Here is a 72089-nt window from a genome sequence, read left to right on the forward strand (position 1 = left end):
GTTCATAGTTAAGAGCCCAGTCCAACACTCAAATACCAAGCATATTGAAATCAGACACCATTTTATCAGAGACTGTAGTGAGAAAGGTCTTATATAAATGAAAAGAGTTGACACTAGTGACAACTTGGCTGACATGTTTACCAAGCCACTAGATAAAACAATATTTCATTTCCTATTAAAATCTTTAGGCACGATCAACTCTGATGAAGTCTGATTGATTATGTATGCTTAATGTGCTAACTGACAATTTCTTAAAAGGTCTTGAGTGAGTAACTTGTGTTTATGCTTGAATGTGTGAATCTGGTCAAACTGATATGTGCTTTAATTGACTATATATCTGACTTAGGTATCTATGATGCTTAGGTTTGTTTTCAGTGATTGATCATGATGTCTTGATAAGTGTGTAAACATATGCTTTTAAATGTTGAATCTACATGCTTATCAGATATCTTGATGTTGTTGAATGACCTGAAATGATGATGTGCTTTGAATAGGATAGACTTTGCATAATTAGTATTGGTTGTACCTTATGTTAGTCTTATTATGTTAATGCATGCCATTCATTATTGATTATTCTTGAATATATTATGTTAGTCTGATTATGTTATTGAATGCTTGTGTGAAAAAATTGTGCTTTGAAAATCAAACTGATGTGCTCAAATGAATATTTTACAAAGAAATTTTTAAAGAACATCATTTTTGGCAAGCTGAGCAACTTAATTGTGCAGAGAAATGATAAGATTATTCTGTTCAAAGCTTTATAGAAGCTTAAAAGGGGTTTTAATGAAAATTGATCCAACCTTTTGGGAAATGATAGAAGATTGATTATTTATGCCAATCATATGGATTTAATAGGCTAAAAAGACTATTAGTGCATTCATTGATAGGTATGGTTGCTTTTCATGATGTGTAAAAACTGAGGTGATATAAATATAATGAATATGCTAAACTTAATGTGGAGATACATTGTTGAAATATGCATGTTTCAAGATAAATCTCTCCGAATGATAGGCAGAAAATGGCTAAGTATGGAAACCGAGCAAACTTAGGCCTTCGAGCAAGCCTAAACTTAATTCAAGCAAGGTATTTACTCAAGGAGCAAAGTTATCTTCTAGAAATCTTCTAAGTGTTAGCTCTAGCAAGCTACAATTCATCAAGCAAGGTTGTTCTTCAAGTCGAGTATGGTTTGTTTTAGAGCAAACACTTGACCAAACAAGTTAAAACCAAGTATTTTGGTGGATCGACCAAGGTTTATTAATAAACATTGGTCCAAGCACACTTGAAGTAAGTTATTAAAGAAATTATTCTAAGAACTTCCATCAAGCAAGGTTCGGCCTCGAGCAAGCTACAATGTTACCAACACAATTAACTTGTTCAAATAAGTTTTAAGTAACAAAAGGTTGAAGGGATCCAAGAAGAACAAGTTTTCTCGTAGGATATATATCGAGAAATGTTTGATATTATCATGAAGATTTAAGTCTGCTTGAAGGATATTTTCTAAGTAAAGCTTACTCGGAAAACTGTTCCAAGCACACTTAACGGTTATCAGGTCTGCTTGACAAGGACAAAAGCTTACAAGCTTACCCGAAGACCTGTTTACACTTGTATTATTTTGTAATATGTTTGAATATGTTAAAAATCAATCATTAGGGTTTCTAGAAGGTGTTAGGACATGTCTATTTAAGGAAACTTTAGGGCACGTCTATGACAACAGACACCAAGAGAATATTGTGATTTTACGGCTGTATTTTTCCTAAAAAGAGTATCTTTGTACGTAAAAGCTGCCACAAATACATACATTCCACCTAGAAACCTTAATCGATTTTCATTGTATCCGTCACAATATAAATGGAAATATTTTGAGTTACTTTGTGTGTTTTTACATTTCTATTTGTTTAGCAACAATTTGAGTATTATTGATTCCGCCTTTAATATTCATTGATTCTTCACAAAAAGCAAAACTCGTAACCCTGTTGTCAACACGTCAGTGTTGGTTACGAGACTGATTGTCATGTGTTTGAGTGAGTAAATCGGACCTGGCATTCGCTTCTTTGTGCAAGGCTTGGATCATCTGATTAGTCTCCACAACAAAGATACTCAAGAACTTCAAGAGAAAAAGATTGATGATATGACAACCCTTGCCGCATCCAGAATCTGTTATACAGAAGATAATGTTAAGAAGCTAGAACAGGCGAAACAGGAGTGCAAGGATCTCAAAGCTGCTAAAGCCAAAAAACATATAGATGCCTACAGAGACATCCCGAGGGTGTCCGTTTCGCTCGCCACATGTTAGGCCATAGTCAACATGGCGGAGCAAGCGTTGGGTGCCAACTTTGACAAGAGTTCCTCTGATGTTGAAGGATGGTGTGTCAATATAATTAAGCCAAAGGCAAAGAAAAGAAAGGATCCTACATATAATAAGGCGGAGGGGAGCAAGGCAACTAAGGATGGGAGCGAAGATAAGGATGATGATGGTGGCGGGATGCCAAGGCGGATCAGGAGTAGATGGTGGAATGGGGTGTTGAAGGATATTAAAGATAAGGACAGGGCCCCCTTTTTGTTTGATGGTTTTGTGTTGAAGTTATTTGGTATTGTTTTACATTAAGAAAATTAAATTTCCTACTAGTGCGGTGATGCTGAACAATTTCATTTTATGACAATAGATTCTCTCCTGGATCGTAGCTAGATGCTGATTCATTGATTCTTTCCTGGATCCCGTGATCTTTTTCTAGCCTGATGAAGCAGAGAACTTTTCTTTATTCGGTTTCTGATTCACCCAGGTTCCTTTAAGGATTTATCATAAGATCCTCATAAAACAAATACCTTTTCTTTAATCTCATTTTAAAGGCTTGGGCTGCTGTAGCCATGTCAATATTTGGGATATCCAATGCTTCCCATTTTAAAGGCTTTGGCTGCTATCGTGACACCTAGCAATTTATGGTTAACACCATAAAACCAACCTCAATTATCTTACACGTCATGCATAATATTTACACGAGTCAGTAATAGTCACAAACTCGAGTCCGTCTATACGCGTTGGTGATTAATGTCGAACCGTTAAACTAACCTCAATTATCTTAAAAGTCATACGTTATTATATTTGTTTATTAGACTTGTTTAGAGTAATTAAATAAATAAAAAACATTTTTAATCTCGTCGCGGCACGCTACGGGGTAGGTCCATAGCCGTCGTGATACACAACGGACGTGCAGGTCAGGAATAATGGAAAAATTATTACTAATGTAATAATGATTAGCATTATAATATCATTTTATGAATAAAATCTTCCTTTATTAAGATTCAAAATCTTTCAAACTCAACAAAAAGTATAAATTTTGACACGTAACGAGCTTAACGTGAAATAACCTCTGGAAACGGGTCAGAAAATAAATAAATCGTTAATATGATTAAATGTCCCCAAAACTTAAAATATATGTTAAAATATTAGAGATAATGTATAAACATAATTTTAGAAGGGTCGAATCGCAAAAACTGAGAAATAAGTAAACAAAAGCCAGTACGGGACCCGGAAAGGACCCGACACAAACTATTTTCAGAAAAATAGTTTTTATAGTCCATATTGTCAGGAATTTGATTTCGTTCAAAGTCTGTAACAACCCAGCTACCACCACACCTTAATATTGTCCCATTTGGCCGGAACGTACCATAATAGCCTCACGGATTTGCTTTTGGTTGCCCAGGTGGTCACCCATCCTCATACTTCTCACACTTGAGCACGCTTAACTATGGAATTCTCCTCTCATCCACTACGCGTTATGATGGGGAAGTTATCCACCTCCTTATAAACAAGGCTTAGTTCTCCTTCCCAGCCGATGTGGGATGTCACAATCCACCCGCCTTAGGGGTCCAGCGTCCTCGCGGGACCTGGCACTACAGGTCCGGCCCTGGATCTGATACTATCTGTAACAGCCCAGCTATCGCTGCACCATAATGTTGTCCGCTTGGCCGGGACGTACCACCATCGCCTCACGGATTTGCTTTTGGTTGCCCAGCTGGTCACCCATCCTTATATTTCTCCCACATGAGCACGCTTGACTATGGAATTCTCTTCTCATCCACTACCATTAAGCGCCCAAAACGCATTATGATGGGGAAGATATCCACCTACTTATAAAGAAGGCTTAGTTCTCCTTCCCAACTGATGTGGGATGTCACAAAGTCTGACAAAAATTATTAAAAACGGGATCCGATTGATTAGCTAAAACTCGCAATACGTTAACCCGATTAACCAAACTATTTATATTATAACCCAACCCTTTCACCTCCCCCCTTTAGGCCGGCCACCCCTTGCCACATCACCACCCCCAGCTCTCCTTCCCTCAATAGCCTTCCACCAATTCACCCCTCCAATGAGTGCCTTCTTCTCGAAGCTTTGTGTTGTAATCAAGAGAGATTATCCACCTTGCACCCTATCACAACAAGTCACCACTCTACTCCTCCCTCTCATTCCCTGTATTACGGTATACACACACACACACATATCATCACACATTCAAAATCAAAATCATCAAACATATTCAAGTTAGATCAAGAATAAAGGTTATTAGAAACTAGGAAGAGGATTAAGATGAAGGATCATCACACCCACAACCACCACATTCTCATCTTCATCCTAAGATCTTCAAGAACACAAGTAAGTTATGATTATGAGTAATTTCTAGGGTTAAATAGGTTAGATTAGGTGTTCTTGAGTTGAGATAGGACTTGAAGATTGAAATTATGAATGTTGTTGTTGTGTGTGTGTGAGCCGTGTATGTGTATGTGTGTGTAATAGGAAGGATTGAACCCACTTACACATTCATACATTCATCTTGAAGTTCATACTTTGATTATTAAGATTTATTAGAAGCATTGTTAGAATACTTGATATTTAGGTGTAATCATGGATGAAATTGATGTTTGAGTTTGATGTTAGGATGGATTCTGGTTAGTTATTGATCAATAGGATTGATGATATGAACATGAATAATTGAATTTATAGTATTAAAACGAAAATTGGCAAGAACTTGTTCATAGTTGAAAATTGGGGATTTTTGAATTTCTTGGATTAATTAATGATTTGGTGAATTAATGAAATATTGAAAGTAATATGGATTAATGTTAAATGAAATTGGATAAGATGTATGCTAGTTGAATCATTAACACTAATAGTTTGAAATATAATACTTGAAATTATTAGATTGCCAAATAAGGAAACTTTGTTGAAAGAAAAGTTGAATATTTGATTATGATATGAATACATAGCATATATGTATTTGATATATAATGAATTGCATACTTGAATTAAGATAGGATGCATTGTTAAAGTATAGATTGGATTAGCATATGAATCAGTTGTCACTTAATTGCTAGAAATAGAACTTTTGAAAACTTGAATATTGAAATAATCAAAATTTAAATAGAACAATAAGATGCATGAAACTATATCAAACTAGTTGAATGAGATAAACAATATTCATACTTAATAATTATTGGAAAGATTAAATTAGATAAGATTATTAAAAATTAAAAGTTACTATAATAGGAAACTTTGTTGATTAAACACTTAGGAAATTCATAAAAATGATGAAATATTGCATGAACTAATGACTTGAAGATCTTATAATTGGAATAACTTGATGATTTGATAATGATATGAATAATCACAAAGTTGTTAATTGACTCTTAAAAAGGACTTACACACACATGTTAGAACCTTCCATATAGGAATAAAGAATATAGTTGTAAAGTATTAATTTGACTTGTTGTGAGAATCATAATAATAGGTTGAAATCTGGATTTTTAAGTCTTAATATGATGTTTGTTCATATATGAAATGATAAGCTTAATTACTGATATTATTAATAAACTCAAGTTATTAATTAATTAATTTAGTTATTAAGACAATAGTTAACGAAACCTGAACTATTTGTACTCCTTAACTTAGTAGGAATTTATTTTCTTATTTGCTTGCCTAGACATTAGACTAGGAGTAACAAATAAAAGATTTTTATAAATTAAAACTCAAACCAAGTTTTGTTAACAAAATGTGTACTAATATCGGACACACGATTTTTGAAACGAAAAGCTTCAACTGTGAGTTTCTCTATCGACCCCTTGTTTTCGAAATATTTTAATTGTGTTTTGGGGGAAAAACATATAAAACATTCGCGGAATAATATTAAAGGTCAACCATTCATTAAATAAATCTCAATTTAAAATAATATAAAACATTTCTTTTTAGTTCAAACATTAACAACTGAGTCTTCAGATGCCAGCTTCTTTATTCATCTGCCATGTGTCACCCTTCAAGCCAGTTGTCGCATCCTACTCACCTGCGTGCATACGAAAAGTCAGCTACGCTGGGTGAGTTATAGTTAATCAGGCAACATACAATACATTCACATACTTACATAAATACGTATGCGAAGATACATATTACTTACTTAGCATGTTAACTTTCTTTCATTCGTACATATATACTTTCTCTCTTTCTTTCATACTTTCATACATTCATTCATACATTCTTTCATACCATCACACTTTCATACTTTCATAATACATACATAACATATCTTTACCATCTCAGATATTTGTAAGGTCTGGTCCCTTTCTCCTCTATCTCAGATATTATTAGGGTCTGGTCTATTCCTTCTCTAGCTCAGATATTATTAGGGATTGGTGTAACATCTGGAAAAAATTTTCATTAATGTAATCATGATTATCCATCCTAATATCACTTTATTAATAAAATATCTCTTTATTAAAGTTTATTATATTGCAAAGTCAACAAAAAGTCCAAATTTCGGCACGAAATGAGAAAAACGTGCAAAAACCTCGGGCAGCGAGCCAGAAAATAAATAAATCATTAGATTGATTAAAAAATCTCAAAAATTCAAAATATATATAAAAACATATGAGACAACATAAAAATATAATTTAGAAAGACTCAAATCACGAAAATTGGAAAATAAGCAAACACGAGTCAGTACAGGACCCGGAAAGGACCCCACATAAACTATTTTCAAGAAAATGGTTTTTATGGTCCATACTGTAAAGAATTTGATTTCGTTTAAAGTCTGACAAAAATGATTGAAAACGGAATTCATTTGGGTATTTAAAACACGAAATACGTTCAATGGATAACCTAAAATCACCTAGTTATTAAAACCCCTCATATACCCCCACCCCCTAGGCCTCCCCCACCCCCACCCTTGGACACGTCACTCCCCAAGTGTTCCAATCCTAATTACCCAAATAAACCCCTAATGATTATCTTCTAGAACCTTATGAGTTGTTAACCATCTTGCCACTCCACCTCTCACTCTAAATCACCAACACATTACTCTACCCATCCCTCTCCCTCTCCCTTTAAAAGTTGCGGCCCAAACACCCCCTTGACCATACTCATTCAATATTCAAGTTATCACACATAATCAATAACATGGAAGTTTAAATCAAGATCAAGGAAATGATTAAGCTATCAAGGAACCATTAGGAAGGATTAAAGCTAGGGAACACACACCACTATCATTCACCATTTTCATCTTTAACAAACTCAAGAAATCAAGTAAGTATTATATTATGGTTAATTAAGTATTGATTATAGATATACAAGGATTAGTGTGCTTGAGTTTGATTGAAAGATTGATAATGTATGTAGTGTATGTATATGTATGTGTGCCATGGATATATGTATATATATGTATGAAATAATCAAAACTCCATACACATGCATACATATATCCTAAAGATTGAATATGGGGTATTAATAATCTCATGAATAATTGATAAAATTAATTCTAGGGTTTGTTATTAGAATAAAGTTGGATTGATTGTTGTTCTTTAACTTGTTCATATGGACTTATATTGTTGAAAATTGTTGTTAGAAATGGATAAAACAAGAATTTGTTCATAATTGTGAAAATTGGGGATTTTTGGTATTAAGTTAATTAAGAGGTTTTGAACATATTTTTTGATCAAAAGATGTTGTAGGACAACTTAAATGTAAGTAAGATAGGTTGCATGTTAGATTTGATAATTGGAATTTGAAGATTGTTGGAATTACTAAACAAGGAAACTTTAATCTAAGAAAAGATGAAAATTTGATTTTGATATGAATACTTGCAATGAATAAAATCAATAGGTGATTAGTAACAACTTAAAATAAGATAGGATGTATGATATGAAACTTGGATTAGTTAACTCATTGTTGAGATAAACAGTAACTTACTAAAGATATAAACATTGTTAAATAGTGAATTAAAAGAATAAAATGGAATAGATTATTTAGAATGTATGAAACTCTATCAAACTAATAGAATGAATTAAACATAGAATTGCATTTAATCAAAGTAATTATCTAAGAATAAAAGTTACTAAAATAGGAAACTTTGTTCGAACAACATTTAGACAATTTATAAAAATCCATGATTTGAAAGATTGATTTAAAGGTTGATAAAGATGGGAATAATATAGTGACTAGTTACAAAGGTATAGAAACTTCTAAAAAGCTAAAACATAATAATATTAAAAAGAATAATACTTGGATCATGAACATATAGATTCTTTTATAAAGAAATTGAGAATCTTTGTTTAAAAGTGATAATTTGGAATTATTAGGAACTTATAAAATAAGTTAAAATCTGGAATTTTATGATATTTAAACATAATAGTATATATATATATATATATATATATATATATATATATATATATATATATATATATAAATAACAAGTCTAACTAGTAACATTGGTAAGGTAATCTAAAATACGAACTAGGAAGCGAAAAACTCGATTAAACGTGTCTTACGAATATATATGGTCAAAACTGCAATTTATGGTAAATTATATGTTATTATATGTGTGTTTAGTTCATAGGATGATTGATATAGACTGGTACAATTTATTTGACTCGTCGGTAACTTAAACGGTCGAAAAATCGACTTTTCGAACGAAACCGACATAACTATTAGGGACTGTTTTAGAACAGCCCCTAAAGTGTTAAAATAATCATGCATAACATAAGTTAATACATGAGAAAATGACAAGATAATAAAATTTAGTCCTAAACGGTTCGTGTCGCGAAAACCGACATGAAACCGTTATAAAGGTGCTATTTTAAGAAAATATTAACAAAAATGAAAATAATATTTTCACAAGTTAACTTGTAAAACTTGATTAATATATATGCAATAAGTATTTTTCATAATTTATAAGTTGTATTTTAAACGAAAAACCGAAACAATGCATTTTAAGCATAAAACCGACAAAACTGACAAGTTTTTGAAAATAGAAGATTAATATTTCCTAAAAATTTTCACCAACTGAAACTTAAAATATTTTATTATATTATAATTGTTTATTAACTAATTTAATTAAATAATAGTTAACGGAAAACCAAACTATGTGTACTCGAATATGTGCTTATGTGTTTATCCGTTTATGTGAATACTAGAATAAGACTTATAAAATAAAAAGGAGTTTTGTATAAAAACTAAAATTATGTTTTTATTAACAAAACGTGTTCTAATATAGGGCAGGATTTTTGGAAAACGAAGAGCTACAAAAACGGTGAGTTTCTCTATCAAACCCCCCTTTGAAAAACTGGAATTGTTTTAAATCCATATTTAATTGTGTTTTGGGGGAAAAGCATATTCTTCATTTCATATGGAACCCATTGTTATTGTAAAGGCATTTTATTTTACAAACTGTGTCTAATGCGGGATGAGTCGAGTTGGCTAAATAACTGTTAACCGAATTAGCAAGGGCACAGAAAGATTGGTAGATCTATCGGGGTGACGCCCCCCACTTGCAATCGCGTTGAGTTAAAAGTGGGTATATTTTGAGTATGGTATGTTTCGAGTTATCAACTATGATAGTGATACGTAGTGTTGTATTCTTAGCTAGTTTACAACAACACAATTTGTTTAAGAAATGAAATGCCTATTGTTTTTTTTGGTGATATAATGACGGTAGATCATTCAATACACACGGTTGGTGTTATAATGGTAGTAAGCCATTATATGCGTATATTTTGGATATATTTTGGGGTGTAGTGACGATTACACACGAAATGATATCGGTTTTAATTATTATTTGGATGATGTTTTCGATTCATATATATATATATATATATATATATATATATATATATATATATATATATATAGGGGTGGGATCTAGAGAGAACTCCTCTTAAAGAGAGAACTAGAGAACTAGTAAAGAACTATTTTTTAAATATTTAAAAAAAATTATTTTGTGATTTTTTTTCTTTCCTCATTCTAATAAGATGATATTGATCCTAAAAAAAACAAAAAAAAAAACTTGTCGGTGTAGTACTGTAGTGCATATGTGCACTAATGCCTATTGCATATATACAATAGTGTTTTATTGCATATAATACAACGCAATTGCATCATTCAATACACACTATTGAATATATGCAAATATGACACTAATAATTGTATGCAAAACACATTATCGCATATATGTAATACAACACTAATGCACATATGCACTATATCGATTTTTTTTTAATTTTTGTATATAATATAACGCTATTGCAAATAAACAATACAAACAACTATATATATGCTATTCAACACTATTTCAAATATCAAAATGCACACTATTGCACATATGCATTATAAAAAAAGTCAGTGTATTACATATATGCATTACTCGTTAATTTTTTTATTTATTTTTTATTTTTTTTTTGTGGTGAAGAATAACAACATATAAGAAGGATGAAAGAAAAAAAAATTTAAAAATATCTTTTTTAATTAAATTAAAAATATTTCATTATTAGTTCTCTCCATAAAATAGAGTTCTCTCATGATCCTCTCCCTATATACATATATATATATATATATATATATATATATATATATATATAAGGACTATTTTTGTTATAAAGGGAAACTCACCAACACATTGTGTTGATCGATATTTTAATATGCTTTTCAGGTAAGTGAAGATTTCGAGATGGGATGGAAAGGAGGGCATGTGGTGTTTGAACAAAGATGGAATTATGTAACTCGTGCAATAGTACGTGAAACTCTGATAATGTAAAATATTTTCTTTAATAAAAGATAATGCTTTTATTATTAATTGTCTATTGTTATTGGTTATCGGCATCTGTCATAACCCGAATGACTTAAGTTAAGTCTTCCGCTATGTTAAGTTAAGATTTTCGGGGTGTGACAGAAGTTAGTATCAGAGCCAACAGTTACAGAGAATTAGAAAATAAAAGTTTTTTTTAAGCTATAACAGTAAGTTCAAACACACCCTCCTTTCCCGTCAATCGAAACAAAAAGGTAACAATATGTATATATAATAATTGATTATTACTAACATGAATTGATATGTTCTTTACAAATGACTTCCTTAGTAGTAATTGTGACTAATACCAGCTCCAGCGACGATAGCACCCCGTTATCACCAGTCGAGTTTCAACCGGTGATTGCATCCGGACATACTGGTTATACTTCGGAAACCGCACCCCTCATGGTGTATTCCTGAAAGAGAACTAGAGCCACCCGCGATGCACCGACCCCCTTTACTGCTATCCCACTAGCCTTGATCCCATTTCCACCACCGCCTCTGTTAGTGTACAGTTTTTTGCGTCTCGAGTCTTTGTATTTATCTTTAACGTATTTGTCGTTTTGATTAATGTAATAAAATTTTAAGTTACATTGTAGTTCGTTAATGTATTAGACTAGTTCGCTAAGGATGTTTAGCAAAATAGACTTAAGTTAGTTTCGTCCTGATTCGTTAAGGATGTTTAACGAAATAGGAGATGATTCGTTAAAGTTATTTATGTTTATGTATGTAACGAAGTAGTGTCTAGTTCGCTAGGGAATGTTAGCGAACTAGACCTATCTTCTATATATAGTGAACTTTGTTCACAAAGTAATTTAAGTTTTGAGATTTAATTAACAAACCTCTGTTCGATCTCTCTCTCAATCTTCATATTAATATTATTAACATACACATACTAATACTGATAATATATATATATACTATAACATATAATCAAACGTAACTATGAGCTAGATCCGTATTTAGGATCAACCGTATTCACACAGATCTTAGATCTGATTGTTGATTAAGGATTGATCCAGGAACAAACAAGTGGTATCAAAGCTTTCGGTGCTCTTGATTATGCTTGATTTGACTGATTATAGAAATTATTAAGTTGTTTTTGATTTAATTTGGAATACAGTTTGAATTTGTTTCAGTTTGAATTGGAATTGGTTGAATTATGGAGTGTTTGGATTAGGTTGGTGATTTTTAAGGTATTAGTAAGGTTCGAATAATTGGAATTGGATATTGGTTGAGTTTTGGATTGGTTTTGTTTGGATATGAGTTTGGCCGAGAAACAGGGTATGATTTTTGGTCAAATTGGTTATGTTCGTTTGTGAATTGAGTTACGGGTACTGTTGATTTGGATTCGCGATTGATTTGCGAGTAATTTGGTAGTTTATTCGTGTGATTTGGTTACAAATTGAGATAGTATTACAGATCTAGTTTTCTGGGTTCATGTTCTTCATTTCCAGATTTCTGGAAATCTTCCTTGAAGATTTGAAGATATGAATATTCAAGTTTGATTCGTTAATCTGAACTTGATTCGTTAACATATTTCATCAATTCGCTAAAGGTTATCATTGATTCGTTTCATCGGTTCGCTACTTAATCCGATTCGTGTCCAACATATTCGTGTGACACGTGGTTACCTTGGGATTTGTGTTATAACAACCTTTGCCACGTGGAATTAGGTGTCAAAGTTTGTTACAAACGGTTGTAACAAACTGATTCGCTATTGGTTGATTCACTATCAACTGTAGCTTGTTCGTTATCTAATTCGTTACAGGAAATCTTCTAGTTCGCTAAGCTTGCACTTCGTGATTAGATTAGTCAATTCGTTAGTTTTGACTGATTCGTTGACTGATTTGTTGACCATCTGGTTCGTGGTCTGAGTTGAATCCTTAATCTTCTAAGTCGTTAATCATCTGATTCGCTAAAATCATTTCTGGTTCGTTAACATTAATTCTTACCTCGTTAAGGTTTGATTCGTTAATTACTGTTCACAGTTCGCTATAACTGTTCACAGTTCGTTACACTGTTTACAGATTCGTTAACTAAGTTGAATTTTAATCCTTAAATTTTCAAACTTTTACAAAAATGGCTGGTATGTACGCACTAGCTTCTCAAAACATGTTGATGCAACAAATGTTGCAACTTGATACCGAGATAGGTTCACATTCGAAATGTCCAAGATTGATGAAATTTAGCGATTTTGCTAAATGGGAACCCCGTTTTTGTGCTCATTTGGGTTCTGTTCACCCTGATTGGTCGTATTGTCTAGATGAGGTATGTATGGCACCAATGATTGGTGATGACACTACTGGTTTTACTCCCAAAGCTATTTCTCAATATTCACAAGAAGAGAATTAAAGCATTTGAGATCGAGATAAAGGCTTATTCTACTCTTACTATGGCTTTACCCAGAAAATATCTTTCATCAAGTGGGTAGCATAAAGAGATGTGCTTCTTTATTTCAACATCTTCGTATGAGAAGTATGGGAAATATAGCTGAGAGTAAGAAAGTGATGCTTAAATTTCAATTTCGGAACTTTAATTTGTTGAAAGGAGAAAAAGTTGAAGAAATGACTACAAGGTTCAATCACTTAATTGCTGAGATGGACAAAATGAAACTGGAAATTTCTGAGACTGATAAAATTGATACTATTAAGAGTGTGCTACCCAGTTCTTACTCAACATTTCTAATGGTTTTGAAAGAGAATGATTATTTCTTGAATGAAGACTTGACTGCAATGGAATTCTTACAAAAGATTGAGGCAAGAGAATTCGATCTTAAATGTCAGCAATCTTTCAAGGAAAGTCAAGATCCTGCTTTCTATGGTGGTAGTATGCCTCTAAGTTCAACTATCTCTCCAATAACTACATTTCTTACCCAAGCTGCAAGTGAAAAAGAATCAACTATCTTTAATGATCCAAAACATGTTTTTACACTGCTGGTAATTCTGGAATCAGGTGGTTCTGGAAGTTCAACTACTACTAATCCATTTGCTTCATCACCTAGTGTCAATATGAAGGAAGCTGAACAAAATTTTGCTTTTCTAACATCATTTATGTCTTCATATGAAAACTTGGTTAGTAGTAAGATTGCCACAAGTGATCTAACTGATGAGGATTATGATCAGATTGATCCAGATGCTTTGGAAATCATGGATTTAAAGTGGAACATGGCTATGATCGTTCGTAATGTTAAAAGGTTCATGGAGAGGTCTGGAAAAGATCTTTCGGCCTTAAAAAAGAAATTGGGATTTGACAAGTTGAAAGTGAAGTGCTATAATTGTCAAGAGTTTGGACATTTTGCAAAGGAGTGTGACAAACCAAAGAAAGAGTATACTGGTCCTCGTGGTCAACATCAAAATTCTTCTACACCATGAGGTAGTGATGCTCAAAAGAAACCATCTACTTATGGGTCACAAGCAATGTTAGCTGATGGAAATGATTGGTCACAACGATTGTTGTGTAATGATACTCAAGCTAATTTGGCTATGTTTGGGCTAACAAAAGATTTTCAAAATGCAAGTGGAAGTGAGATGTCTTCTGGCAACGATTCTGGATCTGATTCTGAGACTCCTGTGACAGGCCTCCAATGGTGTTTGCTTGCATGGCTAAGATCAATGAGGATAATCATTCTATCTCTGTTACTTCATCTGTTAAAGTATCATGTGTTGACTGTGATTCTAACAAACCTAAGTTAGAAGCTTTGAAAACTCATAATGACAATCTAGTAAGAGAAATTGCTTCTCTGAAGGATACTTATCGACAATCTCTTGAATCTCAAATGCGATCTCGAGAAAAGATTGAAGCATTGTCGACAAGTAACAACGATCTCAAGGCTGAGTTATCTGTGAAAATGACAATTAATGACCAAAAGTTTCAAGAAATCTTGAAACATCGTTCAAAGATAATAGAGCTTGAGAATGAGGTTCTTGATTTGAAGAACAAATTGGGTAAATTTAGAAATTCTTCTTTTCTGTTGAATGAAATTATTGAAGTGTCTGGAAAACAAAAGGATTCAAAGAAAGACATTGGTTTGTTGAAATTCCGCCACCTTTTCACAATGATTATAAATTAATCCTTTTTCTAGAAAAGAAGAGGATTTGATTGAAAAATAATCTGTGATTTCTGAAAAATCTAAACCGGTTAAAACAGAAACTGTTAAAACCCAAGTTGCTCATCCAAAACCTCATGTTGAAAGCAACAAAGTCTTTGTTGAAAATGTTGACAAAGTGATTATTGAAGACGTGTTTGAACCTGAGGTAATACACAAGAATAAGAACATCCCAAGTTCTAATCATATTCTTTGCGAGCCTTAAGAATTTAAGGAAGCTGTGTATGGTTCAATCAAGTCTTCGGTGAAAAGGGAAGAAACTGTGAAACCCAAACCAATGAAGGCGAAGAAGTCAGATAAACAAAAGATTTCTGATGAGGACTTAATGCGTTTTATTAATCCTCCTAGTTCTAAGCCATCATCTGTTAGACTTTTCAAGTTGAAAGGAATTGACACAATGTTTACTGAGAAAGACATTCCAATTAGTATCATTAAACCAGAACTGATTGAGAGTGTATTTCACAATGAAACATCACAGGTTCAAGAACTTGAACGTCTGTATGCTCAAGCAAAAACATTAGCTTCTTCTGATCCATTGACTAAAGCTAAGCAAGTTTTATCACATGCTAAAAAGATTAAATTTGTAAAGTCAACTGGAACAGATAGTCTGAAAGTTTTTCAAATATCTCTAATTTAGATTTTTACTTGAAGAAGAAGTCTGAGTTATCTGATGAGTTTGCTAAGAGCATGACCAAAAATGTGAGCCATCATCAATCTTCTACATCATTTGCTCCAACTAATTCTCAACATCATCGTGTGGACATGCGAAGCTGTTTTCTTTGCGATCAGCATGGTCACGTAGTGAGAAATTGTAGTAAGAAGAGCTATCCGAATCTTCATCCCTTTACCAAAGATCATTCCAAACCAGTTCCTTTCGTAAAAGAGATTCTAAAACGACCTGTGTCGTAAGCTGATGATACTCATATTATGTTCTCTAATGTGAATCCTCGAAAGGTGATTCATGTAAATGAAACTCATGGTCAAGTGAAACCAAAGTTCATTCCAACTTCTTCACCGATTTGCAAGAATGAAAATTCAAATGTGGTTCAGGTAACTTACTTAAGACGAAAGTTTAAGAAGCTGGTAACTTATTCACAAGTGGCTGAACAACAGTTGAATTCGGCTAAGTTTAAAATGTCTCAAGAAAACCAAAAGGTGCCCAAGACTGAGGCCTGGGCTGACTCTTTGAACTAATCATCTTTACTTTGTGTGTAGGGTACATCCAACACTGTGTCTGGTGAAAACTGGATTATGGATAGTGGATGTTCTCGTCATATCACTGGGAATCTCAACCTATTGACCAACGTAAGAAACATTCAAGGAGGTTATGTAACGTTTTCTGGGAATTCTGGGGGCATGATCACACAAGAAGGTGAAGTTTCGAATGGTAATATTACTTTTGAGAAAGTTAACTACTGTGACAAGGTAGATCATAACTTATTGAGTGTGTCGTAGATTTGCGATAGAAAGTACACTACGATATTTACTGACAAAAAATGTCTTATCTTGAAACCGGGTTATGTGATTCCCGAGGACATGGTTATGTCTTAAATATGAGCTCTAAAGTATCCACATCGATCGAACCATGTTTTGTCTCGAAAGCAATCGAGAAAGATTCGATTCTATGGCATCGTAGAATGGGTCACAAACATGTTCGGAAGATGAATTATTTGATGGCTAATATAGTGGAGGGTGTCTCTTTGAAGAACTTTAAATTATCTGATCATTGCATTGCATGCAAAAAGGGCAAGCAGAAGATAAAATCCTTCTAAACTATTAAACTCCATTAATACTCCTCTTGAACGACTTCATATGTATTTGTTTGGTCCTGTGAATCGTGCGAGTAATTCTGGGGATTGGTATTGTCTTGTGGTGACTAATGATTATTCAAGATACTCATTGGTGTTATTTATGAATTCGAAAGATCAAACACCGGTTTTGGTACAAAACCTTATCACCAAGATCGAATCACTATACAAACAAAAAGTGAGGAGAATCCGAAGTGATAATGGTACTGAATTCAAAAACACTGTATTAGATTTCTTTTGTGTTTAAAAAGGAATTCATCGAGAATACAGTGCACCATATGTACCTCAAAAAAATGGTGTTGCTGAATGAAAGAATCGAACCTTGATTGAAGCTGCACGAACTATGCTCGCTGATTCTAAGCTTCCCATCCAATTCTGGAATGAGGCGGTGAATATAGCTTGCTATACGCTTAATCGGGTTCTAACTGTTAAACGACTCAATAAGAAAAGTTATGAGTTGTTGAATAATCGAAAACCTAACTTATAGTACCTGGAACCTTTTGGGTTTCCGTGTATAATGTTGAAGAAGGATGCGGGTAAATTTGAAGAAGAAGCTATCGAAGGGTATTTCTTGGGATACGCATCTCCAAAGAAAAGGGTATTTAACTTCACGTCTGGTTGTGTTGAGGAATGGTACCATGTGGACTGTCAAAAGTACACAACTCCTCCTCAAGGGAAAGGTCCCGACTAGATGTTTGACTATGATAGTTTATTAAATTTATTTACTCCATCGACTGAACACATAGACGAAGATCTGGTTCGAGCATACCTTGAAGATCAATTGGTCATTCCAAGATTTTCAAGTTCTAATGATGTTGAAGCTCCACTTATAGCTCCAACTGAGGAACCTCATGCTGCTTCTCCAGCTTCTTTTGATAATGTATCTACTTCTTCTGATGATGATCAAGCTAAAGATCAGGTTATTCCACTTGACAGTGATAATGCTTCATCTCAGAGCTTGGTGAACATTATACTAATATATTTGATAATGTTGTTGTTCCTGTGAATCCTACTCTTCGGATTCATGGTTATCATCCACAGGAAAACATCATTGGAGAACTTGATGTGGGCGTTCGTACACGTCATCAAGTTGCTTCGTCAAGTGATAATAATATAGTGTGTGCATATGCTGATTTACATTCATCAGGAATTTTAAATCTAGCAAAATTTACTTGCTTTCTATCTCAATTTGAGCCAACGACGGCTCGTAAGGCACTTAAAGATCCTTCTTGGGTAGAAGCTATGCAAGAAGAATTACAGCAATTTGCACGTTTGGGTGTTAGGGACTTAATCGACAAACCTGCTAGAGTCAAGAAAGCTATTCTGACTAAGTGAGTATTTAAGTGTAAGAAAGACGATCAAGGGGTGATTGTCAGAAACAAAGCACGCCTAGTGGTGCAGGGTTTTCATCAGCAAGAGGGTGTTGATTACACATAAGTATATGCTCCAGTGGCTAAATTAGAGTCGATTCGAATCTTCCTGGCATATGCTGCTTGTAAGAATATCAAGGTCTATCAAATGGATGTTAAAAGTTCTTTTCTTAATGGTGTACTACACGAGGAAATGTTTGTTTTACAGCCTCCTGGTTTTGATGATCCTGATTATCCGGACCGAGTTTACCGATTAAACAAGGCTCTGTATGGTCTACATCAAGCCCCGAGAGCTTGGTATGGCACGCTCTCCGACCATCTGACAGATAACGACTTCAAACGAGGGACTGTCGACTGCACTTTATTTCATAAAACTGTTGTTGATGTTCTTCTCCTAGTTCAGATTTATGTTGACGACATTATTTTTGGATCTACAAACGATACGTTGTGTAAGGAGTTCGAGAAGTCCATGAAAACAAAGTTCAAGATGAGTTCGATGGGAGAAATGAATTTCTTCTTAGGGTTGGAAGTTCACCAGTCTGTTAACGGAATCTTTATTCATCAGACAAAGTATGTGAACGATGTCTTGAGCCGATTCAAGATATCTGCCGGAAAAATCCCTTCTACTCCTCTCCCCGTGGGTCACAATTTATCACCGGATGAATTGGAGGTTATCGTTGATCCTACCCTCTATCATGCCATGATCGGTTCTTTAATGTATCTAACGGCTTCTCGCCCTGACATTATGTTTGCTGTTTGTCTTTGTGCTAGGTTTCAAGCAAGTCCCCGAGTGACTCACCTAGCTGCGGTTAAGAGAATACTTCAGTATTTGAGGGGAAATCCAGACATCGGTTTGTGATACCCCAAGGATGATACTTTTGATCTTACTGCTTATTCAGACTCGGACTATGGAGGTTGCAAGATCAACTTCAAATCAACGACTGCAGGATGTCAATTTTTAGAAAACCGGCTTGTTTCCTGGCAGTGTAAGAAGTAGACAACGGTCTCCACTTCAACAGCCGAAGCTGAGTATGTTGTAGCCTCGAGTTGCTGTTCCCAGGTTTTGTTGATACAACAACATCTTCGCGACTACGGTTTGAAGTTTCTTACTACTATTTTGATTGATAATTCTGCTGCAATTTCTATCACAAAGAATCCCGTACAACATTCAAAAACAAAACATATCGAAATTCGATATCACTTTATACGGGATTACTTTGAGAAGAAGTTGATTGACCTTGAGAAAGTACATACTGACTTTCAGAAAGCCGATCTGTTTACCAAAGCTTTTGACAAAACGCGTTTTCACTTTTTTCTTGGTTTAAATGGATTGAAGACCCTCGCTGTTATCCTTAAACAAGGATGACTATATTTATTTTATGTCATTTTTATTTTAAAATTTATTTTGGTTTTAGGGGGTGAAAATCTAGAAAATACAAAAAGATTGTGCTTTTCGTTTGTATAGATAAAACAACCCAAAAACATTTAAAATTTTTAAAAACCAAAAACATTTTAAAATTTAAAAATCCAAAAAAGATTGTAATTTCAGTTTGTACAGAAAAATCCGAAAATCCAAAAAGACTGTGAATTTTTTTTTTGTTTATAAGAAAATTGAAAAAAAACAAAAATATTGTGTTTTTAAAGTATGTATAGAGAAAAACCAAAAAGATTTTTGCATGCGTTCGCTGAAAATTATGTCAATTATCTACATTTGAAGGGCATGTACGTGTATATGTTTGGGCCTGACATTTACTTGTAAATGATCTGGTTAGCCATTCACCTGATAATGGAAAATAGTTGGGGCGTTCGTTATGCGTTTTTAAATTGTTTTCTCGCTGAAAATTATGTCGGTTATTTAAGTTTGTGAATCATGCTTGCATGTCTTGGTCCTATTATTCACTTGTTGAATTGATAGAACAGCCATTTTTATAGACTTAAATTAACTAGGGCGGTTAAAATTATCTTTACGTTTGTTTTATGCTCCTCAAATTTTTTGAGTTTTGAAGCAAAAAGAGAAAATGATAGTACATTGATTATCTTGACTCTAAATCCAGCAAGAAGTAAGCTTAAAAGATTGTGTGCTTAATTACATTGGTGCATTGGTAGGTCTTAAAACAAACGAGTAAGGTAAATTATGTGATATAAACATAAAGAAACGCCAAATTGAAAGGGGTGTTAGTCTCTAAAAAAGTCTCGGTGAGGATGGCAGAAATTTAATAATCTGTAATACTCAAGCCTTATACTTGTTTGATCAACCAAAAACAAAATAAAGCAAATAACAAGCTTTGAGGTTCTGGACACTCTGAGTCTTTATGTGGCTTAATCATCTGGGTATTCATATGCATGAATATTTCATTCGCTTTAAGAGCAAACCCAAAGTCATTAAACTTGATCAGTTCTGTACTTCATACAAATTTCCAAATTACTGACTTGATTAAAATCCGTTGTTAGTCATACATTGCTTCTCCCTTGCGCGGGTCTTAATATCATTAAGAAACGTACCCCAGGGGATACAATGTATGTAAGCCAACATATGCACTCGTGCATATTCATTCTTAGTAACAGAAAATCAAAGCATTGCTCATAAATTTCTATAAAAACAATTTTTGATCAACAATATAATTGTTTAAGTCAAGTTGGGGTGATATGGCAAAAATCAAATTAAGCTTGAATCGAGATTAGAGGCTGATAGTTTCTGATATTCTGTGCTCTAATTGAATCAATTAATCATATCACAAAAACACTTGAAAGTTTGTTATTAGATTTAAGTGGACAACAATACCAATGACCGACTTAACGCTAGTCATAATATCGCTAAAATATAAAACTGTGATGAAAGGGCAATTTGGTCAATATGATTCTCTTCTCAAACTCAACAAAAATACCAAAAATATGTTCTGTTTTTTGAAAAACATATAAAACTCAAAAAGATTTTATATTTTTTGTTTCGGATTCTTTACATTAAAATTCATTCTTTATATATTACAAAATACCAAAAATATTTTTCATTTCGTTTTTAAATATTATTTAAATGATATAGTTATCGGTTTCAAAAGGTGAAACGGTGTTTAAAGTATTTGATTATTGGGATAAAGGTCCTCGGTAATTCTTTTAAAATTGATTTATTAATTCATTTATTTTTTTTATTTATTCATTTAAAATTAAATAATGTTTAATTCGCTATTTATGGATAACGAATTAGGGTATTCTTTAACGAACTACAGTCTAGTTCATTCCTCTAATTCGCTTCCGCACTCTGTCACGAAATACATCCAATTCGTTATGCATATTTAACGAATCAAGACACGATTTGAATTTTAATTCGTTATGCCACGTATTCAAATAAAGTTAACGAATCAGCTGATTCGTTATTTAAATCTCTAACGAATCTGTTTGATTCGTACTTAGGGTACATTGGGAAGCGTGTAACAGTATAAAAGACAGGTGAAACGAACCGTCCTTCGCTATTCACCCTTCATCCTTATACCTAAAGAAACCCTGTTCAAATTTTCTCTGATTTTTCGATCTTTGAAATTCGAACTTTTGATTACATCAGTGTGTTACTAAGGTCTAGATGATCACTTCTATGTGATCTTCGTAAAAAATGTCACAGTATAGATAGGCTATTTAGACACTTTTGCTATAAGGGTTTTTACGAGGTTTAAAACTCTGTGTAATCTAGGCTATACTGTGTTAAAATATCTCTTTTTGTTATCATTATGATCGGAATGTGATTCCGAGACTCTTGGTGGACTTTAATCAAGGTTTGATTATTGTTTGTCGGGTCAATTAATTGTTTGTGTTTTCGGGGGTTTACGCTCTGTTAACACTCTGATTAAACCTAACTTATTTCACGGTATGGCACTTTAATTTCAACTCCGTGTGCTTCGGATTGTGTTTCCGAGATCACTACGCCTGTTGATTCGGCTATTCAACGATGATTATGGATTAATTGATACCGGATTCATATATTGTGACTTTCAGTGTTCTTAATCGAATTTTGACTTTGACTATGAGAGTCAAAGATCAAGTCATTATGACCATTCGTTATTTTTAGCGAATTGGAACTATTTTGTGTCCAATTCGTTAATAAGTCACACGAACTAGTTTGGCGAATAAGTTAATCAACGAATCAGATTTGAATTCGTTAAATCATAACGAACTGAATTCTGATAGCGAATCAATTGATTCGTTACATATTTGTAGTTCGTTCTTTTGATAATCAAACGAATGACATTTCAATTTTAATAATTTAATTAATTTCACCAACTATTGTAATTAATACATCTTTGTACATTAATTAAATATCCCAAAGGTCTAAATGCGTCGATACATCAATACGAAATCGAAACATTAAATATAGATTTTACTTATAAATGCTAAATATATATTACATCTTTTCATTACTTATAACCGTTTATACTTATTTAGTGAAATGGCCGATCAAATGGATCAAGATCCACCCGTTGCTCCTCAAGAACAAGAACAACCACAAGATCAAGAACAACCTCAGGAACAAGAAGAGGTCCAACTACTATCCTTTGACAAGAAGCAAAATATCTGTGCTTATGTTGATTCAGACGTTGCTGATGAAGCTCTGTTTGGGGCTATGTTAGCATTTCTACGTCGTTCGGTGATACATTATGCTATAACTGCCAAACCTAAGGTTTATCTGAGTATTATTAGGCATGCTGAGTTCGTTGACACTGACAATCGTATTCGAGCAACAATAAATCAAACTCCTATAATTGTGGATGTTGATGTGATTAGGAAGGTGCTTAGGTTTGGGGATAATGATGATAACCCAAGTGAGTTTGATAAGAGGTTAATTAAGGGCCTATTTACAAGGGTATTTTATAGTAAAAATATTGATGATTCTATGTTTAACAAGAACGGACTGTGCCCACCTTACAAGTATCTTTTACACATCCTGATTCATTGCATGGGTGGTCGTAAAGGTGGATTTGATGAGTGCCGTATAAGTTTGTAATGGGGCTTTTGTGGCTCTTAATCTCAACAAACCATTCAACTACTCGGAAATGGTTTTCGATCATCTGAAAGAACAAGTTCAGCAGACGATTCAGAAGAAGAAGTTCTTGATGTATCCCCGATTTCTACAGCTGATAATTCAAGATCTTATTCCAGACTTGGTGATTGATCGAACGTTAGTGAATGATGTTCTTGATCTAGAACACATGAAGGCTGACACGGTGCGTAGAATGACGATTTATCGTAAGGAGAGGCCACGGGACAAACGGATGATTGGTCATATCATTAACCCTGATTATGTATGTCCTCTCGAGTACCGCTGGATCCATGATGACTCGGATTCCGAGCGTGAGGGAGGAGAAGGTGGGAATGATGGTGATGATGGAGATGATGGTGGTAATGGAGGAGATGGAGAAGGTGGAAACGGTGGTAATGGTGATGCAGCTCTCCGAGAACAACAAGCTGCTGTCGAAGTTGCGTTAGCTACTACCATTGCAGCTCAACGTGAAAGGAAACGAAAAAGTAAAGCACCAGCTTCTGAGGCTCCAGCAAAGAGACGAGTTTCAGCTGGAGCTGGTGTTATTATTGGTGTTCCACCGTCTCATCCAGAAATTTCTCAACGCCCCGGTAGTGCCAACTACTACTAGCACTCCGGCGCTTACATTGACAACGACGATGGTACCTTATGAGCAGTTGGGTATGATTCCACAGATGGCCTTAACTGAGATACCGATGCCTTCTGCTACACCTTCTACTGTTCCTCCAACACCGTCAATGAGGCCTCCTCCACCTAGTGATCTCTCATTTATGAGAATTACAAGGCCTCAGGTACCAATCCTGCCTATTCATCCATCTTTGTATGCTATGCCACCAAACCGTCAAACAGACATGCTTTTAAATCTTCTTCATTTGTATGAAAACCAAATATCTGCTGACCGTATAAATCATGAACGATTGATGGAGAACCAGAAGAAACTGCTCAGCTATGTTTCTTTCTGTCAAAAAGAAACAAAAGCCCTACGTGAGATTGTTGGGTCTCAGGGGGTGAAACTTGAAGAACAAGAGGATCTGATCTTGCAATTGACTTGCAAAGATGATTCTTTAAAGAAGATCAAGAATGATGAGGAAGATCCTGATGAATCTGGTGCTGGTGGTGACACTAAACAAACTCAAGACCCAGCTTCTGGTGCAGGTACAAGTTCTGATGATGATTCGGGCAAACAGATCATTGTTTATCATGATCATTCAGCTTCCAAACCAATTGATATGATTGAGGCTGATACAGTTATATTTATGGATGATAAGGGTGTGATTAGAAGCATGGTGAATGCTGATGAGATAAATGCGGGGCAGTTTGTTGACAAGTCACTAACACGAGAGCAGATTGCGATCTTGCTTGGTCTGAATGAAGAAGAGATGACCGTGTTAGAGACTAAGCCTGATGCTGAGGTAGTCAATGATGACGAGATCCTAAATGATCCTATGGTGGAGTTGAGGACGGATTTTATTTATGAAGATGAGGAAATTGAGGTGGAAGATGTGACTGCTGAGGAGTATCCTGACTTGTTTTAACACACAAATGTTGATCAAGGTACTCCTATATTTAATGAAAATATTTTAAAAGAAGCAGAAGATCATCTCGAGAAGACCGCTAAGGGTAAACAAGTTGCTGACTTTGTAGACAAAAGATTCGACCCGAAGATTGGTCCATCCTGGGCTGACATTCATAGCTGGTTTGCTCATCAAGACAACAGGATTGGTAAGATTATCAATGCTCACAGGTACGTTGATAAAGAATCACTTGAAGGCATAGCACGCCAAAGCCAATCAAAAGACTACTTTCAAGGCCATGTCAAAAGTACAAGGTGGCATCGTTTCTTGGCTTTATGATTCTGAATTAAAGGTATGCATTGTGAAATGGGAGAAGGGCCATTAATATTACGAAAGGATGTCTGACCTTCTCTCATTACCGAGAAGGAATGTACGCACTTTGGCGTATCGTCTGTTTATTAATCAGGGCGGGAATAAACAGGCAAGTTGGTTTCACCAACACCTGCTATTTGAAGTAAACCACGGGTTCAAATTTTTTAAACCACAGATTCCAATCCGCAAGTGTCTCAATGAGATTGACCCAAAGACAAGTTGGTAGAAGTTGGTTCTTAAGGTAAAACCGCCGAAGACGATGAAGCGTGTGCCGGTGAAGATGATGAACCAACACATGTGGTTATCTTTCAACCGCTGGTGCTACGACAACAAAACCGGCAGTGCTATCATTGTGTTGGGAAAGGGTTTGAAGACTGAGCTGATAAAGATCATTGATCCGATGTGGTTGGTGAATCTAACCAAGACCGACAATGATGTGCTACACAAGAACAGGATTCTGTTTGAGCGCAATGAAGACTATGACCTGGCTATGCAATTCCAACGTGTTGTGCGTGTTTGTTATGAAAATGGAATTCATAGTTGCAGAGACTGGCAGTTCAAGCGTTCAAGTAATTTAAAGACAAAGAGCTCAAAATGAGGGGGTGTCTGTTAGTGCACGGTTTTGCGTCTCGAGTCTTTGTATTTATCTTTAGCGGATTTGTCTTTTTGATTAATGTAATAAAATATTAAGTTATATTGTAGTTTGTTAATGTATTAGACTAGTTCGCTAAGGATGTTTAGCGAACTAGACTTAGGTTAGTTTTCTCCTGATTCGTTAAGGACGTTTAACGAATCAGGAGATGATTCGTTAAAGTTATTTATGTTTATGTATGTAACGAAGTATTGTTTAGTTCGCTAGGGAATGTTAGCGAACTAGACCTATGTTCTATATATAGTGAACTCTGTTCACAAAGTAATTTAAGTTTTGAGATTTAATTAGCAAACCTCTGTTCGATCTCTCTCTCAATCTTCATATTAATATTATTATCATACACATACTAATATTGATAATATATATACTATAACATATAATCAAATGTAACTATGAGCTTGATCCTTATTTAGGATTAACCGTATTCACACAGATCTGAGATCTGATTGTTGATTAAGGATTGATCCAGGAACAAACAACTTACCTCACCGTTGCCGGTAGTAGAGGAAGGACCCTCCGAACACGAGATGCTTATGATTCTTCTAGGCAAGTTCTCAGCTTATGAGAATATTGTTCATAATCTCGTAAACCGCGTCCTTGCTATAGAACACAAGCAAGGCACCGATGACCAATCGCACAATTCTTTGTTCCAGTTTGTGTATGATATGAAGAATCAAGGGTTGCTCTTGAAGGCTAGGGTGGGAGATCTTGAGATGAAGAGTGGCGTGATGGAGCCATGTTTGTGTTACTCGATGAGCATTCACTAGGCATAGTTCACAAGTAGTATGTTTATTTTGGGTAGTATGATATGTAATTTAACAATGAACTTGTAGTCTTTTGTATGGTCGTGGTAACTTTGGTAGGAACGTAAAAACTATGGTGGGTGACTAAGGTGTAAGTATGTATACCTAATTTTGATAAATTTTGGTAATTATAAAATTCCACTCTTTGACGATAATATATATGTGTGTTATGAATGATGCTATTTAATTACTTAAAATTTTAGAAAATATTACTTTTTCCAAAACTAACAAAATTATATTCTCTTTCTAAAAAGAACATGGCACCCAAAACAAGACGAGCAACTAATAATCAAGCGCCCGGATTACCTTCCTCTCAAGATGAGTTAGCTCAACTAATCACTCAACATGTAAATACGGCACTCGAGCAACATGAGGCTAACCGCAACGCAAGCCAAAACCCCCGAAATACAACTAATAATCTAAACGGAGGAACACCTAGAACCAAAAATCTAAAAGAAAACCCCTCAGGTAGTACGGTACACGGGTGCTCATACAAATCTTTCCAAGGTTGCGGACCGAAAGAATTTACCGGTGCCGAAGGAACTTTGGAAATTATCCGATGGATCGAGAAGATGGAATCTATAATGAAAATCAGTGATTGCACTCCTCTTGATCGGATAAAATACGGAGTTTGTTCATTCCGTGATGAGGCACTCGAGTTGTGGAACTCCATAATTCAAAATCTTGGAGAAGATACCGCTTACCGTCTAACCTGGGAATAACTGAAAGAAATGTTGCTAAAAGAGTGCTGTACCCGAAACGAACTTCAGAAGATCAAATATGACTTCTGGCAATTAAAGATGGAAGGTGCCGACATCGGAGGATATACTTCCCGATTCAACGCATTGGCTCGACTGGTACCCCGTCTGGTTACGCTTGAATATGCATGAATCGAGTGGTACATCTGGGGATTAGCTCCCGAGATCCGAGGTATGGTCACCTCCTCCAAACCAACCACCATTCAGTCCGCTCGAGAGCTGGAAAAATCTTTAACTGATGATGTAGTTCGAATGGGAACTCTGAAAAATTCTGGAAAGAAAGCTTCCGCCACAGAACTCGAACGAAAGACATCTACCGAGAATCAGAAACCCTAAGAACACAAACGGAAGAGGAATGATAACTCAGGAGGACAGTTCAAGAGAAACCAAGTAGTAGGAAGAATGTTTGCAGCAAACTCAAGAGGACTAGGAGGAAGCTTAGGACAGGGATCCACTTGTAACAGGTGCGAAAGAATTCATACTGGTGAATGCTGGAAATGTAACCGATGCAACCGTTTCGGTCCTGTGGCTCAAATCTGTTACGTGAAGATAGCAACATCCACGGGAAGCCGAACTTCCGGATGTTTCGAATGCGGTGTCATCTGACATTTCAGAAATAAATGCCCCAAACTAAAAAATCAAAATGCTAGGGGCAAAGCATTCGAGATGAACACAAAGAAGGCCCGGCCCGGAAGGACTCACCCGTAGTCACCGGTACGTTTCTCATTAATAATCACTATGCTTATGTACTATTCGATAACGGAGTAGACTTAAGCTTTGTTTCTAATCAATTCAATTTCCTTCTCGTTATCAAACCTAGTAAGTTAGATGATAGCTACTCAACTGAATTAGCTAACAAAAAACTAATCGAGACCAGTGAAGTGGTTCGAAACTGCAACATTCTGTTAAAAACCATAGGTTTCCGATCGATCTTTTAGCCGTAGAATTAGGCAGTTTTGATATTGTAGTAGGAATGGACTGGTTATCCAAAAATTGAGTAGAGATCATATGTTCCGAAAAGCTAGTTCGTTTACCAACCATAACTGGTTAATGTCTGAACATTCAAGGAGATCAGAGTAACACGGAGTTAAAACTCTCTAGTATCACAAAGACCTGCAAAATTCTATGGAAACGATGCCCGACTTTCCTTGTCAATGTGGTCGACACAAAAGCAAAACAACGGAAAATAGACGATATCCCTGTAGTCCGAGATTTTCCAGAAGTTTTTCTTGAAGATTTGCCTGGATTAACTCCTCAGCATCAAGTCGAATTCAGAATCTATCTGGTTCAGGATGCCACTCCGATAGCTTGATCTCCGTATAGATTGGCACCATCAGAAATGCAGGAGTTATCTAACAAACTTCAGGAATTACTGGACAAAGGATTTATATGACCAAGTTTCTCACCTTGGGGAGCTCCAGTCTTAGTTAAGGCCCCATTACCGGTGCCCTACTTTGGACGTTGGATTTACAAATAAACGCAGTTCTAAAATCAGAGTTAATTAAAAACTTTCGCGGAATAATAAAATAGTCAACCATTCGTTACAATCATCCATAATTTGTCTTTTCAAAACAAAACGTAAAATATAGTGATAAAACATCATAACCAAAATCCTTAGATGCCAGCTTTATCCAACCCTGCCATGTTCCCTCCTCAAGCTAACTGCCTCATTCTACTCACCAGCGTGTATACTAAAAGTCAGCTACGCTGAGTGAGTTCTAGTTAATCACATAACGTACAATACATATATACTTACATACTTTCATATCTTTATATCATTCTTATTTACCTTCGTTTCTTATGTTATAAAGAGCATTACGCCCTACTTTCCTCGAGTATTATTAGGGCTCGGTCCCTCCTTCCTCGAGTATTATTAGGGCTCGGTCCCTCGTTCGTCGAGTATTATTTCGGCTCGGTCCCTTTTCGTTACAATACAACCATAACTCATTTACATTCATTCATATATCGTACATATCATATCATTATTTAACATAACGGTACAACTTGACAACACGTGCAATATCCGAAGATCGTTCACGTGCTGACAAGCAATCATTCATACTTTTCTCATAATCACGTAAAGCATACATTTATCACTTAGGATAAATATTTTAGCAAACACATCGAGTATGCACACAGCCCCGAAAACATAACAAGGAAGTGGGGCTAGAAACTCACCTGAATGCGGTTACGTTCACCGTTAATAGTTATTCCCTTCTTGAGCTGTGCATGGCTAAGTGTATAATATTTACATGTATCAAATAACTATTACTACTCATATCATTTTTTTCTATCTTTATATAACCCACAACAAACGGGGGGTCCGGGGGCAGCGCCCCTAGCAACGGGGTCTAGGTGCGGCAGCCCCTAGCATGGTCCAAGGGGCAGAGCCCCTGGCTGAAGTCGAGCTGTCTTAACACATTTTTCAACAGGGTTATATATTATTATTTTATTTTCTAAGTTGGGCTTAGCATCTAATGGGTTTAATTAAGTCAGTCCAACTGTTCTCCTGGGCCCAACTGGGTCTAGGCCCAAACCAAACAGAACCTATGTGGCCGAGAACTCTGGGCAGAGAACCCCAGTTCTCACCGAGAACCCGTGTTTGACCGAGAACGCTTGCGTTGACCGAGAACGCTTGTGTTGACCGAAAACCCTTGTCACCGAGAACTCAGTGGCCGAAGACAGTGGCCGAGAACTCTCGTTGACCAAGATCTCCTGTTGAACGGGTTCTCATGTTGACCGAGAACCACATGGTTTGACCGAAATTTCTCAAATTTGGCCGAGAACCCCCAGGTTGGATGCTTCTGGTTCATCTTTCTGTTTTTAAGTCCATTTTAGGCTCAATAATCGTTAACGTCCATGATTACACCTTCAATCATCTATATCCCATTTCCTTAACTGTATATCCTTCTTTAATCGTTCCATTATCAAGTTTCAACCCATTCTAGGTATAAAGTTTCAACCTTTAGTTTCAAAACGTTTTACGCTAGATCTAGGGTTTCCCTTTAAGAACCGTATATAGTCATGGGTTCATTAAGTCTATTTTAATCATCAAGTTTGTATTTTTATGAAACATCTAGACCCGATCTAATCTATGTTCAAGTTTCAAGGCTAAGCGTTCATAAAAATGTAACCTTTAAACTTAAAGAACATACCTTTTTGATGTTTCTAGGTTACGGCTAGCTTGATAAACGATCTTGGACTTGTTATCTAGCTTGTATGATTGAAGATCCTACGTTATGATGCTTGGTTTTGGGTTCGGATGGTGGCCGGCGACTATGGAGGTGTTTTAGGCTTAAGTGTGTGTTTTATGGTGTAGGGAAGAGTGTAGAATGGATAGAAATGGAAAGAGTTAGGGTATAAGGGGTATTTATACTCCCTTAAGCCCATGGACCTAAGGCCCATCTTTCCTTTTTGGTCCATGATTAACTCCATTTAATTAGCCTAGTTATCTTTTCCTTTTACCATTTTACTATTTATCTATTAACTTCAAGTAAACTTTTGCCGTCATAACGAGTCAATACAATATTATTGTTATTCGAAATTTTATGATGTTACAAGTCTTCCCTCTTTAAAGAGGTTTCGTCCCCAAAACCTAACTATTACTTAAACAGACTAGGGTAAAACTTGCGCATCTCATCCTCAGCTTCCCAAGTGGCATCTGACCCCTTGCGATGCTTCCATATCACTTTCACTAATGGTATGACTTTGTGACGAAGTTTCTTCTCTTTGCGATCAAAAATCTCTATCGGTTGCTCAACGTAATTCAACCGTTTGTCAACCTCAATGTCCATCAATGGCACATGAGACGTGTCATCATCTAGACACTTCATCAGATGAGAAACATGGAATGTTGAATGAATTCCTTCTAACTCATTGGGTAAATCCAGCTTATAAGCTACTTCACCCACACGACCTACCATCTTAAACGGTCCAATGTACGTTGGACTCAACTTTCCTCTCTTTCTAAAACGGATAATCCCTTTCCGAGGCGAGACCTTAAGCATCACGTTTTCACCAACGTTAAACTCAATCGATCGTCGCCGCTTATCAGCATACGACTTTTGTCTGTCTTAAGCAACTTTCATTCTGGATCTAATCTGATCGAAATTTGAAGGTGTTTCTTGAACCACTTTTAAACTTCCCATTTCTTTCTGGCCTATCTCACCCCAACACACCGGGGTTCTACATCGTCTACCATAAAGCATCTCAAACGGTGGCATACCAATACTTGAATGGTAACTATTGTTATAGGAGAACTCTGCCAGATGCAGGTGATCATCCCAACTTCCACTAAAGTCTAAAACACAAGCAAGTAGCATATCCTCAAGGATTTGGACCGTCCTTTCAGATTGTCCATCAGTTTGAGGATGATACGCCGTACTGATGTTTAACATCGTTCCCATAGCTTCATAGAACTTCTTCCAAAATCTCGAAGTAAAACGTGTATCTCTATCTGTTATGATCGATAGTGGTACACCATGTTTAGCCACAACCTCTTTAATGAACAAGCTTATCAACATTTCTGACGAGATAGCTTCTCGTATAGGCAGAAAGTGAGCATTCTTGGTCAAACGGTCCACAATCACCCAGATGGTATCATGTTGCTTAGCTGTACGAGGTAGCTTAGTTATGAAATCCATAGTGATGTGTTCCCATTTCCACTTAGGTATCTCAAGCGGTTGCATTTCCCCATAAGGCTTCTGATGTTCTGCCCTGACTTGCAAGCAAGTCAAGCACTTACCAACATAATCCACCACATCATTCTTCATTCCTGGCCACCAGTAGTCTCTTTCAAATCTTGGTACATCTTGTTGGATCCTGGATGAATCGAGTATCTTGTATTATGAGCTTCATCTAAAATTCGACCTCTAAGACATCCATGGCGTGGGATCCACATGCGGTCAAATCTAGTCTTAACGCCATGAGTATTCTCCATCAACTCATCTTGTTGGCCATAAACTCTCTCTTTCTTCACTAACCCATCATCTACTAACACCTCTGATTGCACTTTGATGATTTCTTCAAAAAGACTTGAATTCATAATCTGCTGGTATGACTTTACTGTTGCAACGACTTCCTCGTTCTTACGACTTAGTGCGTCAGCGACCATATTAGCTTTACCAGGATAGTACTTAATATTGCAGTCGTAATCCTACAAATCTAACCATCTTCCCTGCCTCATGTTCAGCTTTTTCGGCTCGAAGAAGTACTTTAAACTCTTATGATCGGTGTAGATGGTACACTTAGTACCATACAGGTAGTGTCTCCAAATCTTGAGAGCGTGTACAACTGCAGCTAGTTCCAAGTCATGCGTCGGATAAGTACTCTCATGGACTTTCAAATGTCTAGACGCATAGGCTATCACTTTTCCTCGTTGCATTAACACACAACCTAACCCACGATGCGAAGCATCGGTACAAACAACCAGGTCCTCGTCACCGTCGGGTAAGGCAAGGATTGGAGCTTTCGTGATTCTTTTCTTTTTTTTTTTGAAAAGCTTCCTCTTGGAACTTACCCCAACTAAACACTATTGTCCTTCGGGGCATACTGGTCAACGGTGTGACTATCTTGGAGAAACCTTCGATGAATCTTCTATAGTAGCCAGCTAACCCTAGGAAGCTTCGTATATCAGTCGGATTCTGTGGATTCTTCCAATTAGTTATCGCTTCAATCTTAGCTGGGTCCACGGTAATCCCTTCAGGATTAATCACGGGACCTAGAAATTGCACTTCTTGTAACCAGAACTCGCATTTCGAAAACTTAGCATACAACTTCTCTTTCCTCAGAGTCTCCAATACCTCTTTCAGATGCTCAGCATGATCAGACTCGCTCTTTGAATAAATCAATATATCGTCCATGAAGAAAATAACTGACTTATCCAACATTGGCCGGCACACCCTATTCATCCTGTCCATAAATGCTGCAGGAGCATTTGTTAGACCAAATTACATAATGAGGAACTCGTAGTGTCCATACCGCGTTCGGAATGTTGTCTTAGGGATGTCTGCCTCCTTCACCTTCCGCTGATGATAGCCTGATCTGAGATCTATTCGTGAGAACCAACTTGAACCTTGCAGTTGGTCAAACAAATCATGAATCCTTGGCAAAGGATATCTATTCTTTACCGTAAAGCTTATTCAACTCACGATAGTCTATGCACATTCTCATACTTCCATCCTTCTTCTTCACGAAAAACACTGGCGCACCCCACGGGGAAACACTTGGTCTAATAAAACCCTTGTCGAGGAGTTCTTGCAGTTGGGACATTAATTCTTTCATCTCGGACGACGCTAAACGGTAAGGTGCTTTCGCGACGGGTTGGGCTCCTGGTACTAAATCTACCTGAAATTCTATCTCTCGCTCCGGCGGCAACCCCGGAAGATCCTTTGGGAATACTTCTGGGTAATCGTGCACAATAGGAACATCTTTCATTTCTTTTTTCCCAGCCGTAGCGTCGATAACATACGCCAAGTAGGCACCGCACCCTCGCCTTAACAAACCCTCGGTTTTTGTCATTAAAATGACGTTAAGCCCAGAACTTTCCTTATCACCATAAAATGTCACTACACTACCATCCAAGGACTTTAACATTATTATCCTACTCTTACATACTATCTGAGCTTCATACTCAGACAACCAATCCATTCCCAAAACCACATCGAACCCTCCCAAGATCATAACATACAAGGTAACAGGGAACTCATTCCCTCTAACTCTATCTTATAGTCCTTAACCACTTCCATTATTTTAACCGAAGTGTCACTTGCGGTTTCTACTATAAAAGTTTCAGACACTCGGCAACATTTCATTCTAGCTAATTTACTAAAGGGCGTGGCTACGAAACTTTTGTTCGCACCCGAATCGAATAATGCTGAAGCGGAAATACCGTTTACTAGAAATGTACCTGTGACGACATCGGGAATCTGCTTAGCTTGTTCTTGAGTCAACGTGTAGGCTCTGGTCTTTGGCCTTGTTGTTTCAGCATCCTTCTTTCCACTCCCTCCAGCTTCTCCCTCGGTGCATTCCCTAGCAAAGTGACCTGTCTTACCGCAGTTGTAACATGCGGGCTTAGCACTGCACTCTTGAGCATAATGACTAGCCTTTCCACAATTATAGCAAGTATTTGTCCCAACTCTGCATTCCCCATCATGCATCTTCCGACATTTAAAACAAGTGTCAGAACCTTTACCCCATCTGCACTCACCACCGTGTGCCTTGCCACAAGTTTTGCACGACCTTTTCTCCCAAACCTTCGTTTTCTTATCTTTTGAGTTCCACAACTGAGTACCGGGTCGTTTAACAGGAGCGACCCACTTCTTGTCTTTCTTTCTTCCCCTACCACAACATCATCAGCATCCAGATCCTCATAAACCATCTCTGCGAGTTCGACAGCAGAGTCAAAAGTAGCAGGTTTATTCGCCCTAAACAGCATGCAAACTTTCTGTGGCAATCCCCTCACATTGCACTTGATTCTCTTAGCCTCAGTGTTGACTATATTAGGCACCAACCTAGACATTCGGTTGAACTCAGTGGTGTACTCACGATGCGTCATCGACCCAGCTTTCAAGTTTAGGAACCTCGTCTCCGCCCTCTCAACCTCGGTGTCAGCACAAAATTTCTTCATAACCAGTTCTTTCATATCCTCCCCCCTCATAGCCTTGATTTCCTCTCAACACCTTCTCTGCTCAATCGATTCCCACCAATACATTGCCTCATCTTCAAACGATTGGGTGGCATAACCGACCGCTTGATCGGGACGACACTAGCTAATGCGGATAACCTTGTCCATAGTGGTTACCCATTGAAGAGTAGCGATTGCGTTACCCAACCCAGACAGCTTCGGCGGGTCGCATCCCTTAAAGGACTTATAGTTGCACCCACCTCGGCCCCTTTTATTATCATCAACCTTCACAGACCTTACCACACTCGAAGCCTCCCTCTCTCATTCATCATCTTTCCTTCCACCTCCTCCTACTCCTTCAGCAGTTCTTTCGCGGCCTCCAGCAGACCAATATGGGTTCAAGTTCTTCACTTCAGTGGCTACAGCTTGAACAATAGCCTCTTGGATTAAGGGATCGCGTTGAACCCCTTCATTGTTGTTCGGATCTCTTCCAGCTGCGCTTCCTTCATCTTCGGTGTTGGAAGTTGTCTCAACCTAAGGTCGTTGGACACGACGAGGCCTACCACGACGTCCAGTGCGACCTCTAGCTCTAACAATTCCTCCATCTCCCACATTTCCTCCTGTTCCAGCCATTGTATTCTAAAAGGGAAAACACAAACGTCATCACTCAAGGAACTATTTACTACAAGGATAGTAAGGCTAACAGGTAATAACAATGGCCAGCTGTGATTAGCTGATCACGTTACTTTCCGTGTCCTATACACTTCCCTTTATGAGTCTATATGTGCTGGTACTATTTAAACAGTTAGTCAATCAAAATAATCAATTAATCATATCCCTATCGTCCACATATCCTTTCTTTATCATTTAACATACATCATTTAATCATACATCTTACCTTTTCTGAGCTTGCTTGAGCGACACATGGCATTCTTGAACTGACATCCTCTTTCTTTTTTTACTTAAATCCCATTCTCTGTTCGAGTCTAAGCATGTAGGATGCTTAAATATCTCGAACTTTGCTCTGATACCAACTTGTAAGGCTCCGTTACCGGTGCCCTACTTTGGACGTTGGATTTACTCATAAACGCAGTTCTAAACTCAGAGTTAATTAAAAACTTTCGTGGAATAATAAAATAGTCAACCATTCGTTACAATCATCCATAATTTGTCTTTTCAAAACACAACGTAAAATATAGTGATAAAACATCATAACCAAAATCCTCAGATGCCAGCTTCATCCAAGCCTACCATGTGCCCTCCTCAAGCTAACTGCCTCATTCTACTCACCTGCGTGCATACTAAAAGTCAGCTACGCTGAGTGAGTTCTTGTTAATCACATAACGTAAAATACATATATACTTACATACTTTGATATCTTTATATCATTCTTACTTACCTTCATTTCTTACGTTATGAAGATCATTACGCCCTACTTTCGTCGAGTATTATTAGGGCTCGGTCCCTCATTCCTCGAGTATTATTAGGGTTCGGTCCCTCCTTCCTCGAGTATTATTAGGGCTCGGTCCCTTTTCGTTACCATACAACCATAACTCATTTACATTCATTCATATATCGTACATATTATATCATCATTTAACATAACGTTACAACTTGACAACACATGCAATATACGAAGATCGTTCACATGCTGACAAGCAATCATTAATACTTTTATCATAATCCCGTAAAGCATACATTTATCACTTAGGATAAATATTTTAACAAACACATCGAGTATGCACACAGCCCCGAAAACATAACAAGGAAGTGGGGCTAGAAACTCACCTTAATGCGGTTACATTCACCTTTAATAGTTATTCCCTTCTTGAGATGTGCATGGTTAAGTGTATAATATTTACATGTATCAAATAACTATTACTACTCATATCATTTTTTTCTATCTTTATATAACCCACAACGAACAGGGCCCCGGGGGCAGCGCCCCTGTCAGCGGGGTCTAGGGGCGGCAGCCCCTAGCAGGATCCAAGGGGCAGAGCCCCTGGCAAGGGTCGAGCTGGCAGGTCAGTTTGGAAAAATTTTATTTCCATTAACTGTCTTAACACATTTTTTCATTTGAGTTTTAAAATATTATTTTATTTTCTAAGTTGGGCTTAGCATCTTATGGGATTAATTAAGTCAGTCCAACTGTTCTCTTGGGCCCAACTGGGTCTAGGCCTAAACCAAACAGAACCTATGTGGCCGAGAACTCTGGGCAGAGAACCCCAGTTCTCACCGAGAACCCGTGTTTGACCGAGAACGCTTACGTTGACCAAGAACGATTGCGTTGACCGAAAACCCTTGTCACCGAGAAATCAGTGGCCGAAGACAGTGGCCGAGAACTCTCGTTGACCGAGATCTCCTGTTGACTGGGTTCTCATGTTGACCGAGAACCACATGGTTTGACCGAAATTTCTCAAATTTGGCCGAGAACCCCCAGGTTGGATGCTTCTGGTTCATCTTTCTGTTTTTAATTCCATTTTAGGCTCAATAATCGTTAACGTCCATGATTACACCTTCAATCATCTACATACCATTTCCTTAACTGTTTCACCTTCTTTTATCGTTCCATTATCATGTTTCAACCCAATCTAGGTATAAAGTTTCAACCTTTAGTTTCAAAACGTTCTAAGCTAGATCTAGGGTTTCCTTTTAAGAACCGTATATAGTCATGGGTTCATTAAGTCCATTTTAATCATGAAATTTTTATTTTTATGAAACATTTAGACCCGATCTAATCTATGTTCAATTTTCAAGGCTAATCGTTCATAAAAATGTAACCTTTAAATGTAAAGAACATACCTTTTTGATGGTTCTAGGTTATGGCTAGCTTGATATACGATCTTGGACTTGTTATCTGTCTTGTATGATTGAAGATCCTACGTATCATGCTTGGTTTTGGGTTCGGATGGTGGCCGGCGACTATGGAGGTGTTTTAGGCTTAAGTGTGTGTTTTATGGTGTTGACAAGTGTGTAGAATGGATGGAAATGGAAAGATTTAGGGTTTAAGGTGTATTTATACTCCCTTAAGCCCATGGACCTAAGGCCCATCTTTCCTTTTTGGTCCATGATTAACTCTATTTAATTAGCCTACTAATCTTTTCATTTTACCATTTTACTATTTATCTATTAACTTCAAGTAAACTTTTGCCGTCATAACGAGTCAATACAATATTATTGTTATTCGAAATTTTGGGATGTTACATGTTATTTGTGAAAAAGAAGGACGGCTCTTTCCAAATGACAAAGAGCTGATGAAACTTACCATTAAGAATCGGTACCCACTACCGAGGATTGATGATTTGTTCGAATAGTTGCAAGGATCAAGCTATTACTCAAAGAATAACCTGCGATCCGGGTATCATCAGTTACGTGTTGCAAAAGAAGATGTTCCTAAAACCGCTTTCAGAACTCGCTATGGTCATTATGAATTTCTTGTCATGCCATTTGGTCTAACGAATGCACCCGATGTATTCATGGACATTATGAACAGAGTTTGTAAGCCATATTTGGACAAATTCGTGATAGTATTCATCGATGACATAGTTATCTACTCACGAACCAAAAAAGAACATGAGCAACACTTGAAATTAATTTTAGAATTGCTAGAAGAAGAAAAGCGATATGCCAAATTTTCCAAGTGTGATTTTCGGCTTCGAGAAGTCCACTTTCTAGGGCATGTAATCAATGAAAATGGTATCCTAGTGGATCCAACAAAAGTTGAAGCAGTTAAGAATTGGGAGACACCAAGGTCACCCAATGAAGTGCGACAATTTTTGGGATTAGATGGTTATTACCGTAGATTCATTGATAACTTTTCTTCTACAGCTCAACCCTTAACCCAATTGACTCAGAAAGACAATAAATATGAGTGGACAAAAAAGCAAGAAGAAGTTTCCAACTACTTAAACAAAAGTTATGTAGTGCACCAATCCTGTCCTTTCCCGAAGGAACCGATGGATTCATAGTTTACGGTGATGCATCACGATTATGCCTTGGATGTGTGCATATATAAAAAGAGAAGGTGATAGCCTATGCATCACGACAACTCAAAGTGCACGAGAAAAACTATACAACTCATGATTTGGATTTAGGAGCAGTTGTTTTTGCGCTTAAGATTTGGAGACACTATATCTATGGCACCAAGTGCACAATATTCACCAATCACAAAAGCCTCCAGCACATATTTGATCAGAAAGATCTAAACTTGAGGCAACGAAGATGGGTAGAACTACTCAATGACTACGACTGTGACATTCTCTACCACCCAGGTAAAGCAAAGGTTGTAGCTGATTCCTTGAGTAGGAAAGAAAGAGAGAGACCACTTCGTGTCCGTGTATTAGGATTAACAATCCAAACAAGCCTTACCACTCGAATCCGAGACGCACAAAAAGAAGCTTTGAAACCTCGGAACATAAAAACCAAGAAATTACGAGTGCTTGAGTGTGAATTCATAACGAAGTCTGATGGTACATTGTACTTGATCGATCGAGTTTGGGTACCGCGTTAAGGAAATTTAAGGAATCTAGTATAGGATGAAGCTTATAAATCCTATTACTCAATTCACCCAGGAGCAAATAAGATGTATAAAGATCTCCATGAATTCTACTGGTGGCCAAACATGAAAGGAGATATAGCGGTTTACGTCAGCAAGTGTCTGATATTTTCGAAGGTAAAAGCTGAATACCAAAAACCATCTGGACTATTACAGTAGCTTGAGATTCCTCAGTAGAAATGGGAGAATATTAAAATGGATTTTGTGACTAAGTTGCCAACTACCCCCAATAACCACGATTCTATTTGGGTTATTGTGGACCGATTAACAAAATCCGCTCATTTCATTCCCATTCATGAGAAATATAGCCTGGAGAAGTTAACTCGATTATATCTGAAAGAGATTGTGGCTAAACGTGGCGTACCAATTTTCATCATCTCCGAGATAGACGGTCGTTTCATCTCGTGATTTTGGCAATCTCTGCAAGAATCTTTAGGCACACGCTTAGAAATGAGCACCGCTTATCATCCCCAGACCGACGGTCAAAGCGAGAGAACCATTCAAACATTGGAAGATATGTTAAGAGCTTGCGTTCTCGATTTCGGCAAAAGCTGGTATATTCATTTACCGCTGAATTTTCCTACAATAACATCTACCACTCCAGTATTAAGGATGCACCGTTTGAAGCCTTATATAGGAGAAAATGCCGATCCCCTCTTTGTTGGGCTGAAGTTGGAGGGAAACAACTGACAGGACCTGAAATTGTTTAGGAGACCACCGACAGGGTTTTCCAGTTCAATGTCAGGTTAAAGGCATCAGCAGACCAACAAAAAATCTATGCTGACAATCGCAGAAAGCCATTAGAATTCCAAGTAGGAGATCAAGTTATGTTGAAATTATCACACTGGAAAGGAGTGATCAGGTTCGGAAAGAAAGGAAAGCTGAGTCCAAGATACGTGGGACCATTCAATATTATTGATCGAATTGGTCCAGTAACTTATCGAATCGAATTAACTTCAGAATTGAACGGAATACACGACGTGTTCCATGTATGAAACGTGTAGAAATGCTTATCCGACGAATCACTGATTGTTCCCGTTAAATATATCCGAGTTGATGACAAGCTTCGATTTGTCGAGGAGCCTGTAGAAGTCATGGAATGGAAAATACAAAAGCTCAGGCGGAATCGAATTAAGCTAGTCAAAGTTCTTTGGAACTCAAGACTAGGTCCCGAATTCACCTGGGAACGACAAGACCATATGAAACGAAAATATCCTCATCTGTTTCCAATAGAGTCAGAAACCAGTGATACTTCCTAAATTTCAAGACAAAATTTCTTAAAGGAAGGGAGAATGTAACATTTGACAAAAATTTTCATTAATGTAATCCTGATTATCTATCCTAATATCACTTTATTAATAAAATCTCTCTTTATTAAAGTTTATTATCAAGCAAAGTCAAAAAGAAGTCCAAATTTTGGCACGAAACGAGAAAAACATTAAAAAACCTCGGGCAGCGAGCCAGAAAATAAATAAATCATTAGATTTATTAAACAATCTCAAAAAATCAAAATATATATTAAAACATGTGAGACAACATATAAATATAATTTAGAGAGACTCAAATCACGAAAATTGGAAAATAAGCAAACACGAGTCAGTACAGGATCCGGAAAGGAACCCACTTAAACTATTTTCAAGAAAATGGTTTTTATGGTCCATACTGTCAAGAATTTGATTTCGTTCAAAGTCAAAAAAAAATATTGAAAACGGAATTCATTTGGGTATTTAAAACACAAAATACGTTAAACGGATAACCGAAAATCACCTAGTAATTAAAACCCCTCATATACCACCCACCCCCTAGGCCGCCCCCACCCCACCCTTGGACACCTCACTCCACAAGTTTTCCAATCCTAATTACCCAACTAAACCCCTAATGACTATCTTCTAGAACCTAATGAGTTGTTAACCATCTTGCCACTCCACCTCTCACTCTAAATCACCAACACAACTCTACCCATCCCTCTCCATCTACCTTTAAAATTTGCTGCCCAAACACCCCCTTGACCATACTCATTCAAAATTCAAATTATCACACATAATCAATAACATGGAAGTATAAATCAAGATCAAGGAAATGATTAAGCTATCAACGAACCATTATGAAGGATTAAAGCTAGGGAACACACACCACTATCATTCACCATTTTTATCTTTAACAAACTCAAGAAATCAAGTAAGTATTATATTATGGTTAATTAAGTATTGATTATAGATATACAAGGATTGTTGTGCTTGAGTTTGATTGGAAGATTGATAATGTGCGTAGTGCATGTATATGTATGTGTGTCGTGGATATATGTATATATATGTATGAAAGAATCAAAACTCCATACACATGCATACATATATCCTAAAGACCTTATATTAATTATTAGATTGAATATGGGGTATTAATAATCTCTTAAATATTTGATAAACTTGATTCTAGGGTTTGTTGTTAGAATAAAGTTGGATTGATTGTTATTCTTTAACTTGTTCATATGTACTTAGATTGTTGAAAATTGTTGTTAGAAATGGACAAAACAAGAATGTGTTCATAATTGTGAAAATTGGGGATTTTTGGTATCAAGTTAATTAGGAGGTTTTGAACACATTTTTAAATCAAAAGATGTTGTAGGACAATTTAAATGTAAGTAAGATAGATTGTATGTTAGATTTGATAATTGGAAATTGAAGGTTGTTGGAATTACTTAATAAGGAAACTTTAATCTAAGAAAAGATGAAAATTTGATTTTGATATGAATACTTGCAATGAATAAAATCAATAGGTGATTAGTAACAACTTAAAATAAGATAGGATGTATGATTTGAAACTTGGATTAGTTAACTCATTGTTGAAATAAACAAATTACTAAAGATAGAAACTTAGGATGTATGAAATGGAATAGATTATTTAAGATGTTTGAAACTCTATCAAACTAATTGAATGAATTAAATATAGAACTATATTTAATCAAAGTGGAAGAATTATATTAATTAGAATTATATAAGAATAAAAGTCACTAAAATGGGAAACTTTGTTAGAACAACACTTACAAAATTTATAAAAATCCATGATTTGAAAGATTGATTAAAAGGTTAATAAAGATGGAAATAATATAGTGACTAGTTACAAAGGTATAAAAACTTTTAAAAAGCTAAAACATAATGATATTAAAAAGAATAATACTTGGATCTTCAACATATAGATTCTTTTAAAAAGAAATTGAGAATCCTTATTTAAAAGTGATAATTTGGAATTATTAGAAACTTATAAAATAAGTTAAAATTTGGACTTTAAGGATATTTAAACATAATAGTATATATTTAAATAACAAGTCTAACTAGTAACATTGTTAAGGTAATCTAAAATACGAACTAGGAACCGAAAAACTCGATTACACAGGTCTTACGAATATATATAGTCAAAACAGTAATTTATGGTAAATTATATGTTATTATATGTGTGTTTAGTTCATAGGATGATTGATATAGACATGTACAATTTATTTGACTCGTCGGTAACTTAAACGGTCGAAAAATCAACTTTTCGAACGAAACCGACATAACTATTAGGGACTTTTTTAGAACAGACCCTAAAGTGTTAAAATACTCAAGTATAACATAAGTTAATACATGAGAAAAGGAAAAGATAATCAAATTTAGTCCTAAACGGTTCGTGTCGCGAAAACCGACATGAAAACGTTAAAAAGTTGCTATTTAAAGAAAATATTAACAAAAATGAAAATAATATATTTTCACAAGTTAACTTGTAAAACTTGATTAATATATACGTAACAAGTATTTTCCATAATTTATAAGTTATATTTTAAACGAAAACCGAAACAATGCATTTTAAGCATAAAACCGACAAAACCGACAAGTTTTTTGAAAAATAGAAGATTAATAGTTTCTTAAAATTTCTAGAAACTAAAACTTAAAATATTTTATTATATTTTAATTTTTTATTAATTAATTTAATTAAATAATAGTTAACGTAAAACCGAACTATGTGTACTCGCTTATGTGCTTATGTGTTTATGTGAATACTATAATAAGACTTAGAAAATAAAAAGAGTTTTGTATAAAAAATAAAATTAAGTTTTTATTTACAAAACATGTTCTAATATAGGAAACGGGATTTTTGGAAAACGAAAAGCTACAAAACCGTGAGTTTCTCTATCGAACCCCCCTTTGTTTTTAACTGGAATTGTTTTAAATCGATATTTAATTGTGTTTTGGGGGAAAAACATATTCTTCATTTCATATGGAACCCATTGTTATTGTAAAGGCATTAATTTTACAAACTGTGTGTAATGGGGAATTAGTCTAGTTGGCTAAATAACTGTTAACCGAATTAGTAAGGGCACAGAAATATTGGTAGATCTATCGGGGTGACGCCCCCCACTTGCAATCTTGTTGGGTTAAAAGTGGGTATATTTTGAGTATGGTATGTTTCAAGTTATCAACTATGATAATCATACGTAATTTTGTATTCTTAGCTAGTTTACAACAACACAATTTGTTTAAGAAATGAAATGCCAATTGGTTTTTTTTGGTGATATAATGACGGTAGATAGTTACACACGGTTGGTGTTATAATGGTAGTAAGCCATTATATGCGTATATTTTGGATATATTTTGTGGTATAGTGACGATTACACACGAAATGATATCAGTTTTAATTATTATATGGATGATGTTTTCGACTCATATATATATATATATATATATATATATATATATATATATAAAGACTATTTTTGTTATAAAGGGAAACTCACCAACACATTGTGTTGATCGATATTTTTAATATGCTTTTCAGGTAAGTGAAGATTTCGAGGTGGCATGGAAAGGAGGGTGTGTTGTGTTTGAACAAATTTGGAATAATTTAAACCGTTCAATAGCACATGTAATAAAATCTGATAATGTAAAATATTTTCTTTAATAAAAGATAATGCTTTTATTATTAATTGTCTATTGTTATTGACTATCGGCATCTGTCATAACCCGAATAACTTAACTTAAGTCTTCCGCTGTGTTAAGTTAAGAATTTCGGGGTGTGACATCTGGTCCCTTTCTTCTCTATCTCATATATTATCAGGGTCTGGTCCCTTCTATATCAGATATTAGTAGGGTCTGGTCCCTTCTTTCTATACAACCATACTTACGCTTCTTTACACGTACATTCTGTCACATACATTCATACATATTCTTAATCATTCATGCATATTATGTAAAACTCACCTTTCTTGGAGATACGTGCAATATCCGAAGATCGTTCACGCACCGACATGCATTAATTCATAACCTCAACCATTATCACATAAATCGTATAAAGCATACACTTACCACCCTGGGTAAGTGTATTAACTAATCACATCGAGTATGCACACAACCCCGGAACCGTAACATGGAAATGGGGCTAGAAACTCACATGCGTCCTGTTACGTTCGCAGTTAATGGTTATTCCTTTCTTTAGCTGTGCGCGACTAACTGTATAACAATTACACGTATCAATTAACTATCACTACCCATAATGTATTTCTAGTTTAATCATAACCCTTAATGAATGGGGGTCCGGGGGAAGCGCCCCTTGCAGCGGGGTTCTATAGGCGGCAGCCGCTAGTGGGGTCCAAGGGCCAGAGCCCCTGGCTGGGGTTAAGCTGCCAGGTCAGCTTGCAAAAATTTTATTTCCATTAACTGTTCTTAAAAAAATTTCTATTAGAATTCTTTAATAATATTTTATTGTTAATTCATTAACTCTTTAAGGTATCTTTCATTAATTAATAAAGTCCAAGGGCTTCTATGTAATTAAATCATTCTTTTCTAAGTTCGGGGACCTTTTTGTCATTTTATCAAACTCTTTTCGTTATACAGTCCACTTAACGAATGGGGCTCATTCGTTGCCTCCTAACGCGTGTGTTCTTTCATAACGAATGGACTCATTCGTTACTTCTTGACGAATGGACCTTTATAACGAATGAACTTTTATAACTAATAAACTCTCATAGAGAATGGACTTTCTAGCATGGACCTTCTAACGAATGAGGGTTCATTCGTCATTTCTCCATAACGAATGGGCTACGAATGTAGCGCATTTACTACTTCTTCCTTGACGAATGGCCATAGCGATTGGCATTTCATTCGTTACACGCTCCTAGGGTTAGGTCAAAGAATGTCAGAACATTCCCTGACATACCCTAACATTCCCTTATTGCCGGCGCCACCTTTTCGACTCCGTCGTCACTGGATGTCGGTCCCGATTGATCACTCAATCCATCTATGCCGTAACCCACACAAAGAGTGTTTACAAGAAGGTTAACAACACCGCTAGATTGAAGAAAAATAATAGTATATTAAAGGCAGAATCAATAACACACTAGTTGTTGCTTGAAGGACACAATAAAGACACACACACACAAAAAGATTCACTCAAAATATTTCCATAAATAGTAAGTCGATTGCAGAGAGGGAATCATTAGGGTTCTAAGAAAGGAATGATATGATTCTAGCCAGAATATTCGTAAGAATATGTCAGCCGTCAAATAGTTGTCAATCAATTCTGGTGTCTGTCAAGCTTCCGTCCTTAAGGCGTGCCCTAGATCATTCTATTTATCGGCCTGCCACCTGACAGCTGTCATACCTTTCTATTAACCCTAATCATTAATACATATTCAGTAAATCATATTACAAAAAATACTAAGTGTAAAAACAGGTCTTTGGGTAGACTATGTGTCTTTAATCATCTTCGAGTAGACCTGGTAACCTTGAAGTGTGCTAGTGAACAGTTCTCCGGGTAGACTTTACTTGGAGTATTTTCCTTAGAAAATACTCACCTAGCAGACTTCAATCTTCCTGACCATAGAAAACTTTGCTTGATATGATCCTATGAGCAAACTATTTTTCATGAATCCCTTCAACTCTTTGTTAAAGAATAACTTATTAAACAAACCAAAGTGTGCTGGTAACACTGTTTGACTTGTGTTGGTAACACTGTAGCTTGCTTGTTGTTGAACCTTGCTATTTATCGGCCTGCCACCTAGATCATTCTATTTATCGGCCTGCCAACTGATAACTGTTTTACCTTTCTGTAAACCCTAATCATTAATACATATTCAGGAAATCATATTACAAAATATACTAAGTGTAAAAAAAGGTCTTTGGGTAGACTATGTGTCTTTAATCATCTTCGAGTAGACCTGGTAACCTTGAAGGGTGCTGGTGAACAGTTCTCCGGGTAGACTTTACTTGGAGTATTTTCCTTAGAATATACTCACCTAGCAGACTTCAATCTTCCTGACCATAGCAAACTTTGCTTGATATGATCCTACGAGCAAACTATTTTTCATGAATCCCTTCAACTCTTTGTTAAAGAATAACTTATTAAGTAAACCAAAGTGTGCTGGTAACACTGTTTGACTTGTGCTGGTAACACTGTAGCTTGTTTGGAGTTGAACCTTGCTAGGAAAAGTTCTTTGAATGTTTCTTGAATAACTTCCCAAAGCATGCTCGGACTACTATTTATTAATCAAACCTTGCTAAATCTTCCAAATTACTTTGCTTTATTAGCTTGGTTTAGTCAAGAACTTACTAGTAAGCAGACTGTGCTTGACCTAACGAACACCTTGCTAGATGAAGTGAACCCTGCTCGGATTATCGCTTTGGAAGACTTAAAGAAGATTACTCTGCCCGGAAGGCAAAATACCTTGCTAGGCTTAAGTAAAAGCTTGCTCGGATGTCCAAGTGTGCCCGATATCTATACTTATCTGTTTTCAGGGAGGTTGAGAAGATTCTTATATTCCTTTAGTTCATTTTCTCATCCCAACAATCTCCCCCCTAGATTGGAACACACTCCGCTGTACCAAAACACCTCTATGGTTACATACACTTAGATTAAAATACACATCAAATCGAAATTCAAATTTCATAAAAAAATCAAATATTACAAAGTGAGAATTCTGTCTAGTGGACATTACAAAGCAAAGCCTAATCTAAACATGATCTTTATCTTCTAGAGTTGTAGGTTGCTTTTCTTCTTTCAACTCTCACTCCTCCTACCTTTTCCTTATAGATAAACAATTGTTGTTGATGAGAATGATTTTTAGGAATTGTCCCGTTCATAATATCTATCAAATCCTCATCATGAAGGAAGGTCAAGTCTTCATCAAATTTAATAGTGGCCAAAGTTGTTCCATCCGAGTTCATGAGAATGTAGAAAACAGTGTTCTCATTGTAGAGGATTCTTGCAATTCTACCATTCTGCTGAACTTCATGGTTTGGCCTTGTCATTCTTCTCCTCATACTAATGCAGGTCATCATGTTGGCGAAGGGATTTATGTTCCCTACTTTGCAAATATAATCATGCTCAGCATGGTTGATGTCACTCAGTCTTTTTTCCTTTCCTTGTCTTTTCATGTTCAGCCAGTCTCCTTTCTTCTTTGATTTAACAAGTGGAATCCCAATTCAGCTTCACTTTTCAAGTACTATGACAGATCATTTTGTTGCCTTCCTGCAGGTTTGTTTCTATCATGATAGTCATATAATTTCAAACTTGCCATTTTCTGAAGTTGCTCTCTCTGATAGTTTGCAAAGTCATCTTTTAATATAATCTCTTCCAGCTCTCTACTTTCCATCACCACCTTCAATATACGAGAAACAGATTCATAGAACAGCTTAACTGGTAGGTCCACATCAATTGGTGGCCATTCTTGTCTTTGTTGAGCAATTCTAGTTACAGAAATCTGTCCTCTTAAAGAACTTTGTGCTCTTGAAGCTGATGGCCTTGTTGGACCACCTTTCCTGGGTTTAGTGGCCCGTTCTAACCCAAATTTCTTCTCATACATGGAGATCACCATCTCCAATGGCATGTTTACCAAATCCACAAGATTTTCTCCTCTATCTCGGAATAATCTTCCAATCATATTCCTAACATTTTCATCATCAAGCATACCAGCTGGTACAAACTGTACTCCACCAGGTCCAGCTATGAAGCTTCTTGGGTATCTTTCCACTGGCAATAATTTCTCCCATTCAGCTTTTTGGTCACAAAACAACTCCTTTAATTGAGTCATTCCCAGCATATCAAAAACATTTTCTTTCATACCCTTGTGTTTCATTACGTTCTTCAGGGTCTTGATCATTTCCTCATCTTCCCTTGGTTCTCTGTATTCAATAGTCTCTGGTTTGACTGCCATAGGATTAGGGTTTTTTGTTGATTCAACATTTTCCCGATTAGTCTTTTCAAGCTCAGTCATGTAAAGAGTCAATTTTTCTGTTCCGCTCATGCCTTCAAGTTCTCTGAGCCTCCACTTTGCTTCCATCAATCTATGTAGCAATTCTAATTGCTCATTTTTTCCATTTTCTCTTCGTTTCAATTTTACTCTTTTCAGCCAAAGATACAAGTCTTGATTTCTTTGTAGAGGTTTCTGGTTGATCATTCATTGATAGTCTTCTGAAATGTGATTCAACTTTCTCCTTTGTATGACTCTCAACCATCTCAGGAGCCATCCCTTTCTCTATCAAATACTTACAGTTTCCTCCATACTTCTTCATCACAGCATCAATCTTTTCATCTAGCTTTGTTTCTCTTTCAAATCTCTCCTTCTCCTCTTTCTCGATTGTTTCTCTGGTTATATTGTAATGTCTTTGTAAATCACGGAAACTCATTCTGCTCAAGTATTTTTCATTCAAACCATGCCTTCTAAGATATTCTCTATATTTCATAGAATCTGTATTTCTCTTTTCAAACCTTTTTCTGATTTCATAGTCTTCTTTATCAACCAACTTGTGCAACTCCTCATCAGATAAAGGAGCCAACTTTTCCTACTTATATCCAAGTCTTATCAGACTTATTACAAGAGGATTATTCCTTCCTGCCTCATCCAGACTTTGTTGTATATTTGCCCTCTGTTCATCAGTTATTTCAACTTGATGGGATACAATATTAACTTTTTGAACCTTATCACTTTGACCATTATCATTGTCATAATTATTGTTTTCATCATCAGTATCACCTTCAGGACTTTCCTCAACTTTAGTGTCAGCATCCATTTCTGTTGATTCATCCAATGCATCTATTCTTGTTTCATTTGGATCAGGTACATCTTTAGGCATAATCATTTGAATATGAACCGCCATCATAGGACTTGTGTGTTCCTCAAAGCTCTCAACAGTATATTCAGTTTTATCATCCTTCTTAGCCATTTTCTTCACTACATCATTATCACTTTCATCATATTCATGATATCTGTACCTCTTTCTTGAATACTTCTTTCCATATCTGACATCATCTTCACAACTCCATGCATAAGGGTTTTCTTAATATCTTCTTAAAATTTTCACTCATCTTTTTGAAGCTGTAGTTGTGAAAGATTCTCCAACCATGTCAGGTACCATATGCTTAACAGGTTCATCATGTATAGTTTCAGCAGTGGTTGGGTCTTCAGATTCACCAAATTTACTAATAACCAAAGCTAAGATATTGTCAGCCTCCTCAGCTTGTTTCATCTTTATCAAGACCTCAATTACTTCCTGGTCAACATCATCATTCTTATCAAGAATCTTGGCAATATTTGCTTGTTCAATCAAAGACTCTTGCTCAGCTAGTTCTTCTGCGGTCATGGTCAGGGCAATAAATTCCCTTGGCAGCATGTACATTCTCATCCTCATCAGTTACATCCTGTGTATCAACAGGCTCATCTTCATCAACAACTATGGATTTACCCCTCTCCTTTCTTCTTTTCTTTTCTTCAATTTCAGAAGGGAAATTTTCAATATCATTAAATAAATCTTCCATCTCCTTATCATGTTCACCCTTCTTGGAACTTTCTTCATTTATTTCTTGTTCAGTCAAAATCAGTTCCTCAGTTGCAACACCTTCATCCATCACATTAGTTAAAACATCAGTGGCAATGGCTTCAATGAAAACATCGGTAGCAATGGCATCAGTTGCTATTGCTTTTATAGTTAAAATATTCTTAGTAGATTGATCCTTCATAAGAACATCATCTTCATTCACTATTTCTCTTTCTCGTTCCTCATTCACCACATTCTTCTTTGATAATATATCCTGAGCATAATCGTTTTGCTCACCTCCGTCTGAGTCATATCATTCATCATCAAATCCTCTTTCACTATTATCACTCTCGTCAATATCAGAATCTAAATAAACATTAAAATAGTTTTCACTCCATCATTCTCAACCACAACCTCAGCATCTACCATCTCCTCATCTTCAACAATGGCAACTGGAACATTCTCCCCCTGTTTTGGTACAGCTGAGGACTTCTCAACCTCAGCCTTCAGGGCTTGAATTTTCAGTAAAGCTTGGGCAGTTGTTCCTTTAAATCAGCATTCTCCTTTAACAGCACTTCATTCCTCCCACTGACTTCAATGTTTTCACTTATAAGATTTAGATTTCTTCGGAGAAAAAAGGTATTATTGGAGGGAGTTTGAGTAAGTATGTCTTGAAAAGGATCAGGTATTTCAGTGTGAGTATGGGTAGTGTCAGTGGGTTGGCTTGGGGTATGGATGGGTAGTGTTTAGAATAGAGGTGTAGATGTATGTTGTGAAGTTTCAAAGATTTGGGAATTGGCTGGGGATTGAATTGGTGTGGATGGGAAATGTTGGGTTTGGGTTAAGGGTTGGTCGAAGGTTTGTTCATTTTTATCATGGATTTAAGGTGGGCTTGAGGTATGGGCAGGTGATGTTTGGATGGGTGAGGATTGGTTTATTTGGTCATGGGGTGGTGAGAAAGGTGGTGTTGCTGGTGGTGTAGGTTAATAGACATTCTCCCCTGAACTTGTTCAATAATAACATTTTCTCCAACTCCTCCTACATCTCCTGCATCTCTACCATCATCACTACTTGAATTATCCGAGTCTTCATCTGACTCCTCAACATCCTCCTCCTCTGAGGTTAACTCAGGAACCGATATAATTTCAGCATCATGATAAACTATCCAAGGTAGCATGTCAAACTTAATTTCTGGATTGAAATGGCTTGTGCTTGACAAGGTTGCAATCCGTTTAATTTCTGGATTTGGAATCTGAAGCAAATGAGTTGTTCCCAGAGTAGGCAAATCTTGCAGTTAATTATTAAAGATAATTTGAAGGAATCTGGGATATGCTAAGAACTTTTCTTTGTTCGGCTTCCTCAACATACTAACCATCCCTTCAAAAATCATTTTTGAGAAGTTGAACGGAAGATCATAAACAACGGCTACAGTTGCATTAGCCCGATCTTTGCTCATCAGAGTCCAAGAACCGGTCCGAGGAGCGAATCTTTGTATACTGTGATGAATTAAGAACCGATAAATATTCGGAAAATGCCCTTCTGGAAATTTCCCTCATGGACATTCCCTTGATAACATAGTTTGTGTAAAGATCTTTAACAGATGATCAGTGGTGAAGTTTATAGGGTTATGGTCGTCATCATGTAATTGTAGGCATGTTCGGATCAGTCTCTCAATAATCCTGATCTCGTGGGTGGCTACGGTAGCTTCCAGACTCCTACCATTTACGGCGTCATGTAAAGTGGCTGAACGCCAGAAATCTATAAGATGATTTCTATATATCACAGGGCACTCTGTCAAGGCGAATCGAATATTTGATCTTTATAGCCACCATATCATGTATGACATATCCGCATAATCTGTAGTAACTTGCAACAGAGCACACATGTTGTGCTTGTGCTCAAATGGATATGTCAGTTCATGATCCGCCATATCTGTTCAAACAAAACACATTCAAATCACATATTAGTCATAAAGTTCATATCTTTGAATAATAATATAAGTTATAATTTGAAGAAGTAGAGAAGAAATGTCTTTAAGAACCTGTGCTTTGACAAATTTATAACCAACACAAGATACAGAGATTTAGTAAAAATGAAAATTATATGCCCAAAGTTACATAATCGTTGTTCGAAAACACTTAATTGATGTTTACCGAGTTGGATTGTGTGGGCTAATTAATTAGGGTTTGGGATTTAGAGTTAAATGACTTAAGGAGGTTGGGTTTTAGAAACGAGAGCGAAAGTGGAAGGAGGGAGAGAGAGAGATTAAAATGTTAAGAATTTCTCTATCTCCCTCTTTTATACATTTTGAAAGTGGGTTTTAAATGCCTTTTGTCTTTTAGTGAGTAAATAGCTGTCAAACATTAACTTTATCCTTATAAATGTCTTTTCAAAAAAACCTTGCCCGATAATATTTTCCCATTTGAAACCTTGCTCGTTAAAGAATTTTTATAGACCTTACCCGAAAAATATATTCACTTAAGTTTTCTTGGTTAATAAAAAATTAACAACCTTGCTCTTTCATCTGAATAACTCAAACCTTACCTGAAATTTCATAATCAGTTAGCAAATATTCAATCAAGTATAATTTGAAGCAAAGTATGCTTGATATACTTCAAGAATACAAAGTGTGCTAGAGAAGGACTCTTTTCACAAAGTGTACTCGGAAAGTATAGTTTTGAAGTTACTAAATATGTTCAGAGAACACTTGAAGATTTCAAAGTGTGCTCGAAACATAATGTGTGCCCGGAAAACAAAGTTTGCCCGAAAACACTCGTAATTTCAAATAATCATATTTATAATCATGAACTATGCTAGATAAGTTAAAACAACAAGTATTCTAGGCACATTCAATCTATCACAAAGCTTGCTAGAATCATCTAAACCACCTATAAAATATTTATGTTTGCTAGAAAGTTGTTAGTACACGGTTTTGCGTCTCGAGTCTTTGTATTTATCATTAACGTATTTGTCATTTGTTTAATGTAATAAACAATTAATTTGGCTTTGTAGTTCGTTAATGTAATGTCTATTTCGCTAAGGATGTTTAGCGAACTAGATCTAAGTTATTATCCCTCCTGATTCGTTAAGGATGTTTAACGAATCAGGGGGTGATTCGCTAAGTTTATTTCATTTAATGTATGTTACGAAGTGGACTCTAGTTCGTTAGGGAATGTTAACGAACTAGATCCATCTTCTATATATAGTGAACACTGTTCACTGTTAATTTAAGTTTTGAGTTTTAATTGTCGAACCTCTGCCCAATTTACTCTCAAGCTTCATACTAATATTATACACATACATACAACTGATAATATTTACATATAACATACAATCAAACGTAATAATGAACTAGATCCGTATTTAGGTTAATCGTATTCATACATGTATCAGATCTAAGATATGTTTACTGTTTAAGGATTGGTCGTGTTCAAACAAGTGGTATCAGAGCTTTCGGTGCTCATTCACGCTTGATTTGATAGTTAATTAATGTTATCAGACTGATAATTATAGTATTTAGTGTTAAGTTTCTGTTTGATTTGATTTTGGATCAAATTGAGGTTAATTGGATGAATTAAGGATGGTTTGTATTGGATTTGAAAGTGTTAAGGTATTGGTGAGGTTTGGACGATTGGAATTGGATTGTGGTTTGTGTTTTGATTGATTTTGGTTGGATCTGGTTTTAGTCGAGAACAGGGGTTTAGTTTTTGGTCAAATTGGATACGAATTAAGGTGAATTGTGTTACGGGATAGATACGATTGGATTTGCGTTTGGTTTATGAGTTATTTGATAGGCTAAGTTTGCGATTTGGTGAAGTATTGATTAAGTATTACAAATCTGATTTCTGGGTTTGTGTTCTTCAAATTTCCCGAAATCTGGAAATCTTTATTTGAAGATTTGAAGATTCATATCTAATTCGTTAATATTTCAACATGATTCGTTAACATATTTAGCTAATTCGCTATGAGTTTTGGTTGATTCGTTAACCAATTCATTATACATTCTGATTCGTGTCAACAAATTCATGTGACACGTGTCTTACCTCGGAAATTGAGTTATAACATCCTTTGCCATGTGGCATTTGTTGTCAGAGGTTTGTTACAAACCGTTGTAACAACCTCATTCGCTATAAGTTGATTCGTTATCAACTGTAGCCGATTCGTTATCTAATTCGCTAAGTCTTTCTTAGTGATTCGTTAAAGACAATCACCTGATTCGTTGACCCAGTTCGCCATCTAGTTCGTCATAAAATCTTTCTAATTCGCCAAATTACTGTTTCTAATTCATTAAAATCTTTTCTGATTCGTTACTTGATCATTCTTTACTTCGTTAAATTGTGATTCGCTAATTACTGTTCACAGTTCGCTACAACTGTTCGTAGTTCGTTAACCTTACTGTTCATCGTTTATTAATCTTAGTTTTCAATTCTAATCCTTAGAGTTTGAGATTTTTCATTTATCAACCATGGCTGGTATGTATGCACTATCTTCACAAAACATGTTAATGCAAAAGATGTAGCAACTTGATACCGAAATAGGCTCACATTTGAAATGTCCAAGGTTGATGAAATTTAGCGACTTTGCTAAACGAGAACCCCGTTTTCGTGCTCATTTGGGTTCTGTTCACCCTGACTGCTCAAATTGCTTAGATGAGGTATATGTTATTCCAATGATTTGAGATGACACTATTGGTTTTACTCCTAAAGCTATTTCTCAATATTCACAAGAAGAGAAGAAAGCATTAGAGATTGAAACAAATGTTATTCTACTCTTACTATGGCTTTACCCAAAAACATCTTTCATCAGGTGGGAAGTATAAAGATCTGTGCCTCCTTATTTCCACATATTCGTATGAGAAGTATGGGGAATACAACTGAGAGTAAGAAGGTAATGCTTAAGTTTCAATTTCGAAACTTTAACTTATTGAAAGGAGAAACAGTTGAGGAGATGACTACTAGATTTAATCACTTGATTGTGAGATGGACAAGATGAGATTGGAAACTTCTGAGGTTGACAATTTTGACACGATTAAGAGTGCACTACTAAGTTCTTATTCAACATTTCTAATGGTTCTAAAAGAGAATAACTATTTTGCGAATGAAGACTTGACTACCACTGAATTCTTGCAAAAGATTAAAGCAAGAGAATATGATCTTAAGTGTCAGAAATCCTCGAAGGATAACCAAGATCCTGCTTTCTATTGTGGTAGTATGCCTCTAAATTCTACCATTTCTCCTATCACTGCTTTTCTCACACAACATGCAGGTGAAAATGAAACAACAGTTTATAATGATCCAAGAGCATGTTTTTACACTGCTGGTAATTCTGGATCACCTGGTGTTTCTGTTGGATCTGGAAATTCATCTACAACAAATCCATTTGCTCCACCACCTAGTGTCAACATGAAGGAAGCTGAACAAAATTGTGCTTTCTTGACAGCTTTCATGTCTTCATATGAAAACTTGGTGAGTAGTAAGATAGCCACAAGTGATCTGACTGATTAGGATTATGATCAGATTGATCCAGATGATTTAGAGATTATGGATTTAAAATGGAACATGGCTATAATCGTCCGTAAGGTTAAGAGATTCATGCAAAGGACTGGCAACGATCTTCCTGCATTGAACAAGAAATTGAGATTTGACAAGTTAAAGGTGAAATGTTACAATTATCAAGAGTTCGGGCATTTTGCAAAAGAATGTGACAAGCTGAAAAAGGAGTATACTGGTCCTCGTGGTCAAAATCAAAATTCTTCTACACCACGAGGTAATGATGCTGAAAAGAAAACGTCTACTTCTGGGTCACAAGCATTGTTAGCTGATGGAAATGATTAGTCACAACGACTGCTGTGTAATGATAACCAAGCTAATTTGGCAATGTTTGGGCTAACTAAAGACTTTCAAGATGCAAGTGGCAGTGAGCTGTCCTCTGAAAATGATTCTAAATCTGATTCTAACGACTCTTGTGACAAGCCTACAACTGTGTTTACTTGTATGGCTAAGATCAATGAGGTTAGTCATTCTATCTCTGCTACTTCATCTGTTAAAGTAACGTGTGTTGAATGTGAAAATAAAAAATCGAAGTTAGAATCTTTATAGAATCAAAATGATAATTTAGTGAGAGAAATTTCTTCACTAAAGGATACTTATCGACAATCTCTTGAATCTCAAATGAGATCTCGTGAGAAGATTGAAGCATTGTTGACAAGTAACCACGATCTCAAGGCTGAGTTATCTGTGAAAATGACAATTAATGACCAAAAGTTTCAAGAAATCTTGAAACATCGTTCAAAGATAACCGAACTTGAGAATGAGGTTCTTGAGTTGAAGAACAAATTGGGTAAATTTTGAAACTCTTCTTTTCTGTTGAATGAAATCATTGAAGTGTCTGAAAAACAAAAAGATTCAAAGAAAGGTATAGGTTTTGTTGAAATTCCGCCACCGTTTCACAATGATTATAAAATTAATCCTTTTGCTAAAAGAGAAGAAGAGGTAATTGTGAAAGAACCTGTGATTTCAGAAAATGCTAAACCTGTTAAAACTGAAACTGTTAAAACCCAATTTGCTCCTAAAAAACCTCATATTGAAAGCAACAAAATCTTTGTTGAAAATGTTGACAAAGTAATTATTGAGGATGTGTTTGAACCTGAGGTTATACACAAGAACAAGAACATCTCATGTTCTAATTATATTCTTTGCGAGCCTCATGAATTAGAGGAAGCTGTGTATGGTTCACACAAGCCTCATGTGAAAAAGGAAGATCAGATGAAAATCAAACCTGTGAGGGAAAAGAAGTTAGAAAAACCGAAAATTTTTTATGAGGAATTGATGCGTTTTATTAATCCTCCTAGTTCTAAGCTATCATCTGCTAGAGTTTTTAAGTTGAAGGGTATGGATACAATGTTCACTGCAAAAGATATCCCGATTAGTATCATTAAACCAGAACTAATTGAGAGCGTCTTTTACAACGAAAAGACAAGTTGAAAGAGTTGGAACGTCAATATGTTTGTGCCAAAACATATAACTCATCAGACCCGGTAATGAAAGCAAAACAGTTGTTAAACCAAGCTAAAAAGGTTCAGTTTGTTAAATCAACAGGAACAAATACATTGAAAAGTTTTTCCAATTGTTATAATCTTGACTTTTATATGAAAAAGAAGTCTGTTACATATGATGATTTGGCCAAACGATTCACTGAAAATGAAAGTTATCAACCTTCGGTTGCATTTGTTTCTGCCAGACCTCAACATGGTCATGCTAACTTGCGAAGTTGCTTTTTGTTGGGTCAACAAGGTCATGTGGTGAGAAACTGTGATCAACAGAAAACTCAAAATCTCAATCCTTTTGTCAAGGACCATTCAAAACCGGTTCCTATGATAAAGGAGATCTTGAAACGACCTATATCATGTGAAGGTGATATGCATATTATATTTTCAGACGTGCATCCTCGTAAAGTAATTCATGTGAATGAAACTCATGGTCATGTGAAACCAAAATTCATTCCAACTTAGCCCATATGTATGAACAAAAATTCAAACATTGTTCAAGTTGCTTATCTAAGACGAAAGTCTAGGAAGCCGGCAACATATTCTCAGGTTGCTGAATAACAGTTGAAATCTGTTCAAATTAATGATCAAAGAGAAAACCAAAAGGTGCCCAAGACTGAGGCCTGGGCTGCCTTTTTGAACTAATCATTTTTACTTTGTGTGTAGGGTATATCCAAGACTGTGTATGGTGAAAACTGGATAATGGATAGTGGAAGTTCTCGTCATATCACTGGAAATCTCAACCTATTGACCAATGTGAGAAATATTCAAGGGGGTTATGTAGCATTTGCTGGGAATTCTGGAGGCATGATAACACAAGAGGGTGAAGTTTCAAATGGTCACATTACTTTTGAAAATGTCAATTACTGTGACAAGGTGGACGATAATTTATTGAGTGTGTCGCAAATCTGTGATAAGAAGTACACCACGGTAGTTAATGATAAAGAGTGTCTATCTTGAAACCGGGATATGTGATGCCCGAGGACATGGTTGTCATGCGATCACCTCGATCTAATGATATTTATGTGTTAAATATGAGTTCTAAAGTATCAACTTCTATCGAAGCATGTTTTGTCTCTAAAGCAACAGAGAAGGACTCTATTCTATGGCATCGTAGAATTGGTCACATACATGTTTGTAAGATGAATTATTTAACGGCTAATGACTTAGTTGAGGGTGGCTCATTGAAGAACTTTAAGTTATCTGATCACTACATTGCATGCAAGAAGGGCAACCAGAAGAAAAAGTCTCATCCTTCTAAGTTATTGACTTCCATTAATACTCCTCTTGAACAACTTCATATGGATTTGTTTGGTTCGGTGAATCGTGCGAGTATTTCTGGGGATTGGTATTGCCTTGTTGTCACTGATGATTATTCAAGATACTCATGGGTGTTATTTATGAGTTCGAAATATCAAACACCCCGTTTTAGTACAAAATCTTATCACTAATATCGAATCACTGTACAAACACAAGCTGAGGAGAATTCGTAGTGATAATGCACTGAATTCAAGAGCACTGTAGTGCACGGTTTGTGACTGGTGATTTGCAGTTAAAGTATTCAAGGATAAAGTATTTGATAGCTACGGAAAAGGGGGAGTCTGTTAGTGCACAGTTTCGGTGTCCGTAGCGATCGAATAAGTTATAGGTTGTCTTGTCTTTGTATTTAATCTATATTTAATGTGAATTGGGCTTTGGCCTATAAACAGGTAGATTATGTCATAATTTAGGTAGAGAACTTGTACAAAGATCTAAATTATCCCCTCCATAACTTATTATTCTCTCTAATATATTAAATTATTATATTTAAAGTATCGATTTCGTGTTGATGTATCGTATTAGCGGCTAGATATTGGTCTCTATGACGTTCTCTCACATTCAAAAAGGAATTCACTGAGAATACAGTGCACCCTATGTACCACAACAAAACGGTGTTGCTGAACGAAATAATAGAACTTTGATTGAAGCTGCAAGAACTATGCTTGCTGATTCTAAGCTTCTGTCCAATTCTGGAATGAGGCAGTGAATACAACTTGCTATACGCTTAATCGAGTTTTAACTCTTAAACGACTCAAGAAGACAAGTTACGAGCTTTTGAACAATCGAAAGCCTAACTTAAAGTGTTTGGAACCTTTTGGGTGTCCTTGTACAATGTTGAAGAAGGATACCGGTAAATTTGAAGAAAAAGCTATCTAAGGTTATTTCTTGGGATATGCATCTCCAAAGAAACGAGTATTTAATTTCACTTCTGGTTATGTTGAGGAATGGTATCATGTGGACTGTCAAAAGTACACCACTCCTCCTCAAGGGAAAGGTCCTGACTGGATGTTTGACTATGATGGCTTATTTAATTCATTTACTCCTTCAACTGAGCACATTGATGAAGATCTGGTTCGAGCATATTTTGAAGATCATTTGGCCATTCCAATATTTTCATGTTCTAATGATGTTGAAGCTACAACTCCTGCTCCAGCTGAAGATACATGTGCTATAATCAGGTTGATAATGTATCTACTTCTTCATCAGATGACAATCAAGATGATGATCCAGTTATTGAACTTGACAATGATAATATTTCATCTACTGAACCTGGTGACCATTACATTAACTTATTTGATAATGTTGTTATTCCTGAGAATCCTAATCTATGGATTCATGGTTATCATCCACAGGAAAACATCATTGGAGAACTTGATGTGGTCGTACGAACACGTCATCAAGTTGCTTCGTCAAGTGAGAATAACGTATTGTGTGCATATGCTGATTTACATTAATCAGGTATTGTAAATCTTGCAAAATTCACTTGCTTTCTATATCAAGTAGAACCGAAAACAACTCGTAAGGCACTTGAAGATCCTTCTTGGGTAGAAGCTATGCAATAAGAATTACAGCTATTTGCACGTTTGGGTGTTTGGGATTTAATCGACAAATCTGCTAGAGTCAAGAAAGCTATCCCGACTAAGTGGGTATTTAAGTGTAAGAAAGACGATCGTGGGGTGATCATAAGAAACAAGGCACGTTTAGTTGTGCAAGGTTTTCATCAGTAAGAGGGTATTGATTATACGAAAGTGTAGCTCCAGTTGAAATATTGGAGTCGATTCGAATCATTCTAGCGTATGCAGCTTATAAGAATATCAAGGTCTATCAAATGGATGTTAAAAGTGCCTCTTGGTTTTGAAGATCCTGATTATCCGGACCGAGTTTACAGATTAAACAATGCCCTGTATGGTCTACATCAAGCTCAGAAAGCTTGGTATGGCACGCTCGCCGACCATCTTACTGATAATGGCTTCAAACGTGGGACTGTCAGCACTTTATTTCATAAAACTGTTGGTGATGATCTTCTCCTAGTTCATATTTATGTCGACGACATTATCTTTGGGTCTACAAACGACACGTTGTGTAAGGAGTTCGAGAAGTCCATGCAAACGAAGTTCGAAATGAGCTCGATGGGAGAGATGAATTTCTTTTTAGGGTTGCAAGTTCACCAGTCTGCAAACGAAATCTTTATTCACCAGACCAAGTATGTGAACGATGTCTTAAGCCGATTCAAGATATCTGCCGGAAAAATCCCTTCTACTCCTCTCCCCGTGGGTCACAATTTATCACCAGATGAATTGGAGGATACCGTTGATCCTACCCTCTGTCGTTCCATGATCGGTTCTTTAATGTATCTAACGGCTTCTTGCCCCGACATTATGTTTGCTGTTTGTCTTTGTGCTAGGTTTCAAGCAAGTCCCCTAGTGACTCCCCTAGCTATGGTTAAGAGAATACTTCAGTATCTAAGGGGAAATCCAGACATCGGGTTGTGGTACCCCAAGGACGATAACTTTGAGCTTACTGCCTTTTCAGACTCGGATTATGGAGGTTGCAAGATCAACTTCAAATCAACGACGGTAGGATGTCAATTTTTAGGAAACCGGTTTGTTTCCTGGCAGTGTAAGAAGCAGACAACGGTCTCCACTTCAATCGCCGAAGCTGACTATGTTGCAGCCTCGAGTTGCTGTTCCCAGGTTTTGTGGACACAACAACATCTTCGTGACTACGGTTTGAAGTTTCTTAGTACTCCTATTTTGATTGATAATTTTTCTGCAATTTCTATCACAAAGAATCCCGTACAACATTAAAAAACAAAACATATCGAAATTCGATATCATTTTATGCGGGATTGCTTTGAGAATAGATTAATCGACCTTGAGAAAGTACATACTGACTTTCAGAAAGTCGATCTATTTACGAAAGCCTTTGACAAAACCCGTTTTCAATTTTTGCTTGGTTTAAATGGATTGAAGACCCTCGCTGATATCCTGAAACAGGGATAACTATCTTTCTTTTCTGTTAATTTTTTTTTAAAATTTATTTTGGATTTAAGTTTTATGGGGTGACAAATTAGAAAATACAAAAATATTGTACTTTTCGTTTGTATAGATTACTTTTCGTTTGAATAGATAAAACCCAAAAACATTAAAAATTTTAAAATCCAAAAACATTAGAAAATCCTGAAAAGTCAAAAATATTGTGATTTCTTTTCTTTACTCTTTTTCTTAAAAATATTTTGAAAATCCAAAAACATTTTAAAAATTTTAAAAATAAAAAAGATTGTGTTTTCAGTTTGTACAGAAAAATTCGAAAAATAAAAAAGATTGTGAAGTTTACTTTGTTTATAAGAAAAATGAAAAAGACAAAAAGATTGTGTTTTTAATTATGTATATTGAAAAACCAAAAAGATTTTTGCATACGTTCGCTGAAAATTATGTCAATTATCTACATTTGAAGGACATATACTTGTATATGTTTGGTCCTGATAGTTTCTTATGATCATATGGGATAGCCATTCACCTGATAATGGAAAGTAGTTGGGGTGTTCGCTATGCGTTCTTACTTTATTTTCTCGCTGAAAAGTATGTCGGTTATTTAAGTTTGTGAAGCATGCTTGCATGTCTTGGTCCTATTATTCACTGGTTGAATTGATAGAACTGTCATTTATTTATAGACTTAAGTTAACTGGGGTGATTAAATTTATCTTTATTTTGTTTTATGCCCCTCAAAATTTTGAGTTTTTTGAAGAAAAAAGAGAAAATGATAGTACATTGACTATCTGACCTCAAATCCAGCAAAAAGTAAGCTTAAAAGACTATGTGCTTAATTGCATTGGTGCATTGGTAGGTCTTAAAACAAACAAGTAGAGTAAAATATGTGATATAAACATAAAGAAACGCCAAACTGAAAGTGGTGTTAGTCTCTAGAAAAAGTCTCGGTGAGGATGGCAGAAATGTAAAAACCTGTCATACTCAAGCCTTATACTTGTTTGATCACCCAAAAATAAAATAAAGCAAATAACAAGCTTTGAGGTTCTGGACACTGTGAGTCTTTATGCAGCTTAATCATCTGGGTATTCATATGCATGAATATTTTATTCGCTTTTAGAGAAAACCCTAAGTCATTAAACTTGATCACTACTGTACTTCGTACAAATCCAAATTACTGACTTGATCAAAATCCACTGTTAGTCATACATTCTTCCTCCCTTGTGCGAGTCTCAATACCATTAAGAAACGGACCCCAGGGGATACAATGTATGTAAGCCGACAGATGGCCTCGTGCATTTTCACTCATAGTAAAAGAAAAATCAATGCATTGCTCATAACTCTTATAAAAATCAAATTTTGATCAACAATATAATGGTTTAAGTCAAGTTGGGGTGATATGGCAAAAATCAAATTAATCTTGAACCGAGATTAGAGACTGATAAGTTTATGATATTCTGTGTTTTAATTGAACCGTTAATCATATCACAAAAACGCTTGGAAGTTTGTTATTAGATTTAAGTGGACAACAATACCAATGACCAACTTAACACCAGTCATAATATCGCTGAAATATAAAGCTGTGATGGAAGGGCAATTTGGTCAATATGATTCTCTGCTCAAACACGTTAAAAAAATATGTACTGCTTTTGAAAAATCATTCAAAACCACAAAAAGATTTTCTTGTTTTACATTTTATTTTTTGGATAATTTTCTGGTAAATATTTAGTTTTATGTTAAAAATCACAAAATATCAAAAAGATTTTGCTTTTATAGTTTACATATTATTTAAATATTTTATTTTATCTTAATCGATACAATGAGAGCAACCTTCTGCTCTAACATTATTTATGTTAATTTAAGGGTTAAAAACTTGAAACGTTTTTAAGTTATTTGATGATTGAATATGGGATCTCAATAATTCCTTAATTTAATTGAATATTTATTTAACTTTTTTAGTATTTATTTATTTAATTCATTAATTTAGTTGTAATTCGTTAAGTTATGGTTAACGAATTAGGTCATTTTAACGAACTACATTCTAGTTCGTTATCCTAATTCGCTTCCGCACTCTGTAACTTATGGCTTCAATTCGTTAAGCATAAACTAACGAATTAGACACGAATTAAATCTAATTCGTCATGCCACGTATTACATTAACTTTAACGAATCGGCTGATTCGTTAATTCAAATTTCAAATGAATCGGCTGATTCGTTACCTAGGGAATCATGCAATGTCAGTGTATATAGGACGACGTGCATACGAACCGTCCTATACTATTCACTCTTCTTTCCCAATTTACACTGTTACGCTGTCAAAATTTCCAATATTTTTCGATCTTCGAATTTCAGACTTTTGACTATACCACTGTGTTTATAAGGTATAGATGATTACATCTTTGTGATTTTTATCAAAAATGGCACATATTTAATATGTTAATTATGAATATTTTATTATAGGGGTTTTAAGGTTTATGAAAACTTTCATTATCTGATTAATACCTTGTTAAATTATTATATTTTGATATCATTGCAATCGGAATGGATTTCCGAAACCCTTGGTGATCTTTAATCATAGTTTGATTGTTGATTGTCGGGTTAATGGTTGATTGTTATTTTCGGGTTTTTATGCCTTATTCAAATCCTTAAATACCTTAACTTATTTCATGTTTTAGAACCTCAAATCGATATCATTTGCTTCGCAATGGGTTTCCGAGACTTGTATAGTTATTTGTTTGGCTACCCATCGATAATTATGGAGTAATCGATTTTGGATTTGCAAGTTTGACTCTCTGTGTTCTTGTCAATTTTGACCATGACCAAGATAGTCAAAGATTAAGTCATATTTTCACCATTCGCTATACTTAGCGAATTGGAACTTATTTGTGTCCAATTCGTTAAGAAAAGCACACGAACTAGATTAGCGAATCATTTATTTAACGAATCCGATGTGTATTCGTCAATTCATAACGAACTAGGGTTTAGTTTGTTATTTTTAATACTAATTCGCTAGTTCTTCTTCATTAAATTATTTACTTGATAGCGAATCATTTGATTCGTTACAATCTTATATCGAATTAGACTGTGTCCTTAACGAATGACATTTCAAATTTAATTATTTTAATACTGTAAATTATGATAAAAACATTCCAAGGACCTAACCACGTCGACACATCGATTACACAGACGCAGTCTAAAATTTATTATAGAGTTAATTGAAAGATTCATAAATTTTCAAAATATATAAAATAAATAGTGTTTATAAATTTTCATATTACTGATAGTTGACATTATTTATTCAGTATTATGGCTGATCAAATGGATCAAGATCCACCTCTTGCTCAACAAGAACAGCAACAACAACAAGAACAAGAAGAAGTGTCACTGCTGCCTTTCGACAAGAAACACGACATTTGTGCTTATGTTGATCCAAATGTTGCTGAGGAAGTGTTATTTGGGAATATGCTCACATTCTTACGACGTTCGGTGATACACTTTGCTATAACTTATCAACCCAAAGTCTATATGAGCATTATTAGACAATTTTGGAATACGGCTAAGTACATTGAAGTAGAGAATCACATTCGAGCCTCAATCATCCAAACTCCTATCACAGTGGATAATGAAGTGATTAGACGTGTGCTTCGTTTTGGATACAATGATGATAATCCATGTGAGTTCGACAAGAAATTGATCAAGAGTTTGTTTCGGCGTGTATTTTATGGTGGTGACATTGAAAAATCTATGTTTAACAAGAATGGACTGTGCCCACCCTACAAGTATCTCTTACACGTATTGATTCATTGTTTGGGTGGTCGTCGAGGTGGATTTGATGAATGCCGAATCATGCTGCAATCGGATTTTGTGGCACTTGTTCTCAACAAGCCATTTAACTTCTCAGAAATGATCTTCTATCATCTAAAGGAGCAAGTTCAACAAACAGCCCAAAAGAAGAAGTTCCTAATGTATCCAAGATTTCTACAATTAATTATTCAAGATATGATTCCCAACTTGGTTATTAATCAATCATTGGTGGATGATGTTCTTCCTTTAGAACAAAGGAAGGCTGATACTGTGCGAAGAATGACAATATATCGGAAAGAAAAACCGAGGACCAAACGCCTGATAGGTCACATTATTAATCCTGATTATGTATGTCCTCCCGAGGATCACTGGATCCATGATGACTCGGATTCCAAGCGTGAGGGAGGAGAAGGTGGGAACGATGATGGTGGTGATGGAGGTGATGGTGGTAATTGTGATGCAGCTCTTCGAGAACAACAAGCTGCAGTTGAAGCTGCGTTAGCTGCTACTATTGCAACTCAACGAGACCATAAACGAAAGGGTAAAGAGCTGGAAACCAAAATTTCAGCAAAGAGACGTGTGTCGGCTGGGGCTGGTATCTCGTTTGGAGTTCAACCTCCAAGGTCGTCTACACCTCAACGCCCGGCGGTGCCGCTTACTACTAGCACCCCGGATTTTACATTGACGGCTAGGATTAAGTCGAATCCACAACCTGGTATGATTCCTCACTTTGTTTTTTCTTCTATACCAAGGCCGACAATTGCTACTTAGTGATTCCTCCTACACCAGATATTTCATTTTTTAGGCTCCACCAGATATTTCATTTTTTAGGCTCAGTCGACCGATGGGTCCAGTTCAACCAGTTCCTCCTTCTTTTGCTACTTCACCGCACGATCAGCAGATGAGTATGGTATTGAGTCTCTGACATTATCTAAATAGAGTAAAAACCAAAGTTGGCGCCACAGTTTTGCCATTGCGTCAGACTTTTATTTATTTAATAGGTTTGAAAACATAACCAATGTATTCGTATGCCTTAGTGGTCTATGTATTATTATCATACTTCTTTTTTGTTTCGTTGCACAGGCTCGAGTCCTCCTTGAGACACAACCTTTTTTCCCCGGCGCAACAAGAATGTTTCTAGACCGTTTGTTTAAACCAATCATCTTTGTCCATCTATCGGTTGATCCTACTTTACTGCCACATTTAGGTCTCACCTCCTAAATCCCAATTAAAGTTATAGAATCCGCTCACCACAACTGGAAAAAAACCAACTGACTCTGATTGATCGATTATGTGTACTCTTCTTTGTAACTCAACAGATATTCTGATTGTGCTTCAGCAGAACCCAATTTCCGACGATTGTTGCCGGGTTTCCTATCGAAACCCTAGGTAGCCGTTGTGTGGTGGTGGTCCGCTGAAGCGATGAGTGTTACCTACGGTGGTCTGAGTCGCTGTCGATGGTGTTTTATAATGACGCAAGGTACACGTATCTCCTCTCCTGTTAGCGCCCCATGTTCATCATCCCTGACCGTCACTGTCGGGTTCTTCCGTGGAACCCTAGGGTGCAACGATGTCTTTGTGGTAGTGATTTGGTTTCCGGGAGCGGTTACCGCCTCTTATTCGAAGCTTTATGTGTAAGTGCTACTCTGTAATGTAACATTTTATTACTTATTTTGATTTTGTTGAAGGGTTAACATCAAACCATATACTTATATACTGTATGGGTTTAGATGCAGGCTATGACGATCACATTAAATAATGAGATAACGAAGATCCGGGTTGTGGCTTGGCGGTGCAATTTTCGGATGGTACTGTTACAGTCTATGTAACTATGAATTTGCATCTATCACTGTTTTAGGTTTAGGGTTTGTGTTTAACTTTTCTTCTATCTGTTATGCATGTTACGGATTTGGTGCTGCTATTGGCATGTATTTTCTGAGGTACGTCCAATTATGTATGCTATTTGTCTCGGAGTTGGTGTCGTAAGCTGCTCAACACCCGTAATAGCAACTAACACATGTTAAAAGGTACTACACAGTCTGGCTTTTAATTCAAAATGTTATGAGCATACATTATAGCTTTTAAAGTCTTCATTTCAAGGATTGACTAACCAACATGAGAGATTATTGCTACAAAATGATTTCTATTTGGCATCAAAATTGAACTTGATTACAAGTTCAGTTTTCGACTCAGTCTTTAACCGAAACCGAATTCATTATTTGTCTTATAGTTCAGTTGCATCTAATAAGTTAGCATCTTAAGTTTTTATGTGTGAACGGTTTTTTAAATTTTATCTACACACGTTCATTATTCAGTTTTTAACCAGCTTACCAAAAAAATGAACGGAGCCGGAGCCATTAAATCAAACCTGATTATGAATTCGTTTTTCTGTTCAATATTTAACCGGATTCGTTCTTCTTTATAGTTCGGGTGCGGTTAAGAACACACGGAACTGGTTGAAACCGAATAATGAATAACAATCTTTCAAGAGTTGTCCTTTACTAGCAGAGACATCACTAAGTATTCAACTTCAAGTGCTATAAACTTTATTTATATTATTTATAGATTTAATGTAAATTTACATGCCAAAATATGTAGTTTTATGTAACATAAATAAATAAGCTATTGACATTATGGTATCGTATATCTGACGAGCTTATTATTACATATGCAGATCAGTACTTTAAATTTTTGAACTTGATAGAAAGTGACGCAGAGGTTAGCGCTATGCCAACAACAAGTTTATTTAATTTTTTTATTACACATAAACTCAATTAAAGTCTATATTTAATGAACATTTTTTGCAAATTGAAAAAAGTAGATGTGAAGCCGGTAAACGACTAAACATTATGATCAAGAGAGGGTGAAATATGAGAAGTTAGTAGAAGAGTTAGAATCAAACCTGATTTTACTTAAAACCAGGTATATTTTACGTTCCCGAATAGTTAAAAGTATTCAAATTTACTGAAAACTTGATTTAACATAAATGGATCACAACTTCAAGTAAGAATTCTGATTAAATGGCAGTCATACAGGATTATTGGAGACCTGAAGCATGCTTCCTTATGGTGGATAGCAATGTATGTATACTCGACTTGATAACTGCCATCATTATATACCATATACATATATATCACCATCTAAATAGTTCCAAAATACCCATTCAGATAAATTTTGAATTTGACCCGACTTTTTACCCGCAAACAGATCCTTATCTGAATCTGACCTGCTTATGGTAATATGTGAAGTCAATTTTACTATCTCAAGTCAATTGTTATTTCCAATACCACCCTTGGTAGTAAAACAATTCTGCAATTTTACTAACATTGACTGCAGTGAAAGTCAACTGCACTAATACCAACAAGAACTCTGACCTTTTCTTTTAAAAATACATACCCTTAATCACAATGACTATTACCAAATGGATTTGGAGTTGCTTGCTAATGACCCAAAGCAGACCCAAAACCCATGTTAGATGATATGATATATTTTGAAAACAAATTAGAAGGTAAATATATAATTTGGTAAAATGTTTAAGGAAGTCAAGTGCACACAAATTAGGAGTTTGATAAAACTGCTTATTAAAAATTAAAGGAATTTTAATCATAGGTTTTGGTAACATTTTGATTTTAAAAAGATTCTAATCAAACCCAATCTCAAAACTTAAATGAAATGAGTTTTACTAAAACTAAATAAGTCCCAAATAAAATACTTGTGATTTAAATTCATATATTAAGATAGGATTCAAAATTAGTTTAGTATTGGATGCGGCAAGAGCAAGTAAATTAATATTTTATAAAATTGAAGACCAATAAGAAAAAATATATTGTTTACCTGAAGTCTGCAAGGTGTTAATGTTCTGAATAGGGAAAAGATGACTGACAACAACCTCAACATTACTAAAAACACATATAAGGGCTTGACATAACATAATTGCATTGACAAATATATAGTTTCTCCTGCAATAATTTGATTTATTTTCGTGTGATGTAGGTTGATTGGTGTATTCGTGTTTGTCTGGCGTTTGCCATCATTTAGTTAAAGGTAGTTCTTTCCAACAAGAGCAATAATTGCTGGATTTTTGTTGTTAGTCAGTTTGTAACATAAACATTCATGTTAAGCCTATATGAACCTGCCCGGCGCAACGCGCCAAGCAAAAACCTAGTTTGTATGAAAATCATATGTCTGCTAAACGTATAAATCAAGAACGTATGATGGAGAATCAGAAGAAGCTGCTCAGCTATGTTTCTTACTGTTAGAAAGAAACAAAGGCCCTTCGTGAGATTGTTGAGTCTCTGGGGGTGAAAATCAAGGAACAAGAGGAGCTTATTTTGCAACTTACATGCAAAGATGACGCGCTGAAAAAGCTTAATAAGGATGATGAGGATCCGGATGAGTCTGGTGCTGGTGGTGAGACTTAGTAAACTCAAGACCCAGCTTCTGGTGTGGGTACGAGTTCTGTTGATGATTCGGGCAAGCAGGTTATTGTTTATCAGGATTATTCGGCTGCAAAACCAATTGAGATGATCAAGGCCGATACAGTTATTTTCGTTGATTAAAAGGGGATGGTAGGAGTATTGTGAATGCTGATGAGATAGTCGTGGGCAGTTCGTTGAGAAGTCACTGACACGAGAGCAGATTGTTATCTTGCTTGGTCTGAATTAAGATGAATTGACCGTGTAGAGGGCAAGGAGGACGTTGAGGTAATTAATGATGATGAGATCTTAAATGATCCTAATGTTGGGAGTTTTATTTATGAGAATGAGGAGGTTGTGGTTGAGTATGTGACTGCTGAGGAATACCCTGATCTGTTCCAACATACCAATGTTGATCAGGGTGCTCCTGTATATAATGAAGAAACCGTCAAAGAAGCATGAGATCATCTTGAGAAGACGTCCAAAGGAAAGAAGGTCGTTGATACAAGATTTGACTCGCTTGAGAATCCAACTGATGATGTCATTCTTAGATGGTTCAGTCATAAGAAAGTCGGTAAGATTATTGATGCATTTCGGTACGTGGATCAGGAACGGAAAGAAGAAATTGATGCACGTGCCAAAGCCAACCAGAAGACTACATTCAAGGCCGTGTCGAAAGTACAAGGTGATATTGTTTCTTGGCTTTTTGATTCTGATATGAAAGTGTGTATTATCAAACGGGAGAAGGGCGTCCAATACTACGAAAGGATGTCTGATGTTCTCTCATTACCGAGATGGGACGTACGTACTCTGGTGTATCGTCCATTTATTAATCCTGGCAGGATTCATCATGCTAGTTGGTTTCACCAACATTTATTGTTTGAGGTAAACCATGCTTTTAAATTTTTTAAGCCACAGATTCCAATCCGTAAGCATCTCGATGAGATCGACCCAAGGACAGGTTGGAAAAAGCTGGTACTTAAGGTAAAGCCGCCAAAGACGATGAAGCGTGTACCGATGAAGATGGTGAACCAACATATGTATTTATCCTTCAACCGCTGGTACTACGACAATCGTACTGGCGAGGCCGTCATTGTCCTGGGTAAAGGGTTAAAGACCGAGCTTATCAAGATCATCGATCCGATGTGGCTGGTTTACTTAACTGACACCGACAACGACGTGCTACACAAGATTAAGATATTGATCGAGCGCAATGAAGACTATGATCTGGCTATGCAGTTCCAACGCGTTGTGCGTGTATTTTATGAGAACAGAATTCATAGTTGCAGAGACTGGCGGTCCAAGCGCTTCAAGTAAAGTAAAGTAAAGACAAAGACAAAAAGCTCAAGATGATGGGGTGTCTTTAGTACACGGTTTTGCGTCTCGAGTCTTTGTATTTATCATTATTGTATTTGTCGTTTGTTTAATGTAATAAACAATTAATTTAACTTTGTAGTTCGTTAATGTAATGTCTAGTTCGCTAAGGATGTTTAACGAATCAGGGGGTGATTCACTAAGTTTATTTCATTTAATGTATGTAACGAAGTGGACTCTAGTTCGTTAGGGAATGTTAACAAACTAGATCCATCTTCTATATATAGTGAACACTGTTCACTGTTAATTTAAGTTTTGAGTTTTATTTATCGAACCTCTGCCCAATTCACTCTCAAGCTTCATACTAAAATTATACACATACATGCAACTGAAAATATATACATATAACATACAATCAAACGTAATAATGAACTAGATCCGTATTTAAGTTAATCGTATTCATACATGTATCAGATCAAAGATCTGTTTACTGTTTAAGGATTGGTCGTGTTCAAACAAAAGTTCAGAAATCAATAAAGCTTTCTAGTAAATAGTGTGATCATTCATATTTAACAGCTTGCTAGTAAACAGTTGTACTCCAAAACAAAAACAGTAAAGTGTGCTAGACTGTACAAACGATATAAAAGCTTACTAGAAGTTTCATATTCAACATCTAAAAATGCAAAGCATGCTAGAAACAATTCAAATATCCTACAAAATAGTTAAGT

Source organism: Bidens hawaiensis, unplaced genomic scaffold (genome assembly GCF_021521415.1).
Source record: "Bidens hawaiensis isolate Kalapana, Puna unplaced genomic scaffold, B.hawaiensis_p1.1 tig00025061_1, whole genome shotgun sequence".
NCBI lineage: Eukaryota > Viridiplantae > Streptophyta > Magnoliopsida > Asterales > Asteraceae > Bidens > Bidens hawaiensis.